The sequence below is a fragment of the Arachis hypogaea genome, unplaced genomic scaffold (assembly GCF_003086295.3).
Source record: "Arachis hypogaea cultivar Tifrunner unplaced genomic scaffold, arahy.Tifrunner.gnm2.J5K5 arahy.Tifrunner.gnm2.scaffold_83, whole genome shotgun sequence".
NCBI lineage: Eukaryota > Viridiplantae > Streptophyta > Magnoliopsida > Fabales > Fabaceae > Arachis > Arachis hypogaea.
The window spans coordinates 1-51,508 of record NW_027255498.1 but is presented as its reverse complement, the minus strand read 5'-3'; the positions used below and the strand labels follow the sequence as shown (position 1 = coordinate 51,508).

General features: G+C 35.0%; 1 protein-coding gene, 4 long non-coding RNA genes and 1 pseudogene across 6 annotated transcripts; 4 read left to right on the top strand and 2 right to left on the bottom strand.

The window, feature by feature from the left end:
• The first annotated feature begins 3,759 nt into the window (after positions 1-3,759).
• LOC112739747 (uncharacterized) lies at positions 3,760-6,762 on the top strand. 2 transcript variants are annotated; one of them, XR_003170700.3, is made up of 4 exons: positions 3,811-4,350; positions 4,432-4,579; positions 6,143-6,249; positions 6,602-6,762. It is a non-coding gene; the product is annotated as an uncharacterized lncRNA (long non-coding RNA). The 2 variants fall into 2 exon arrangements; XR_003170688.3 differs by lacking the exon at positions 6,143-6,249 and having other exon boundaries at positions 3,760-4,350.
• Positions 6,763-17,424: 10,662 nt separating this feature from the next.
• LOC140183442 (uncharacterized) lies at positions 17,425-18,313 on the bottom strand. Its single transcript, XR_011879421.1, has 2 exons — positions 18,224-18,313; positions 17,425-17,925 (listed from the first exon to the last, which is right to left on the bottom strand). It is a non-coding gene; the product is annotated as an uncharacterized lncRNA (long non-coding RNA).
• A 5,497-nt stretch (positions 18,314-23,810) lies between these two features.
• LOC114927249 (uncharacterized) lies at positions 23,811-24,651 on the bottom strand. Its single transcript, XR_003817607.2, has 2 exons — positions 24,512-24,651; positions 23,811-24,102 (listed from the first exon to the last, which is right to left on the bottom strand). It is a non-coding gene; the product is annotated as an uncharacterized lncRNA (long non-coding RNA).
• Positions 24,502-25,277, top strand: LOC140183441 (uncharacterized). Its single transcript, XR_011879420.1, has 2 exons — positions 24,502-24,640; positions 24,731-25,277. It is a non-coding gene; the product is annotated as an uncharacterized lncRNA (long non-coding RNA).
• A 7,958-nt stretch (positions 25,278-33,235) lies between these two features.
• Positions 33,236-36,205, top strand: LOC114927253 (small ribosomal subunit protein uS2-like). The gene is made up of 4 exons (XM_029296880.1): positions 33,236-33,389; positions 34,931-35,193; positions 35,370-35,567; positions 35,993-36,205. The coding sequence occupies exons 1-4, from the start codon at positions 33,236-33,238 to the stop codon at positions 36,203-36,205; spliced, it is 828 nt and encodes a 275-aa protein (XP_029152713.1).
• A 1,485-nt stretch (positions 36,206-37,690) lies between these two features.
• LOC114927251 (small ribosomal subunit protein uS2-like) lies at positions 37,691-39,996 on the top strand (annotated as a pseudogene).
• The last annotated feature ends 11,512 nt before the right edge of the window (positions 39,997-51,508 follow it).

The following is a 51,508-nucleotide window of genomic DNA, read 5'->3' as shown; positions in this document are numbered from 1 at the left end:
TTCCAATGGATCTGCAAGTGCCTTATTGAGAGCATGCCAGCATCAACAAATACACAGTAGCCTGCATGAAATGAAGATATGAATGCAAGCATAAACTAACTACAAAATCCTTAACATAGATTCCTTACAAATACATCATAGTAGTAAACAGACAGCCCTTCTTACTTATCTTCGTATTATGATGTTATTAATTGTGGTAACTTCATTTTTATGATCAAAATAGCATAAATTAAGCCTGAAATGTTGATATAGCCCACCAAGATACTTGTAGTACAAAATTTAAATTATACACATTATACCTCTTACTTCTCTCTCTGCCAAAAGGATAAGAGAAGTGGAAAATAGAACACAACCTGTTCACAACTGGAAACTAGCTAGGTGCTAGCAACTACAAATTGTTGCTGCAGTGCAGAAAACAGTGATTAATGAGGAAGTAGAGATATTTATCTAGTGATTTGCCACTTCCAAGTCATAATTGAGTTACAAGACACTGACACTGGGATAGGCATTCATTCGGTGTTACAACAGAGAAGAATACATCCACTGTATTATCACAATGTATACAGAAAATCAAAGGGAGGGAGATTAAAGCAAATGCCTCTTGTGATTGACAATAACATATTGACAAGTTGACAACTATAGGGGTTATGGTCACATTACAACCCCAAAAACAATATAGACATTATCATCAGGGGCAAAAATTAGCATCTATAGATAACCTCCTTGCTCCTGTGCCTCTGAAATCACATGTAAAGCAACAGTTGTTTTCCCAGAAGCCTCTGGACCATATATTTCCATCATGTATCATCTACGTTTTGTACATTTTGTGACATATATTTAACGGCACCGGAGAGTTGGAAGTTGAAAACTGCAAGTAAACATCGTTAGCCACTCTGATCTGTTATTGACTTAATACAAATTTTGAACCTCTAATAAACCATTAGATATTTAAGCAAAATTCAAATATAGCATTAATATCCAGTTTAAGATAATTAGTAGTACAAGAATGGAACCAACTCTTTATTATATCCCCATTTACTAATTAAACCTGATGATGTTCACATTGAATAACACAGCCTATGGCCTTGCCTTGTTCTTTCTCCTGAGAAGAACAAACAGCACATCAAGTTTAGTTTATCTGTGTTCATGATGTCTGGAAATTCTTTAACTTTCTCGGCAAGCGTTCGAAAAGCTTATCAACTATTTTTGCTCCAAAGTGTTTCTCAATCGTCCCTTGCAGCGCAGCTCTGAACCATGAAACAAATATTTGCCCAATTGGCAATGACACCATGTTCTTGAATTCCAATATTTCCATCCACTCAATGCTGAAACATTCATCACATCCTCTAAGAATTTCCTTCACAGCCTTAACAGAAGGGTATATCAAAGGCACATTGAATGAATCCACTTTTTCTTCACTAATCACTCCCTGCATTAATGATAATTAATCAATCAATTTGTTTCACTCTTCATTAGTAATCAAATAATCATTCAATAAAAAATTAAAACACAAAACATTCAAATATTCAGTAATCAAATAATCATTGACCATGGCATAAATAAAAAACGCAGAAGAAGTTAGTAGTGAACTGACCGTCGAACTCTAAGGTTTTTTTCTTGGTTGAGCTTCTGCTCTTTGAACTCGAAGGAAAGAAACTGGAATGGAGATTGGTTTTTCTTCTGAGCAGTCTGAGAAGAGGGGGGCAGAATCGTGACGGAGACAGAGGCCAGGCGACGAACACAACTCAGAAGACGGTGGTGGGTTGAAGAATTTGCGACGACCAGACGAAGACGATGGTGACTGAGCGTCCGACGGATGGCGACAGGAGCGCGATGGAGCAGATGAATACCAGAAACTGACGCGCCGAGGTCGAGGAAGAAGAAGCTGCGATTCTTGAAGGATGAAGAAGTACGGACGACCAGACGACGATGGTAGTGGCTTAGAGCGACGGACGGCGGCAGTCCTTGCGGCGGTGGTGGAGAAGCTAGGGTTTCTGTTTCAACTTCCTTTATTGATTTGGGGAGAAGCTGTTAAAGATAAAGGTATTCAAAGGGTATTTTTGTCTAATCAAATAAAGGAAGGATGTTTAAGTCTTTTTATAAAATTAAATAAATAAATATTTTTTATTTTTATTTAATTAAAAGGGTGTTTTAGTAAAAATTGTGATATACTATGTATTTAAAAAAGAAAAAATTAAATGCTGACGTGGAAAATAAATTCCACATGTTTTATTGTTATTTGTCCATATCTTAAACGTATCGATACGTATTAATTTATCATCATACCGTAGCAAACACCAAATTTTTTTTACCATTACTTTTAGCTATTGACGCAGTTATTTTAGTTTAATAATTCAACAACATATTTTATTCTATTAATTAATAATAAAAATAATAAATTTTAATAATTTTTTAGTATTTCTTTTAAATTTTATTTGGAGGATAATTGTATTGTAGAAAAATTATGATTGGGCACAAGTGAGAAAAAATAGTAAAATTATAGCCAAATAATTTGCAATAATTTTTTCAGGATTTGTCCAGCTCTACAAGTCCGAAATGCTATCCAATATCTTCAAGCCATTGGAACAATGGTTTGGATCATTTCGCCGCAGTCTCAATTCAACGTAGCATGAAAGCTGCTTATTAGATTAGCCTTTTTTGTCATTTTAAGGATCATTTTAGGGATTCTTTGGTAATTTTTATGCACAGTAAAAAATAAATGATTAACTTGAAAATGGACAGTACATGGAAGAGCAGATTTTTGTTATACGGAGCTCGTCTCTCGTTTTTGTGGGTAAAAATTATCTCCCATACCTGTTTCTCAACGGGTAAATTCCTGCGAGTATCCGTTCCGTCGGAAATTTTTGCCATGCCTAATAAAAACTAAATCCGTAATTGAACCAGTAGAACTAAAAATTTAACTGAAATTAAATTAAATTAAATTAAATATAATAAAATAATATATTTATGTATAATATATATATTTTTTAAAATAAATAATTTTTTATATTTTATTATTTTAAATTAGTTTACTATTAAAAAATTAAATTGGTTCAACTAATTAACTATTATTTAATTATTTTTTTATTTTTAATTAATTCATTACTAATCAATTTTTATCTTGAATTGAACTTGTTTGATAAATAATTCCTAATTAATCTGATCGATCCAATTCTCAGAATAATAATACAACAAAATTTGCTAATACCTTAAATCTATGTCGTAAGGAACAGATCAGAGCACCAATAGTATAACAGGGATTTAATTAGTTTGTGCGTACAATAATAACGGGTTAATGCATATTGTAAGACCCCAAATTTTGAAAATTAAATAATAAATTATTTATAATTTATTTTATTTATTCGAAAGCATATTTTCAGAAATTTTTGTATTAATTGAGTACTTTTAATTATTGATTTAAAACTTTAGTGATTTAAAAACAATGAGAATTTATATGCGTTAATTTGAATAACTAGATTTTGAACTTTATTTTATAATTTTAAAGAAAATTAATTTAAATATCTCTAATTATTGAATTAGAGTCTTTATTTAAAAAATAAATTATAAGTTGATAATTAAATAATATTTCATAGATATTATTATTTGATTAAATTTGATTTCAAATTATTACTCTATTACCTTTAATTTTATTAAAATTACTAAAATATCCAAAATTTTCAATTTCAAACCCTAATTTCACTAACCCTAACCTCTCTCATTCAATTCACATACACGTGCCCTCTCCACCCGTTTGTTTCTCAGTGAGCCACGCTAACCCTCCCTCACCACTCATTCACTCATAAACAGAACACACACCACACACAAAACAAATAAACAAGCGCATACACAGACATATACACGGAGAGAAGAGAAGAGAGAGTGCTGCGAGCCAGGGACGACGCGAGGAAGGAGAGGAGCCATCGTGCTCGGCCGCTGCTAGCTCCATCGCATCCTACGCCGCGCCATCGCCCCCAGACCGCGTCCGTTCCGTTCAGCCAACGCCGCTGCCGTCGTGTGGGTGAGAGAGAGAAGCTGAGAAAGACTCAGCCGCGAGAACCAGAGGCGCGTGAGAGAGGGAAGACACGATCGACGAAGGGAAGGGAAAAGGGTTTCACCACCGCGGTGTCCGGCCACCACTGCTGCCTCCGACTGGAGCCCTAGTCACCGGAGCCCCTATCGTCGCCGTTGCATGTGAGAGGAGGAGATGACATTGCTGATTTGGATTCTGCCCATGTCCCTCATCGTCACTGGAATCACGAACCAGAGGCGGAAGGAGGCATTCCTCCATCGCCCGCCAGCCACCAAGCTATGACTAAATTGGAGACATTGTTTCTCTTACCTTCCGTTTTGGTAAGCTTATGAAGAAATTGCTCTGTCTCTGCCCTGTATCACCTTGCTCCGCAATTGTTTCTGATTCATTTAGTTTTTCAGAGTCATTATTGTCATTATTCGGCGTTGCCACCCTTGTCTAGAGCTATTGAATGTTTCTGCTGCGAGAATAATACTAGAATCGCTGCTGCTGCCACGAATTGGGGATAAAGGGGATACCTGCGTCAAAACCTGCTATTGCGACATTGAGGTAGGGGATTTGTTTTACAATAAATGTTTTAAGTTATGAATGCCAATAAAATTAAATGAGTAACTGCAAATGGTTTATGGTTGCTTTGTGTGAATAATTGTTGGAATTGAGTTGATCATGGTTGTAGTTGGTGATTGGTTAATGATTTAATGTTGTAATTAATGACGATGTTGTGTATTTTGAAGTTATACTTGCTGCTAGTACTTGTTGATGTTGATCTTGTGTATGGAATGTTGCTGTGGCTGCTGGAAATTGATTTGATGAATCAGAACTTGAGATATGTTGTTATAGATGAGGTGCTGAAGAATGGATACTGTGATAATATTGTTACGTTGCACTTATGATATGAAATTGTGATATATTGAATTAAGAGTTCTTGGGCAACTTTGGTTAGTCAAAAAAAAGTTAGAAATGTGGTTTTAGATGAATCCTAGGCTTGAATATAGGATTTGGTATGTGAGGTTGTTGGAAATACTTTGTACAGAATTTCTGCAGAAATCTGCATAATTGGCAGCAGAACAAAGACTTTTTAGGAGGGGTCCAGACTTAATTTTTAGATGAAATTATTTTTCTGTAAAACTTTAGTGTGTCTTGAATATTCCATAATAAAATTCATGGAGTTTGGCGAAGTGGTTTGGAAGATACGATTTTTTGAAATTTAGTGGTTGCTGCAGATTTTTCTGGTTTTCTGGTTCTGCAGTACCAACTTCCAGACGCTATAACTTTTAATTTAAACAGAATTTTGAGTTGATTTTAAAAGGATTTTAAAGATTTATCAGTCTATTTTAAGTGAGTACAAGTTTCATGTTCATATCTATTTTGTAGACTTAGATAAGTCACTTGGAAGGTCGGTTGTTTGCTGGAAACTCTGAACTGGTTTATGAAAACAAAGCTCCACTTCCAATTGATAATTAATTAATCAAATGAAATGATATGAACCTGAAATTTGTGGATTCTAAAACTTAGGGATGTTGACCGTAATCTCACCAAAATTTAGAAGTAACGAATTAGAATTGAAATTATTATGGAATTTATAAAAAACATGGCTGCTGTCTATTTTTTGAATTTTTGTAAATGCAATAGCAGAATTTTAAAGCTTGTACAAAATTCAATTCTAATCCAAATTCAGTAAAACCTAACTTAAATTAAAGATTAAGATCTCTAGAGTTACCTTACCAACATGGTTTTGAATTAGACAAACTTAGGAAATGAAAAGGAATGTAAGTTGTCCCTAAGAAAGGTTAAAGTTAAGGACAATGATATTGAGAGATATAGTGAAGAAAGAAAAATGAGGAATAAGGAATGAAATAAAAGTTGAGAAGTATATTGAATGGGCCTTTGTGCCGAGTGCTAATGCGGAAGTGTCCGCCTAACTGATATCATATTGTATGTTTAAATGGGCCTTTGTGCCGAACTGCTAATGCGAAAGTGCCTGCCTAATGGATAGCCTGAGATTGCTAATGCGGGAATGTTTGCCTAATTGATAGCACTGTTCCTTACTGTGATACACATTGAAATGTTATTATATGAGGCCTAATTGACACGGGTAACCGTGATGCCAAGGTGTCTAATTGACATAGTAAAGGGACCATATTTGGGGTTCACTCCGAGTAACGTCGGGTTGCAGGTAGACAACCGACGCATGAGTTCATGGCCTGCGCTAGGAACAGGTATGTATCATCTTGTTTGCACATTTATATTTGATTGTGTTTGCTTTATTTTTATTTATTTGTGATTGTGCGGTTGTTTTGGTGATGTACTGGTGTGCTTTATGGATATTTTACTTGTGTTGTAGTCTTGATAATGTATTTAGGAATGTTGTTTATGGATAAGGAATTGTTAATGTGACTGGGATTTTGTTTAAGTAACGTGATTTAAAGAAAGGAATTTAAAACAGTGAAATTGTTTTTGTGATATGAACTAGCTATTTGTATTTACTCTGTTTTTTTTTTTACGGTGTTCACGTTCCCTACTGAGAACGTGTGGCTTTGTTCTCACCCCAAAATCTTCCACCCCTTTCAGTGACACAGGTTCCAGGACTGAGTGTGAAGCTGCGAGCGATTATGAGTTTCTTTTGAATTCTTTTGTATAATATTTATCATTATTAGTAATTAAGTGATTATTATTACCTGTGTGTTTTTTTATGAATGATTTTGATTAATGAGAAACAATATTTTCCTGCATTTTCTTAAAAATTGAAACGCGGTATCGAATTAAAGGCTCAATATTAAATAGTAAGTATGGAAAACAGGTCAGTAACGCCTTGCTTTTGGTACGATCATGACGTGCTGAAAGTTAGGGTGTTACACATATTCATGCTTTTATTGTTTGAGAAAATGACTTTTTTTCTTCTGTCTAAATAAAACTATTTTCTCTTTTATTTATAAAATATATGTTTACTTTTTTTTACACCAAAAACAAAACACATTTTTAGTTTATTTTAACAAATATTTTTTAATAATTATTATAATTATATATAAAAATTAATAATAATTGTTTGGTTTATAATAATAATAACAATATAAAATAAATATTTTTAATAAAAATTATGTAATTTTAATATTTTATCATTAATCATCAAATATGAAAAAATATTGAGATTAAATATTTTGTAAGATGTTAAAATATTTTATATTATGTGATAAAATATAAAAAATAAATTTTATTACAATAATAATATTGAATAAACCAAATAATTATTTTATCACTACAACAACAAACAACAACAAAACTTTAACCCTTTAGGTTAGATCGACTATATGGATTAGTTGATTAGTTGATGTCATTGAAATCTATCATAAATCATGTCTATAATGAGATTATTTACACAATTATATTATCACTAATTTATATATAATTATAATAATTATTAAAAGATAATTTGATCAAATAGACTAAAGAGTGTTTTTTTTTTACTAAGGGAATGGAGTGTATGTTTTATAAGTTAAAGGAAGAGAGTGTTACTTAAACATCCTAAAGATGATGGAAGTGTTATCACTATATTATAGAAGTATTAAATGTTAATTGTGAAATTTGTCAATAATTACAAGAGTTTTTGTAAGGACCCGATTTTTAGTAAACCGAATTTTCGACAATTCAACGATTTATTTCGTAAAATCTATAACCATGGCTCATCATGAATCAGTGAGGCGATCCAGATTTAAAAAAAAAGAAAATTAAAGAAAAATATTAATAAATAAGTAAAAAAATTCTACCTTTATAAAGGTAAATATTCTCTTGACTATGTAGAGACCTGTTTATACTTGGTTTTGGTCTGTTTTTTCTCACTAGAAATTTTTTGAGTTGAGATTTGCTTTTCATGATGATTTTGCTCTAGTTGAAAAAATAGCAGCATACCAAAGACTGTAAAATCAGTAATAATATAATTATCACCTTTGTAATTATCCTTTTAGGATTAATCTCAGCTACTCATTCTTGTTGTTATTCTTTTAAGAATAAACATCAGCTGTTCATTGTTTTACCACAAGGTAAAACTTAATCCGAGACAGACCTCAGCCTAATACTCAGCGTACATCTCCTAGAGACACTGAATTCTCTTTCTTCTCTCTCAAGTAACACGGTCCCCTCTATCCCTAGAGTGGCCAAATTCTCTCTCTCTTTTATCTTTTTCGTAGTGTTTTTAACTCGAGCAACAAACTGCGAATAAATTCGATACAAAAGCGTTGACCAAGCTTCATAATTTTCACACCCCTTTCTTTTTCATTCTTTATCCCCTTGACCACTGGATTTTAGCACTTTTTATCACTATTAATACATGTTTTACTTCAGCCTTTATTTAAGTAGAAACAAAAAAACACTAAGTTAAAGCTAAAAAAATAAGTGAAAATAAAAAGAAAGAGAACCGAGCTTTAAAGAGAGAGAGAGAGAAGAGCACATCTTCAGCTAAGTTGAACATTTTTCCAACACATATTCATAGTGTTCATCTATTGTTCTTGGATGGTTTTTCAAGGATTCAAGCATTCTAAGTCCAAATTCTTGTTCTCCCTTGCTTTTCTTGTTTCATCATACAAATTCTAGCAAAGGTAACCATCATTATTCACCTTTTCTTTTTTGGTTTTCAACCTAAAACTAAGGGTCATGTTTCTCTCTTCTATGTCTAGAAAATTAATATTGAAGGCCTTAAAGGAGCATGCCAAAAGAACTAAAAAATTCAAGTTCAAAGTGGATGAAATTCATTCCTTTTTCCAGCACCATAATTCAACCAAGAGGACTCAATTTTTATTAATTGTCTTCTTACTTTTGTTTAGGTAATTTTTAGTGTGTAAAATGTGTAAGTACTTATTTGAACAAGAGGTAAGGATTAGGATTAGTTAGATTATCCTCATACTTAATTGGTGTTCATATGAGAACTATTTTATGATAATTTTGTGCATAAAACCTAATTCTGAAAATTGTATGATGCACAGTTATTTTGACCTGATATATATGTGAAATATAATTTTTTTATGACCATGTTTCTTATATTTAAGAGCCGAAAATTTGCAGCACTTGACGTTTAAGTTTCAAACCTCAAAAGTCACTAAAAAGTGGTGGAAATCATAAAAAAAACCCTAAGAAAATCATCCATAAAAGGGTGTAAAAAAATCTACTTTAAAGTCCTCTGAAAAATGTATGGTGCATCACTAGGGGTATTTAGGCCACTTGTATAAAAAAGGGGTTAAAAATATAACTAACACAAGTTAGGTTAATAACTGTGGTCTTAGGGATAAAGTTATAATTATATGAAAAAACTGGATTAAAATTATAATTAATACAAAATTAACAAGTCTAAATAAAAGCTTTAGGTAAGTGATAAACCGCTATTTTACGGTTTATCTTATGCTCAATTAAGTGGATTTTATCAATTTTTCATACACTTGTTCATACAAAATGCATGGCTTTACATTCTCCTTCCTAATTTTGTGCTATAATTGAAAACATGCTTCTTTGACCTTATATTTGCTAATATTAATCCTCTCTTATTATCATTAGATGCCGTGATATGTGCGTTAAGTGATTACAGGGATTACAGAGCAGGAATGGATTGGAGAACAGAAAGGAAGCATGCAAAAGTGGAAGGAATTCAAGAAATTGAAGGAATTGTTGAGCTGTACAGCCTGACCTTCTCACACTAAAACAATCATAACTTGAGCTACATGGGTCCAAATGAGGCAGTTCTAGTTGCGTTGGAAAGCTAACATCCGGGACTTCGAAATAATATATAATTTACCATAGTGGCCATACAGCGTATATATAGTGAACAATGATGTAATCATTTTTTCAACTTCAAAAAGCTACATTCTTTGTGATAATTTTTTCATAGGAATTAATTTTTTATTAAATTTTATGTAATATTTATAATACAATATTAACTTTTATTAATTATTTAGTATCTGTAGATGCTTTTAATATGTGTTTGTAATTTGTGTGTTATGTGCAACATTTAAAATATAGTTTTTATGGAAGTTTAAATACGGGTAACAAAAAACAGAAGGAGGTGAACTCACCCCTTAACAGGAACCATTCTCAACACGTTGAAGCTCACTCACCATCCAACTACAACCAGTACCACCACCAGCGTGAAATTATTTTTACTAATGCAGTTGATAAGATGACAACAGCCATAACCTCTTTGACGAAAATCCTCGAAAAACAAAACCAAGTGGCTTATCCATTGTACGTCGTTAATAGATCTAGATCGGACAATCCGTACATAGAAAATTTAGCTATTAATAATACGACGAATATTAATAATTCAAAAACTGATAACAAAGTTGACATAGATAAAATAATGAGCAAATTCATTCGATCCCAAGAATGTCTAAAAACAGTTGTACAACCCATCCTACACAAATTCTCCCCTAGCAATAATTCTGATAACCACGCAAACGACGTTACTCTCAAGGAGCTCTTCAAACCAAATGTCTCCCCACGAAGATCTTCTGAATTAGATTGGAATTCAAATACGGGAATATATATTGATAAAAAGGGTACCTCATCGTTTGTGCTGCCACGGCGTTCATGTGGCCCGAAAATTCCACAGGTATGTGTATAAAAACATGAAATTGTATTGTGATGACTTTGTTTAGTATTAATGTTTTTAATTTTATTGTTTGATTACACATGATTATGGCTGCGTGTTTGCAGTGGATGCCCATTAGTTTTAGACCACCGGAGGATATGATTCTAACAACGGATGAACTTGCTTGTGCCGCATATATTTTTGGTCCGGATTTAAAGTTCCAAGTTAATCGGTAACACCTTATAAGACTATTCGATTTGATGCAAGTCTACTTTATACTTTCGTAACAACAATTTTCTGAATTGAATATTTGCATGTGCATTCGTAAAGGGATGAAGTATTGGTGTCAACTCGTACCGCATATGTAAATAGAGAAAGTTTAGCCACGTTAATTCCAGGAGAACAAGTCATCCAAGATGTAAATATTTATTTTTTATTATTTAACATTAAAAAAGTATAAAATGTTAATGTTATGTATCGTAAAATTAAAAATATACAAATGTATTTATTTGTAGGTTATAGATTTCCTTGCTTGCATTCTCACACAATAGCATAAAAAGCTTAACAAGTTGCCCTCCGTATGGTTTCTGCCAACAACTTTTTCGGTAAGTTTTAGTACAAAAATACTGTGGATAAATTTGTATTTAATATTTTGTTTGGATTAAGTTTCAAACAGCATATGAATAATTTGATGTCATATTTTTTTATGACAATATAATCAGCAATTAGCACTTACATGGTCCAGACCACCCAATCAACTAAGGGAACAATATGCAGATAACTATATGTATAAGATTGAGTACTTATCAAGGGTAAGTCCTTTAATTTTTAGTAAATAAAATATGATTTATTTCATACAAATTGTATGGTTATCTTAATAGCATAGACTCACAATCCTCCTTATTTTGTAAATAAGTATATTTTTGTCCCCATCAACGACCTCAATGAGCATTGGTTCCTGATAATCTTAGACATAAAAAAAGAAAAGATCGTTGTGCTTGATTCTTGTAAAATACCAGACAGAAATTATGGTAGGCTATTATCAGTTAAAACCATGGTAAGTGGTCCAGTTTGATTTTGTTTGAAAGTAAATTTAGTTTTTCAACTTTTATTCTCTTTACTATTATGAATGTTTTGTATATAATAAAAAAAAACACGACATCGTTTGAAATTACAATTGAAATTTGTATTTTAAGATCATTGCTATATTCGGTTTGTAAGTGATTTAATAGTTTGTTTAATTTGAAATTAAGGTTCATTTGTTAACACTAATATCGAATTAATAATTTTTAAATTTTTTATAATCTATCCATTTTAGACAGGTAATAAAAATTAACCCGTTACATTGCTTGCACTACACAGTATCACATTATATTTTATGTCACACAGGCTATATTCATCGAACGAATGTTAAAACACAAATCTTTCTACAATTCTAGTGAAATTACTGTACCTCGGATTTCTAAGTTTCGTATCGTGGAACCGTCTGACCTGCCACAACAGAGGAAAGGCTCGTAAGTAATATTATTTTAAATTTTTTTTTTTACTTTCATGTCTATTGAGTTTGTTATGTACGAATCATGTGTTCGGTTAAACTGATTAAGTAGTACAATCACACATTTAGCTTTTCAGTAATGACTGCGGTATCTGGGTTGCTCAATGGATGAAAGAGTGCGGGTGGACTGATGATTTTGGCATCACGGTAATCAAATTTATTCAATTAATAAATTTTTTATTATTATTAGAAAAAAATGTAATATGTATCTAAGTATATATATATATATATATATATATATATATATATATATATATATATATATATATATTATTCTAATTGTTCCGTACTTTTTAAAATTATTAGGTCTCTGACAGTGATAGGATGATGCTAGCAATCGACTTGGTTAGCAAGGAATTCAATATGAAGAAGTCAGAAGTTATGGATAAGGCACATGCATATATGAAAGATATACTACAAAAATAGTCACGACTACAAAAGGATATGTAGTTTTTTTTTCCATCGCATTTTATTTTTTCCGAGACACATCATATTTTATTATGCATTTTTTAGTTTAAGTGATTCTTTGGTTATAGGATATTTTGTTCTCTTATCAAATCTATTGTTGAGTCATTTGATGTTTATTTCTATGCTTAATAAGAGAGCTAATATCATTTAACTTTAATCTTTTGATTTCAAGATAAATCCAAAGATATAACTTTTATGCATTATATAATTTAAAAGTTACTTATTATATAGCTATCTAATAACATTCTCAACTTAAAGTAACTGTTGTTTCTGGATAGTAATCAAATGATGATAATACTAATAAGAAGATTCACATTCGATTATGAAAATCAATCTCATCCTGAAGATATGATATCATTTTTTCTAAAAATGTAAAACCAAGCAATAATGTATAGTTTACTTAATGTGTATGTTGAAATAAATGTTAATTGTATATAGTAGCAGCCACACGTGGAATTGCAATGGCTGTATTTTGTCTCAATGTACTATATTACACTGCGATTTAAATATACAAGTCTTTAATTAAAAAACTTACATTTATGTGCTGTTTTTTACTAACTTAGTTCGAAATAATAAATTTTGATATCATTTTATAGGGTTACTGATATCAAATTTTGATAATTTGGCCAAAAATTATAAATGCTTTGTGTCTTAATTTTTTCAGCAAACCTTTAACAACTCATAAAAGTTTATAGCATATATGGTTTTAGATTATAGTGATAGACAATGGTAAAAGTTGCGATGATAATACCTGGTGATAATTCATAACGATCGTGCGAAGAGAAGGTAGCAGGATAAGAAAAAAATAAGAAAGATGGCCAATGTAATTTAATAGTCAATAATATGTATGTGTACAGAGATCAGTATACAGTAAGAGAAAGAATATTGTTTAATATGATGAAGGGATATTACAAAAATGTATATTAATGTTTTATAAAAATAAAAAAATAAAGATAATTTAAAAAATTAAATATAAAATTTAAAAATATTTTTCACCAATTGATAATATATATGAATATAAAGGGTATTTAGAATATGAATTTTTATCTCTACTTCAAATTAGATACTATTAAAAATAGATAAGTAAAGTTAATAACGTTTATAAATAGTTAATTATTTATAATGTTTATAAATCTTTAATTGAATTTTGTTATACATAATAACAACATAATAAATTTGTTTAATATCTTATTTAATTTAAATTTATAAATTTTATATAATATAAATTGAAAAAACTTGGATAGGTTTTTTTAATGTTTTTATTTTTAATGTTTAAATTATTATATCCAATTAATAAGGTTAAAATTAAAATTAGAAAAGTTAGTCTTATAAAGAGTTACTAAATATAGTAAACTGCTAATATAATAATTAAGTAGGTTAGAACCCTAGAGTTAAGTAGTGTTCCATTCAATTTAAAATTATTGTGCTTTACAAAAAATATTTTATTTTACCAATATTATTTACCATGAGTTTTTATAAATTCATGCAATATTGATAAAAGACTTCCTTTTTTTCCTGTTCATTTTTCGGAATTCAATTTACATGATTTTTTATTTTTAGTTTACAGGAGTTTTATAAACCCCCTTTAAAAATTTTTAATCTTGGGTAAATAGTCGCCTCTTTCAATTTTTCCCCAATTTTGGCGCAAAAGAAAAACCTAAACCCGCTCAAACCAAAACATTCTTCTCAATCCTTTCCTAATTCCATCGTCTATGCTTCACACCAGAATCTCTGTTTTGCTAGCTTTTGTTCCCTAAACCCATCGTATATCCTTATCTAAACCCATCTTCTCTCGTCAGGAACTCTGTTCCTTGGCTGCTTCTACTAATGGTTGCGTTGCTGATAGGGGTGTTCAAAACCGATTTAAACCGACAAAACTGACCAATCGAACCAAACAAACCGAAAATCGAATAAACCGAAAACCGAAAAAACCGAAAAATGATATTTTGATTTTTTGCGGTTCGGTTCGGTTTTTGATTTTAATTGTAAAAATCCTAACCGAACCGAACCGAACCGGTTACTTAAAAAAACCCTAAAATTCAAACCCCCCAACCCCCAACTTACCCAAGTAGTCGCCACTCCCACACTCAGCATTCAGCAACCCTAGTCCCCACTCCCCAACTCTCTCCACTCTCTATCTCCCCTTGAGTCCTCAACCACTCCACAGCACCAAAAACTCCTCCTTCCATCCTCCATAGAGCCGTCGACCTCTCAGCAACTGACATCGTCAAATGGTACCCTCTTGGCAGCCCTTCCTCGTCAGTCGTCACGCTTCCCTCTTCTCGGTTCTCGGCGCGGTCCTTTCTCTTTCGACCTTCCTCATCGTGCTTCCCTCTCCTCGGCGGGGCTCTGTCTCTCCCTCCCTTCCTCGTCGTCATCCACGCGCTGCAGCCGCCGTCTCCTCCACGCACCAGGAGCTGCGTCGTCCTCTACGAACAGCATTCTTCGTTTCTTCCAGAACTTGAGAGGAGTCACCAACATTTGATTCCATTCAATTCACCCTTCATAAACCCTAATCTTCAACCAGGTAACGTTCCACCTAGTTTTCTTTCTTTGTCCCTTTCAGCATTCTCTTCTAATATCAAATCCTAGGGTTTATCACACATAGAATTGGACGATTTGATTCATGTTGCGTTGAAGAAATAATGTAATTTGGCTTTCAATAATTTTTTTCTGATAAAATAATTGTTCAATTGGTTGTTTATTATATATCGATGCTAATTATACGTGGGATTATGCCATGTTTAATCACTATATTTTGTTTAGATTGTATAACAAAATTTCCAGGAAGTTCTGTGTAATTTGTGAATCTGTTAATTGTATAATTATGTTTTTTTATTCTGGTTTTAGCTATGGTTGTCTTTGTTTGTGTCTCTCTTGGATTGTGAATTTGTGATGCTGTGACATGCCTTGTTTTGTTTGGCTATTTTTTTTTTTAACCTTTTAAATAGTATTAGCTTCCTGATTTGATTAGTTTTGTTTATTCTAGTTTAGTTTTATACGAGCTTGCTTGAATTTGCTTGAAATTTCTTCTGATTGCTGGTTTACTGTCATTGATTCATTGTTGCTGGTTTTTGTTAACTTGTTATATTTGTTTTATTATTTTACTTGTCACTGATCATTGATTTCATTGTTGCTGGTTGTTGTTTTATTGCTGGTTCAGTGATTCTAATTTCTTTTATCTGGTATAGCACAAGTCAGTCAATATTATGAGATACTGATTTTTATTTAATATTTCTGTGTTTTGCTGCTCCTGCTCCTGCAGTTCATCCTGAAAGTTGGAAACCTATGTGGTCTGTTTCAAGGTCAGATTGACATTAGTTATGATGTTTCATTATGTGATTTGTTTTCTAATCTATTCATTTAACTTTTGGGTAGAACACAGTCTGATTCAGATGTTTTCTTTGATGACAGGCCAATAATGCATACGTATTCCCCGAACAGAGCAGCGATTCCCCACCGCAGAACAGAGCAGAGATTCCCCACCGCCGCTGCACCACGAACGCGAAGACCCAGATCAACACAGCACCTCGCCACCACCAACTGACCCAACAGGGAAGCACAGCAGACAGCACCCACGAGGCCACGATCAACAAAGCACCTCGCCACCTCCACTCAGCAGCGTTTCTGGGTTCTGGCCACCCACGATCAACACAGCAGGTCGCCACCTCCACCTCAATTTATTGTTCAGTTTATTGTTGATAACTTGGGTTTATAATTATGAAATAGTTAGGGCTTGATTTTGTTAATTATTATTTCTGTGTTTATGAGTTGCTGGATTTGTTTAGGGTTTTGTTACTTTCTTGTTAATAACTTTGATTCTGTACTTCTGAGTTGCTGGGTTCAAATTCTATGATTCTCTGATTCTGTGATTCTGATTCTGTGATTATGTGATTCTGAATTGATTTTTGGTTTGCTGCACTTATTTTGCTTGTTTTGAAATTTTGTTAGTAATACTGATGAGTTACTATGTAATTTCACTCATTTTTGTTCAATAATCATTGATTCATTGTTGCTGTTTGTTGGTATTGTTTACTTTATTGTTGGTATTCTTGTTTGTTGATTCATTGTTGCTCTTGCTCATCACTATTTCGGTTTTTTCTTCTTCCTTCCTTGAATATGTTTAACTTCTATTTCTATTCCGCTGTCTGATTTTGTTGAGCCTCTACTTTTACTTGGACTTTCCAACACCATTTCTTGTTGCCTTCCATTTTTATTCTAACATTAACACAAATTTTTTAAATTAAATCTAAAAATGTAAAAAATTAAATTTAGATAAAATAAAAAATTATAAAGATAATTCTAATATGAACTGTCTGTGCTTTGTGATGCTGAAGTCGCTCTTGTTGTCTTCTCCAGCCTTGGCCGTTTGTATGAGTATGCTAACAACAGAAATCCTCTCGAAGTAAGCTGTTGATTTTCTGTCATATCAAGTGTGCTCTGGTGTTTTCCTTAATACTCTATCTTACTTGTGCATATTTTCTTTGGTAATTTTCACCAACTATTTGTCTATTTTGCAGGAAACAGCTCGAAACAGCTCCAATTAGAGTTTTTGGACCATGGAGTACTAATTTTGTTGAAGAATTAGCTTGAGCCACTTCCCGATGGAAGCTTGTCAAATATTAACATAATGGTTTGTACTTTGTATATTCTGAATCATAGTTATTAAGTATTTTTCGGGAGTTTCTTGTATTGGTGCAAGTTCAAACATAAGTAACTGGAAAGTTATAATGACATTCACCAAATTGTATTTGCTTGTATTCTAGATCTTGATCACATCAAACCAAATTTAACTTCGACTTACTAAAAGCTCAAAAGTTGGCTTGAGCTTTTCTTCTCTTGTATTAAAATAATTATATATGTATAGATGTGTATATAATACAAAATATAGAGCTCAGCTTCAAGCTCAAACATAGCTCATAACTTGCATATACATGACTTTTAAAAAGGTTAAACTACTAGAAGAATAAATTAGTGATGTTAGCCTCTCATAACTTGCTGGCAAATTCATCAACTGTGATTCCCTCAGCTGTGATACGCTTCTTCCTAATTTCATTGCCACCTTCATTTCAAGGAGCTCCCCGTTTTCTCTTTTCTCCATATCACTTTCTTCCAAAGTTAATTCAATGGAGGTTTCTAACTGCTAGAAGAGGCCAGCAGAGTTTTTATACATTTCGAATACCATACCAACTTGGCCTTCTTGCTCGAAGGTGTTGATTGCAGCATCCAAAGAACCAGCCATGAGAGGCACCATTGACCATTGTAGCATACCTAGCCGTTCTTGTCAAATTCTCATTCTCTCTGCAGAGCAAATAAGCAAGTCAAATTCATAGAAACCACACAAGAATGTTGACAGCAAACAGCCACAAATTTATTTATAGATTTATGTGCTACTCTTTTACCATAAATCTCAACAATTAAATAGTCAGTCTATCACGAGCAGCAATATCTTAACATTTCAGATATCGGTTTTCCCATAGTAAAAGATCATTCTAGAATTCCAAAAATCCAAAATAATTTCATGTTGAACCTTCTAACCATGGTGCATAAAATCAAATAAAATAAATAAAAAGTAAGAATGATTGTAAAAAAAGGAGACCTGTAAGGAATATGCTGATGTGTAGAAATGTCCCTGTATTTCTTAGCAATACCAAAGTCAATGATATACACCTGACATTTTTCTGAATAAGAAAGAAAACCAAGTCAATAGCATGCTCGATCAGACACACATGACTTGTCCTTCAATAATTTAATTTGCCACTGAAATATGCAGAAACCTTAAATTGCCATGCCCTACAGCACGTCAGCACCCCATAGCTCTAATATATCTCTCTTAAGGAAAAAAAAAAAGAACTAGTTTTGCATATTCATTTCTTGGAATATCACTAAAACATTACAATTCTCCTAATTTCGGCAGCTCTTGGAATTTTATTTAAAGTTGCATAATTATACATCATTCTTTATGCAGTAATAGTTGGCTTTTTCAAGTGTCAACTAAATAGCATATTCTTGCTTTCCAACAGGATACACCATGTGCAAATGCCTATTTATATTAAAAAACCCCTTTCATATGGTAAAAGTATTCTCGTTCTCTTTTTCTTTTCTTGCTTTTTGGTGAAATATGGTAAAAGTCTTCACTTATAAACTAAACTCACTGGAATTAAACTATAAATCAAAGGGACACAATCAATTGAGAAGAAAAATGACCAAGTTATTTAGAGATATTGAACCATATTGCTATAAAGGAATACAAAAGGCATATAAAACCATATTGGATTCAATATCGCAGTAAAGAAAAACATATTACAAGTTTACAACAGATAATCACAAAAGGAATTTGGAAATTGAATTATGGAAGGCTGTGGTATTTTCAATGTATTATTGCTCATAAAGCCACTCAAATTCAAGATACCCCGTGAGGATTTGAAACATATGCAAATTAACCATGCACAACCAGCTGTTTAATGCCTTTTTAATCAGAATAAACAACCAATAATAGTGCATGGATGAAATGCACATAAAATCAGATGAAAGGATCACCGGTTTACAGAGGTCTTCAAGGAACTCAGAGTATGTAATGGGTTTCATGTCATTGAATTTAGCAATGAATGAATGCTTGATGATATCAATTATCAGTTTGCATACATATTCCCATAATTCTCACTCACTAACAATGTACCTCCTAATTGCCCATAATACCCTTATCATATTCATATCATATTTCCTTAAAAGATCAAAACGCATACATAAAATATTTATTAGTCTTTAACCAATGCAACCCATTAAGTCCTAACAAAATTAGAATTTAAATCAAAGGGATGCACTAATCATGGACTTCAACACCGTATCTAACTTTCATTTTGCTTAAAAAGTGACTTTTATTCATCATATTGTAAAAGGGTTTGCATAATTTTCTATTTAGCATAGGAACTAATCATCAATATACCAAATAAGCAGAAATCAAAGGAAAATAAACTCTAGCAAGCACAATAACTTACCAAAGTAAACCAAACTGTATACATTGTCCCTGCTGTATTGCTTATACACATTGCTTTTTATCTGAGCAAAATTATTTGACACCAGCAAAGCGAACAATGCATTGTTGTGAGCAACTATACAGGTTGATAGAGTGATTGCCTGAGCTAATAACATAAAAGAATGAACAAGTAAGACTAGTCAAGGAACCAACCTCTGTTTCTTACTCTTGCTTACAAAGAATAACATAGTTAACAAAACATATATGATTTTTCCCTTTTCTTTGGTGTTTTTTTTTTGGGGGGGGGGGGGAGGGGAGACCTAAGAATCTGAGAAAACGAAAGTAATTCCAACGAGGAAGGATACTTGAAGCAGCAATAGCTAAAGATTCATCGGCAATAAATCTCCATATCCAGAATCTCGTACTTGTTGGTGGACAACTTGCAAGTCCTTCAAAAAAACTAATGAGATCAAAGCATTTACGTCATCTGAATTGGAATCTATAAAAGAATTTGTACCCCAAAAATACAAAGGAATTATGCTTATAGTCTATCCTTCCATATACCGATCTTGATAATAATAATATTGGGTGAGAGGGAAGGATACCGTGAGGAAGGCGGCACTGCTTGTGACGACGCCGCCCAATGATAGCAACACGTGTCCCTTCTTCTATAGCATCAGCATCATCAATGGCAAAAATGAATCTACAATGGAGCAGTTGCTAATGATTATGAACTAAGATTTCAAGTATTAGAGCAATAGAATGAAAAGAAGAAAAAAAAATCCACTTTACTTTACACATTTCCACCTTTTACTTAAATTTAAGTTTCAAGCAACCAAGATCCTCTAAAACAAGAAACACTCAACATTAAAGGAAAATGTAGAAGCTAATTATTTTTATGCACACTTGACTACTGTTTTGGTAGGTATCCAATGGTATCCCAAACTTTGCTGCCTCGCTTGCACTTGCAACAGACTTGGAACAACCGATGCATTAAGGTTCAACGGTTCATTGGTTTGATTGAAATTCCCATTGTATAAAGATATTTCCATTGCAGAAAGTGACCAAAATTCAGAATATGGCTAATTCAAATAGCTAACATCATTAAAACAGCATAGTAATGACTGATAATATAAAAAAGGAAGGGAAGAAGAAATGTAAAGTGCCAAAGAGGAAGAACTCACATGGGAATCCCTACTATGTCCTTCAAATTACCGGTACGAAGCTGGCGACCCAAATGCTGGATTGCCATACCAGAAGCATGACCAGACCCCAATCCTACAACCATTCCACTTTTCACATATGTGTCTACCTATCAAACAGCATATCTACAAAATCATTCATCTTCCAACAATATGGAAAATCACTATGCATAAAAAAGGAGTTTTAATCCCAACATAAGCCTAGTAACCCTAAAATCTGGACAACAAAAAGCTGCATACATTACAACACTAGGCATCAACAACAAGAATGCAATACTGTATCAACTAATTCACAGAAAGCAACCCAACAAAAAGAGAAAGGATTTTTGACAAACATTGCTAAGTAAAACATGAAACTAGGGATTATGATAACAAAGCTAGTGAATTCTGAATTGGCATGGATGAAAAACCATACATTGATCACACATAGTAAATTGCAAAGTTGCAAACTTTGAAAAATGCAGAACTGGGAGTTCGAGTTTCATAGGCATACAGTGTATTGAGCTGCTCGGAGAAGTGCGGAACTGTCATCGAGACAGGAACGAGTCACCATTCTTAGAAAATCGTGGTTGCTTCTTCTTCTTGATCTTTTTAGAGGTGTTGAGGAATGAAGAGGAAGCTTTGTTGAGAATGATGAAGATGATGAACAACTAAAAAAAGCAATTTGATTCATGTTCATCACACTTGGTGGTTATTGCAGAGTGGATAAGGGATTCTGCAACGCAATTTCATGAGACTGTGAGAGGGAAGGATACCGTGAGGAAGGCGGCGCTGCTTGTGACGACGGCGGCGGCGATGCTTTCGAGCACGGAGATGGCACGACAGACGGAGAGAATGGGGGCACCCAATGCGGTTATGCTCGGTGGCGGCGACGGTGCCAGAACGGAGGAGGAAATAAAGAAGATTAGGGTTAATTTTGTGGGAGCATGATTTGGAGAATACTCAAAGACTGAATTTTTAATATTTGAGTAAATTATATAATTATTTATTTTGGGTTATAATTTAATTTATCAATAATTTAACTATAGTTAACATAATAACCAATTAAAACATGACATGTCTCATAGAGTAATATATATGTTATTATAGAAAGAATAGAGTAGAATTTATTTAATATTAATTATACATTTTTAATATTATCATTTATGTATTAGTAATCATCGTATATTAGCTAAACTGATATAATATAATTTAAGATAATATAATAAAAATGATAGTGATTATTTTTGAATTTAAATATGAGAAAGTTAATAGTTAAAAGGCTTAAATGATACTAGCTAATAATAATAGAAATAATAAGATTTGGTTTGAAATTTTACGTCATAAAAGTAATGCTCAAATTAGTTACACACAATTTTTTAGAAATAGAGTAAAGGTGAAGACGGTCAAAAATTTAATCTGAGGGTCACAATTAAAACATGTTTAAATAGCAAATTTGATCTTATTTAATAACTTCCATAAACTTGTAATGATTTACACCAGATAGGAGCAGAACCTGGTTGAAATTTTTGAAAGACAAGATACAAAGATAGGTGTGGGATAACTATTTAATGACTAAGAAATGAGTGTATAGAAGTCTAAGGTTCTTAGGGGGGTTTCTATTAAACAACACAAAATCACACTAAAAGCTTTATAAATTCTCAATCACATTAATACTATGAAAAATTATGGAATGTAAGTATATGTGAAAAATTATGGAATGCAAGTATATGTGAGTGCTGAGAGTCAATTTATTTGATTTATGTATTTTATTTCCAATTTTACTTTAGTTCACTTCTGTTTGTTCAATTTCAAGCTTTGTTTTTTAGTTTTCAGTTTTAGTTAGTATTCCAATATTTTCTTCTCTTTTTTCTTATTATTTTAATTTTAAATTTATGTTTAATTCTATTTTTATTTTATTCGTGTTAAATATCTGTTTATACTATATTATTAATTAATAATACATTGGTTATAATTTTCATTCGACTACTTGCAAAGTTAATTTCGACACTTAGTCGATAAATTTTGGGTTGAACTTTTTTTAGAGGAATCTTATCTGCTTTTCGAATTGAGATTATTGATACAAGTTTGATCGATATCTTGTATCGAGGTCAAACAAAACATAATGCGAAACAATTAAAAAATAAGATATTTTTATCTTTAAAATGTGATAATTTTATGATAAGTGAATATCTTTTTTATTCTTTTGTCAATACTAATTTTTTTTTTAAATCCAAAAACTCTAGAGATCGAATTTTGGTTAGTAAATATATTTTTTAAATAATTATTTAAATATTCTCGCAGAATTTCAAATTAAATATACAAGTAACTTATCAAATATAAATATTATTTGTCACTTATAAAAAATAGCATTTTATATTTTATTATTTCTATCATATTTTAGAATAATTAAAAATATCTTTATCATTAACAAATTTCAAAGGTAATTTTGTTTAAAATATTTGATAATTTTAAGTAATTTTAGTGGTTTTATTCTCTTTAAGATTTTTAACCATTTTGAAATAACATCTATACTTTTCAAATCTCAACTGATTGATTGTGAGAAATAGGGATGTACATAGTCCGGTCCAGTCCAAAGACCTGATCCGATCTCGAATATTTTAGGGACTAATTTATTGTGATTTTACTGGGTTTAAAATCGGATAAAGATCTCAAAAATAGACCCGGTCATTATTTCAGACTAGGTCCAAGTCAAGGAGAACTCGGCTTCACTTGATCCATCTGTATCCTAAGAGAACTAAAAAAGATATATATGTTTTAAATTATTTTTAATATTATGTTATAATAATTATAAGTTTATTGTTTTATTTTTAATCACTTGTTGAATTAGAAAATAGATAAAAAAAAGCATCAAATTAAAATTTATGCATAAATTTAAATTCAAATATGGATATCAACTTTTTAATAATAATTTTTTTTTATAAATAAGTGTATCATAAATATTTTTTTTATAAATTATTTTTAAAGTTTTAAAGACCCAATTTTAACCTAATTTAAACCTAATATAATTGGGGCACAAAAATATTTAGATTTTATTGAGTCTAAGATTGAAGTAGAGTCCAAAAAATAAACTCGGTTATATATTTAAAGTAACCCAATTTCAACTGGCCATAAAATCCCAAGTGAGAAAAACAGCCCTTTTAAAACCCTAAGTCGTGAAACCTTCTTCCTTTATAACTGCGACTGTTACGAATCTCTCAAGAGGCCAATTCTCCCCCAACGGTGGCCAACAACCGCTGCAGTGTCGCGCCAGCTCTTTTCACCAAACTTCTTCTCCCATGCCACCCTTGTGACAACAATCTTAAATGAAAGAATAATCCAACTAATTAAACAGATTTACATAGATAAGTGAAGGTATTAAAATATGATTCACCGCAGGATGAGCTTGCAACACCAACATATAAATTATTCTAATTATATTTAAATTGAAAACAAGCAAAGCTGAAAATGTGGAAATTAGTGGTGTTTAGTAAATATCACTCTTGAGTGGAGTGAAGAGAATCTAACATTTTATGCTATGATTGGGGCCGGGGGTGTAATCGTATGAAAAGAACCAATGACAAATTGAGAGAGCATAATTCAACACCAGCTTAAGAAAAGAAAAAAGGGTATAAGATGGCGTGTCAAATGGGGAAGGAACCTCACTTAAAAAGGAAAAGAGCTAAGAAAAATTGAAGTTTGTGAAACCAAAAATAAAAGACTTGTGTACCTGATTAATAGATATAAGATAAGATGATGATGAAGAAGAAGCGAAGCTAGTTGAAGCCCTGATGTTTCGAATTTCGCCGAGGAACGCACTCGATTTCTTGTTTCTCTGAGAATCTCTCTAGGAGGCAGGGCAAGATCTATTCACCTTTTCTTCCTCCTTTATTTTGTTGTTTTACTATAATACCCCGCTATTAATCCATTTTTTTGGTTTTACATACAGGTAATTGTAAAGTTGTTAAGGGAGTTGTATGAAATTTGCGAAAAGAAGCATGATATACAGATATAGGGGCCTAGGGGAAGTCATGGTTTTGACGTTCTGTTTTAGTTGAAAACCTAAATAGTGTGTGGTTGGGGGCGATGGAAGAAGAAGCAGTTGGAGAAGGGTCGGATGCGGTTCGGCGGGCGAGGAAGCTGCTGTTTCGGCGAATGCTGGTGGGGATCAAGGATGGAAGATTCTTCTTGGGCAACATCATTCTCCAGGATGCCGTCGAGTATCGTACCACTCGCCGATCCTCTCCCTCTCCCCTCGAACAGAGGTGCCTTGGCCTCATTCTCATTCCTCCTTCCTGTCGCGCCACGTGTCATGTTGATTGCTCTATCGACGAACAGTTGTCCTTCTATCTCTTACTTAGTTAGTTATTGTCTTCTCTTTCTTCCATTTTACTTTTGTATGTTTATTACAACTCTTGCTTCAAACTTAACTATTATAATTTATTAACAAGAAGCAGCTGAATTTGCGAATCACGCAAGCATATATGTTCAAAGCAGAGACTACTCTACTTGTATTCATTTTATTGATTGTTAATTGTAGCCAAATTAAGACGTCCTTCATTAATGAATATCATTATGGGGAGGACTATGTCATAGCATTGGAAAAGGTTAACCTGACATCAGCGGCAAATTCCTCAATGCTGGATGCTTAATACATGGGTTCAGATACGATTGTGATATAATCTGAATGTTTAATGTCACAGGGTCCATTGGCTTACTAAAAACCCAGCTATATCGATGAGATGTTAAACTCTTCAGAACTGTAGAGTAGTGCGAAGATCCCTTTCGATCAATCTTCTGCCTTTTCTCTTTTTGGCTTTCATTGCTCCCTGTCCCTGCCAGTCCCCTTTTGTTGTAATATGGCTTAAGGGACTTCTTTGAACTAGAGAGCTCACTTTGATCAATTAGGGAAACTTTCTGTGCAGCCTCACATTTTGTTCCAGAATCAACTTCTATCCTTTTGGTTGAGAATTTGATCCTCAATTTTGTACTAGGTACTATGGTTTCAATGGCAATCATGTTGCAATAAAATAAGACTAAACTGTGAGCTCATTCCTTAACTTTTCAAAAAACAAGTGGAGTCCAGACCTACATGACAAAAATAAATACATTCAAAACAAGATACTAACAATCACAGAACAAATATCCTAAAACTGCAATGCCCTACTTAACCCTTTAAAACTTGTTTTGATTAAAACTGTAACCAAATAGGTTAGTTTAATGTACGATACCGAAATCAGAAGTCTATTCTCCAAATCTTGGAATAGATAAAATGAAGTGAAAACTTGGAAACAAATAGGTTAGTTTAATGTACGATACCGAAATCAGAAGTCTATTCTCCAAATCTTGGAATAGATAAAATGAAGTGAAAACTTGGAAATAAATGCTTGAAAGAAAAGAAAATTAACAATGTGAAGATAAAATGAATATGAAGAGAAATAAATAAATACAAACTGTCATTTAAATAACAAGTAAATTAAAGTTTAAAATAACTAAATAAAAGAAATTAAAATATTCAAAAGGAAATGAAAAGGGAATAAAACAAAAGAAACTGAAAATAAAAGGGAAAAAAATTAGGAATAAAGGTAAATTGACTCAGGACACTTACATTCATGGCGTCAGTGTAATTTTGAATTTTGTAGAGTTTTGTGTGATAATGTAGTGTTTAGTATGAAGTCCGTTTTTTTATCTCTGTCTTTCTTCTATTTATAGTTCAAAAAGATAGATTTGCAGTGTTTTTCTTTTTCCACGAGCTAGCTTTCTCTTATTTCTTAAGTTACGACATTACCTTGACCATGAAGAATCTTGACTTCTAAGTTTGATGTCCTATGTCTTTTCTTACATTGGTCTTCAAGTCCCACATTCTTAAAGTGCTTCTGGATAAAGTCTTTGTGTAATTACTCATTTCGACTTTTACAAGTGATCGACTCAACTCCTTTTATGATAAGTTGAATCCTTGTGCTAATGCTCTTATAGAACAACCCTTATGATACTTTGACCTACATTCTCGTGGAACAACCCACATGCTATGACATTTCGACTTACATATTATCGACTCACCTTTAGGTCAAATGATCTTAGTCGAGTTATCTGTATTGTCGACTTTTGTGCTAAATCAGAAAATCAGCATAGATCATATACCTACTTTTAACAAAGCAACTCACTTTCGACATCAATTAGCAATTTCTTTTTTAATGAAAGATAGTGAAAAAACTCCCACGTATTCATTGTTGATTTTTCAGTTGATATATTAATACATGACAATAGTTGATTTATGCACCTCAAGTCATGCTATTATATCTGAGATTAATATTGCTAGTAATTTAGCATGCTTGTAAAGGTTGTTGTTTGAACATTAATCAAATATGTCATTCATTCATTACCAAAATCTATTACTGTAAAAAACGTCACACAAGATATGGAACATGGTTGATCAAAACCTATTACTGTAAGGTGTTCCATAAACAATAAGATATGGTGCAGTCCTGAGAACAATGTCAATGGGAATTACAAAATTAACACCTGATGACATTCCGCTCCCTGAAATTGCGTGAAAAATAGCAAAATAAGTATTCTTGGGGAGTTAGAACATTAGTGAAGAATATCATACACATAATAGTTACCTTTTCTGGTGAAGGTTGCTGTGTTTACGCCAATAACATGGCCGTATGAGTCAATCAATGGTCCCCTTGAGTTTTCTGTTTTTCATCCATGCACACATAACATCACAATTCAAACATTAGCACTAGAAACATCAAAAAAATGAGGTGTGTTGCTTGCCTGCATTAATATCTGCATCAGTTTGAATAGCTCCTTTAATGGCCCCTCCATTTGGTGAAGGTATCTCACGCCCTGAACCACTCACCACCTGCAAAAGTTACACCACACAATACACCATCATAACATCTGTTTCTTTCAATACAATGAAGTAACACCTAGAAGGTGCAACACATTTTGTTCTATCTAGGAAACAACATGAAAAATTACCCCTGTTGTGAGAGTATTTTCATATCCATAAGGATTTTCAATTGCGAAATAACTTTGACCTACATGTAACTTGTTAGATTGACCAAGAACCACAGGCCTGATATTGTGCCCATCAACATCAATCTGCAAATAGAAAAATTATTGTCTGTTAATTTTTAGAACCTTAGAAGGTAAGTGTTGATGCCTCAAGTTACGGAAAAATGTCAGCTATGCCTATGCAACATTAACACGATCAAGAGAAAAGAAAGTCTGGATCATTGTTATTGGCATATAAAGAAGAATCCTATAAGATTGACAAATAAAGAAATCAACTATTGAGGTGAAAAAAGGGATTAGAATGTACCTTGAGAACAGCAAGATCATAGGCTGAATCAAACCCAATTATCTTGCCTTCACTGTAGAAGCTATTCCCTTTGGCATCAACTAAGAAAACCTGTAGACAGTATCATGATTTTGCATTAATAGTAGTGCTGTGCTGCTATTCAAATAAAAGGTGGTTGTTTGCATCCAGATGGAACGCTACGTTTTCAAGCGCCGCAATGATGGTAATCCACGCTTCTTTTGATATTTTCTAAATGTTTCTAGTTCTACTAGGATGCAATGGCAGAAAATATTTTTTAGGCAATCTAAAGTTGCTTTGTAGACGAACGAATGCTGAAGGGGTTTAATCATATCCAAATTTGTCCAATATCAAAGGTCTCAGATGTAAAAGACATGACCCAGGTTAGATAAATTAGTTTATCTTCTATGATTTATAAATTTATTTCCAAAGTACTTGTTCATAGGCTTCAAGGAGTCATGAATTAGTTAATTAGCCCTGATTCGAGTGCCTTTTAGAAAGGGAGACTAATCTCTGATAATATCCTTATAACTCATGAATGTATGCATTATTTAAAATAAAAAGGTGAGTCTAATTGATGAAATGACTCTGAAACTTGATATAAGTAAGGCCCATTAACATTTCTATGGTTTATATTGCATAAGCTAAAATTTGAGCCTAAATGGATTGGTTGGATTCAAGAGATGGTGATTATAATTTCTTATTCTGTTATCGTTGAAAGTCAATCATATGGCTATTTTAAGCCAAATAGAGGTATCAGATAAGGTGATCCTTTGTCTCCATGTGTCTTTCTCTTTTGTGCAAAAGATCTTTCCTTCTTGCTAAATAAAACAGAACAAAAGCAGTACAGCTCTAGTATCCAGATCAATCAAAGATACCCTTCAATAAATCACTTGCTGTTTGCAAATGATTCGATTTTATTCAGTAAAGAAGATGAGAATAAATATGATAAAATTTAACTACTCAATGCTTATCAAAATTTCAGTGGTCAGAAAGCAAATCTACATAAGCCCACTTTACTTTTTTAGTAATAATATTCCTATAGAAAAGCAAATGTACTTGACAGAGAGGCTCAATATTAGACATATTATTACAAAAGAGAAATATTTGGGGCTATCCTCAATTGGTAAAAGATGAAAAAGATAACTTTTTTTAAATTAAAGAGTTTCAAGGTTGTAAGCGATATCTACTATCTACTGTAAAAAAAGCATGTTCAAATCAAAATAGTAGGAGAGACAATCCTCATTTTATTTTCTATAATGCTTTCGGCATTTTGGATTCATTAATTAGTGAGATTTATAGTATTTTATCTCAATTTTCGTAGGACAAAAAAGCTCCAAGAGAAAGATGGCTTGGATTAGTTGGGATACTTTGTCAAAGCCTAAAGTTGAAGGTGGTTTGGGGTTTAGGGTTTAGAGTCTGGGGTCTGGGGTCTGGGGTTTAAGGTCTGGGGTTTAGGGCTTGGAGGTTGGGGTTTGGGGGTTGGGGTTTGGGGTTGGGGGTTAGGGGTTAGGGGTCTAGGGTCTGGGGTCTGGAGTCTGGGGTCTGGGGTTCGGGGTTCGGGGTTCGGATTTCAGGTTCGGGGGTTCGGGTTTCGGGTTTCGGGCTCGGGGTTTCGGGTTTCAGATTTTGGATTTTGGGGTTTGGGATTTGGGGTTTAGGGGTTTAGGGGTTTAGGGGTTCAGGGTTCAAGGTTTAGGATTCAGGGTTTGGGGTCTGAGGTCTGGGGTCTGGGGTCTGGGGCTTAGGACTTGGGGCTTGGGGCTTGGAGCTTGGGACTTAGGGCTTAGGGCTTAGGGGTTAGGGGTTAAGGTGTAGGGTGTAGGGTGTAGGATTTAGGGTTTAGGGTTTAGGATGTAGGGTGTAGGGTGTAGAGTGTATGGTGTATGGTTTAGGGTTTAAGGTTTAGGGTTTAAGGGTTAGGGGTTAGGGGTTAGGGTTTAGGGTTTAGGGTTTAGGGTTTTGGAGTTTAGGGTTTGGGTTTAGGATTTTGGGTGTAGGATTTTGGGTGTAGGGTGTAAGGTGTAGGGTCTGGGGTCTGGGGTCTGGGTGTTGAGTATTGGGGGTTAGAGTTTGGGGTTTGGGGTTTGGAGTTTGGAGTTTAGGGTTTGGGGTTTGGAGTTCAGAGTTTGGGATTTGGGTTCAGGGTTCATGGTTTTAGGGTTTTAGGGCTTTAGGGCTTTAGGGCTTTAGGGCTTAGGCTTTAGGGCTTTAGGGCTTAGGGCTTAGGGCTTAGGACTTAGGGCTTAGGGCTTAGGGCTTAGGGCTTATAGGCTTAGGGGCTTAGGGGTTCAGGGTTCGGGGTTTGGGGTTCGGGGTTTGGGGTTCGGGTTTAGGGTTCGGGGTTCGGGGTTTAGGGTTTACGGTTTACGGTTTGGAGGTTTTAGGGTTTGGGGGTTTTGGGTTTCAGGTTTCGGGTTTCGGGTTTAGGGTTTAGGGTTTGGGGTTTATGGTTTGGGGTGTAGGATGTAGGGTGTAGGGTGTAGGGCTTAGGGCTTAGGGCTTAGGGGTTAGGGCTTAAGGGTTGGGTGTTAGAGGTTGGGGGTTGGGGGTTGGGACTTGGGGCTTGGGGTTGGGGGTTGGGGGTTGGGGGTTGAGTGTTTGGGGGTTTGGGGTTTGAGGTGTAGGGTGTAGGGTGTAGGGTGTAAGGCTTAGGGCTTAGGGCTTATGGGTTAGGAGCTAGGGGTTAGGGGTTAGGGCTTAGGGTTTAGGGGTTAGAGGTTAGGGATTAGGGGTTAAGGATTTAGGGGTTAGGGGTTAGGGGTTTAGGGTTTAGGGTGTAGGGTGTAGGGTGTAGCGCTTAGGGCTTAGGACTTAGGGGTTGGGGCTTGGGGTTGGGGGTTGGGGGTTGGGTGTTGAGTGTTGAGGGTTGAGGCTTGAGTGTTGAGGGTTGAGGGTTTGGGGTTTGGGGTTTAGGGTGTAGGGTGTAGGGTGTAGGGCTTAGGTCTTAGGGCTTAGGGCTTATGGCTTATGCCTTAGGGCTTATGGCTTAGGACTTAGGGCTTAGTGTTTATGGCTTAGGATTTAGGGCTTAGGGTTTAGGACTTAGGGTTTAAGGGTTAGGGGTTAGGGCTTAGGGGTGAGGGGTTTGGGGTTTGGGGTTTAGGGATTTATGGGTTTAGGGGTTACGGGTTAGGGGTTAGGGTTTAGGGTGTAGGGTGTAGGGTGTTGGGCTTAGGGCTTAGGGGTTAGGGCTTAGGGGTTGGAGGTTGGGAGTTGGGGGTTGGGGCTTGGGGTTGGGGGTTGGGGGTTGAGGGTTTGGGATTTGGGGTTTGTTGTTTGGGGTGTAGGGTGTAGGGTGTAGGGTGTAGGGCTTAGGGCTTAGGACTTAGGGCTTAGGGCTTAGGGGTTAGGGTTTAGGGCTTAGGACTTAGGGGTTAGGGGTTAGGGTTTAGGGTGTAGGGTGTAGGGCTTAGGGCTTAGGGCTTAGGGGTTGGGGGTTGGGGTTTCAGGGTTACGGTTGAGGGTTGAGGGTTGAGGGTTGAGGGTTGAGGTTTGGGATTTATGGTTTGGGGTGTAGGGCGTAGTGTGTAGGGCTTAGGGCTTAGGGCTTAGGGCTTAAGGGATGGGTGTTGGGGCTTGGGGGTTAGGGCTTGGGGTTGGGGTTGGGGGTCGGGGTTAAGGGTTTGGTGTTTAGGGTTTGGGGTTTGAGGTGTAGGGTGTAGGGTGTAGGGCGTAGGGCTTAGGGGTTAGGGGTTAGGGTGTAGGGTGTAGGGCTTAGGGCTTAGGGGTTAGGGCTTAGGGGTTAGGGGTTGGGGTTGGGGCTCGGGGCTTGGGCTTGGAGGTTAAGGGTTGGGGGTTGGGGCTTGGGGCTTGGGGCTTGGGGTTGGGGGTTTGGGGTTAAGGGTTTGAGGTTTGGGGTTTGGGGTTTGGGGTTTGGGGTTTGAGGTGTAGGGTTTAGGGTGTATGGTGTAGGGCGTAGGGCGTAGGGCTTAGGGCTTAGGGGTTAGGGGTTAGGGGTTAGGGGTAAGGGGTTAGGGGTTAGGGGTTTATGGGTTAGGGGTTAGGGTGTAGGGTGTAGTGTGTAGGGTGTAGGGCTTAGGGCTTAGGGCTTAGGGGTTGGGGGTTGGGGGTTCAGATTTGGGGCTTGGGGTTGGGGCTTGGGGTTGGGGGTTGGGGGTTTGGGATTTGGGATTTGGGGTTTGGGGTGTAGGATGTAGGGTGTAAAGCTTAGGGCTTAGGGCCTAGGACTTATGACTTAGGGCTTAGGGCTTAGGGATTAGGGTTTAGGGGTTAGGGCTTGGGGTTTAGGGCTTAGGGGTTTGGGGTTTAGGGTTTGGGGGGGTTTAGGGCTTAGGGATTAGGGGTTATGGTTTAAGGTGTAGGGTGTAGGGTGTAGGGCTTAGGGCTTAGGGATTAGGGGTTGGGGCTTGAGGCTTAGGGCTTAGGGCTTGGGGTTAGGAATTGGGGGTTGAGGGTTGAGGGTTGAGAGTTTGGGATTTGGGGTTTGGGGTGTAGGGTATAGGGTGTAGGACTTAGGGCTTAGGGCTTAGGGGTTAGGGGTTAGGGCTTAGGGCTTAGGGCTTAGGGGTTAGGGGTTTAGGGTGTAGGGTGTAGGGCGTAAGGCTTAGGACTTAGGGCTTAGGGGTTAGTGCTTAGGGGTTAGGGGTTGGGGCTTGGGGCTTGGGGCTTGGGGTTGGGGATTGGGGGTTAAGGGTTGGGGGTTGGGGGTTGAGGGTTGAGGGTTTGGGATTTGGGGTTTCGGGTTTGGGGTGTAGGGTGTAGGGCTTAGGGCTTAGGGCTTAGGGCTTAGGGCTTAGGGGTTAGGGGTTTGGAGTTTAGGGTTTAGGGTTTGGGGTTAAGGGATTTGGGGGTTAGGGTTTGGGGTTTAAGGGTTAGGTTTAGGGGTTAGGGTTTAGGGGGTTTAGAGTTTAGGGGTTTGGGGTTTAGGGTTTAGTGGTTTGGGGTTAGGGGTTGTGGTTTAGGGGTTAGGGTTTAGGGTTTAAGGTTCTAGAGTCTTAGGGGTTCTAGGGTCTAGGGGTTCTAGGGTCTAGAGGTTCTAGGGTCTAGGGGTTCTAGGGTCTTAGGGTTTTTAGGGTCTTAGGGTTCTAGAGTCTTTGGTTTCTAGGGTTTAGGGTTCTAGGGTATTGCTCGAATCTCTTAAGAAACTAACTCTCCTCCCCAACAATGGCCACTTCCGCCGCCACAACCACTGCAGTGTCGCACCAGCTCTCGCAGAAGGAGCAAGACATCCAAATGATGCTCGCAGCTGAGGTTCATCTCGGAACCAAAAACTGCGACTTCCAGATGGAACGCTACGTTTTCAAGCGCCGCAATGATGGTAACCCACGCTTCTTTTGATATTTTCTTTGTTGTTATACGACTAGTTTAGTTCTTGAAATCTAATGAAAAACACATATTTGTGTAGTTTCTTTGGGGTCTAGATACTCCTTGCTCTTCAATGGGTTTAGCATTTTTAGAGTGTAGGGCTTAGGGCTTAGAGCTTAGGGGTTAAGGCTTAGGGCTTGGGGGTTAAGGGTTGGGGGTTGGGGGTTGAGGGTTGAGGGTTTGGGACTTGGGGTTTGGGGTTTGGGGTGTAGGGTGTAGGGTGTAAGGTGTAGGGCTTAGGGGTTAGGGGTTAGGGGTTAGGGTTTAGGGTGTAAGGTGTAGGGTGTAAGGTGTAGGGCTTAGGGTTTAGGGCTTAGGGCTTAGGGCTTAGGGCTTAGGGGTTGGGGTTGGGGGTTGGGGGTGGGGGTTGGGGCTTGGGGCTTGGGGTTGGAGGTTAGGGGTTGGGGGTTGAGGGTTAAGGGTTTGGGATTTTGGGTTTGGGATTTAGGATTTGGGGTGTAGGGTGTAGGGCTTAGGGCTTAGGCTTATGGCTTAAGGCTTAGGGGTTAGAGCTTAGGGCTTAGGGGTTAGAGCTTAGGGCTTAGGGCTTATGGTTTAGGGGTTAGGGCTTAGGGCTTAGGGGTTAGGGGTTAGGGGTTAAGGGTTTGGGGTTTAGAGTTTGGGGTTTAGGGATTTAGGGATTAGGATTTGGGGGTTAGGGGTTAGGGTTTATGGGTTTAGGGTTTAGGGGTTTGGGGTTAGGGATTATGGTTTAGGGTTTAGGGTTTAAGGTTTAGGATTTAGGGTTTAAGGTTCTAGGGTCTTAGGGGTTCTAGGGTCTTAGGGATTCTAGGGTCTTAGGGTTCTAGGGTATTGCTACGAATCTCTCAAGAGACCAACTCTCCTCCCGAACGATGGCCACTTCTGCCGCCACAACGGCTGCAGTGTCGCACCAGCTCTCGCAGAAGGAGCAAGACATCCAAATGATGCTCGCAGCTGAGGTTCATCTCGTAACCAAAAACTGCGACTTCCAGATGGAACGCTACGTTTTCAAGCACCGCAATGATGGTAACCCACGCTTCTTTTGATATTTTCTTTGGGGTTATACGACTAGTTTAGTTCTTGAAATCTAATGAAGAACACATATTTGTGTAGTTTATTTGGGGTCTAGATACTCCTTGCTCTTCAATGGGTTTAGCATTTTTTTTTCTATTTATCTTTTTGTGTGTAGGGTTTCGTTTTTTGGGAGACATTTTTATTAATTTGTTATAGACTAGTGTTTGTCAATTGTTCTCGATTTGGTTTGTGCTATTGATTGAAAGGGTCAATTTAATTATTAATAAGGATTTTGACATGAATATGTGTACTTGCATTATCACATTGTTTTCAAAACAGCTTATTATCATAATTTTACCAATGAGTTTCTGATGAAAAAGCAACTTATGTCCCAAAATTTATGAAACATATACACGCCTTTAATCTTTCCGATGCTTCCCTTTGCAGTAGGAAAATATTTTTATGGCTTGGTTGATTTTTCGTATTCCTTATCCCCAGGTATTTACATAATTAACCTTGGCAAGACATGGGAGAACCTCCAACTTGCTACTAGGATTATTGTTGCCATCGAGAACCCTCACGACATCATTGTTCAGTCTGCTAGGCCATATGGTCAGAGGACAGTCTTGAAGTTTGCCCAATACACGGGTGCGAATGCAATTGCTGGAAGGCACACTCCTGGAACATTCACTAATCAGATGCAGACATCCTATAACGAGCCTCGCCTACTCATTCTGACTGATCCAAGGACTGATCATCAGGTGCCACTTTTTTTAGATGTTTGAAACTTATTTTTTTCATTTGTGTTGAGTGTAGTGGTGTATGTTGTTTCACAATTAATTGTCAATATGTTTTTATGGGAGTTTGAAATACTGTTATTAGTTTATCTCATTTTGAGTTTGCTTTTCTATTTTTTTATTTTTTAAAATATGTGCAGCCCATTAAGGAAGGTGCTCTTGAAAATATTCCAACGATTGCCTTCTGCGACACTGATTCTCCGATGCGCTATGTTGATGTTACCATTCCTGCCAATAACAAGGGGAAGCACAGTATTGGTTGCTTGTTTTGGTTATTAGCAAGGATGGTTCTGCAGATAAGGGGTACTATTCGTCCAGGGCTTAAGTGGGATGTGATGGTAAACTAATTTTGCTCTTAACGGGTTGAACTATTATTATTTTGTAGCTCTTTTAGATTTATTGTGAGTTGCTCAATGTCTGCATTGCAAATATTTCATCTGGTATGCACTTTTTTAGAACAATCTTTCTTGCAGTACATACAGGTGTAAAAAATTTGGGTAATTCACATGATAAAATAGTTTGGGGTTCAAAATTATACAGATGTTCTAAACCAATTTTGTTACATGCCTGTTCTAAACAATCTAAAAGGTGTTTAGGACAGGAATGTAGCAAAAATTAGTTTAGAACATCTGCATAATTTGAACCCCAAACTATTTATTCATCTGAATTACCTAAAAAATTTCATATTTTATCAAAATATAGCAGTCTTATTATGTTATTTCCTTTGAACTTTAGCTAAATTATGTCGACTTTTCTTGTGTAGGTGGATTTATTCTTCTATAGAGAACCTGAAGAGGCCAAGCAACAAGAGGAGGAGGAATTACCAGCTGCCCCAGTATATGCCATTCAAGATTTTGGTGCTACTGGCATTGTGGGCTTCCCTGCAGCTGATGGGGAATGGGGGGCTGTTACAGCTGAACAATCCTGGACTGAATCAGTTCCTCAACAACCCATTGCAGCTGCACCTGCTAACTAGGCCCCAGACGCCGGTAAGAATAATTGTTTCCACTCTGGATCTGTTAGTCACTTGCGTGATTTAATTTCAATTTTATCTATTGAAATTTTCTGTCTAATAAGTCTTTGTATTTGTTCTCCCATTAGTCTGTTAAATTTGATGCAACATAATTGTCGCATTTGCTTCTAATATGTTCTAGTCAAATAATTCTGGATTGTTGTTGTGTTGAATCGTTCTCCCTCAATATGCAAGAAAATCGGTACGCCTTACCATAGTTCTGTCGGAAACTGTGATGGCAATATATTTGACCTAAGTTCTTTTGTATCCGCAGCTGCAGGTGATTGGGAGCCAGTTCCAGCTCCACAGGCTTCCGTTCCTGCACCCGGAGGTGTTGCCCCCACTGGCTGGAAATAGGCACTCTTAAGATTTAAGCACAACTCATCAAAACTGTTCTGAAGAATTTTCTCTTCCTTTAGTGATGTATATTGACACGATTTTTAAACAAAACTGTTATTTTAGAGAGTACATTTTGTTTCATGTTCTTATTTTGTGATTAGGGGTTAGGGCTTAGGGTTTAGGGCTTAGGGGTTAGGGCTTAGGGTTTAGGGCTTAGGGGTTAGATGTTTGGGGTTTAGGGATTTGGGGGGTTTAGGGGCTAGGGGTTAGGGCTTAGGGTTTAGGGCGTAGGGTGTAGGGTGTAGGGTGTAAGGCTTAGAGCTTTGGGGTTAGGGCTTAAGGCGGGTTTGGGGTTGGGGCTTGGGGTTGGGGGTTGGGGATTAAGGGTTGGGGGTTGGGGGTTGAGGGTTGAGGGTTTGGGATTTGGAGTTTGGAGTTTGGGGTGTAGGGTGTAGGGTGTAGGGCTTAGGGCTTTGGGCTTTGGGCTTAGGGCTTAGGGGTTAGGGGTTAGGGGGTTAGGGGTTAAGGGTTAGGGGTTTAGGAGTTAGGGTTTAGGGGTCAGGGGTTATGGTTTAGGGTGTAGGGTGTAAGGTGTAGGGTGTAGGGTGTAAGGCTTAGGGCTTAGAGCTTAGGGATTAGGGCTTAGAGGTTGGGGGTTGGGGCTTGGGGCTTGGGGCTTGGGGCTTGGGGTTAGGGGTTGGGGGTTGGGGGTTGAGGGTTGAAGGGTTTGGGATTTGGGGTTTGGGGTGTAGGGTGTAGGGTGTAGGGCTTAGAGCTTAGGGCTTATAGCTTAGGGGTTAGGGGTTAGGGGTTAGGGTTTAGGGCTTAGGGGTTAGGGGTTTGGGGTTTAGGGTTTAGGGTTTAGGGATTTGGGGGTTAGGGTTTGGGGTTTAGGGGTTATGTTTAGGGGTTGGGGTTTAGGGGTTTAGGGTTTAGGGGTTTAGGGTTAGGGGTTATGGTTTAGGGGTTAGGGTTTAGGGTTTAGGGTTTAAGGTTCTAGGGTCTTAGGGGTTCTAGGGTCTTAGGGATTCTAGAGTCTTTGGGTTCTAGGGTTTAGGTTTCTAGGGTATTGCTACGAATCTCTCAAGAGACCAACTTTCCTCTCCAACGATGGCCACTTCCGCCGCCACAACCGCTGAAGTGTCGCACCAGCTCTCGCGGAAGGAGCAAGACATCCAAATGATGCTCGTAGCTGAGGTTCATCTCGAAAGCAAAAACTGCAACTTCCAGATGGAACGCTACGTTTTCAAGCGCTGCAATGATTGTAACCCACGCTTCTTTTGATATTTTCTTTGGGGTTATACCACTAGTTTAGTTCTTGAAATCTAATGAAGAACACATATTTGTGTAGTTTCTTTGGGGTCTAGATACTCCTTGCTCTTCAATGGGTTTATCATTTTTTCTTCTATTTATCTTTTCGTGTGTAGGGTTCTATTTTTGGGAGACATTTTTATTAGTTTGTTATAGACTAGTGTTTGTCAATTGTTCTCGATTTAGTTTGTGCTATTGATTGAAAGGGTCAATTTAATTATTAATAAGGTTTTTGACATGAATATGTGTACTTGCATTATCACATTGTTTTCAAAACAGCTTATTATCATAATTTTACCAATGAGTTTCTGATGAAAAAGCAACTTCTGTCCCAAAATTTATGAAACATATACACGCCTTTAATCTTTCCGATGCTTCCCTTTGCAATAGGAAAATATTTTTATGGCTTGGTTGATTTTTCGTATTCCTTGTCCCCAGGTATTTACATAATTAACCTTGGCAAGACATGGGAGAACCTCCAACTTGCTACTAGGATTATTGTTGCCATCGAGAACCCTCACGACATCATTGTTCAGTCTGCTAGGCCATATGGTCAGAGGGCAGTCTTGAAGTTTGCCCAATACACGGGTGCGAATGCAATTACTGGAAGGCACACTCCTGGAACATTCACTAATCAGATGCAGACATCCTATAACGAGCCTCGCCTACTCATTCTGACTGATCCAATGACTGATCATCAGGTGCCACTTTTTTTAGATGTTTGAAACTTATTTTTTTCACTTGTGTTGAGTGTAGTGGTGTATGTTGTTTCACAATTAACTGTCAATATGTTTTTATGGGAGTTTGAAATTCTGTTATTAGTTTATCTCATTTTGAGTTTGCTTTTCTATTTTTTTATTTTTTAAAATATGTGCAGCCCATTAAGGAAGGTGCTCTTGGAAATATTCCAACGATTGCCTTCTGCGACACTGATTCTCCGATGCGCTATGTTGATGTTACCATTCCTGCCAATAACAAGGGGAAGCACAGTATTGGTTGCTTGTTTTGGTTATTAGCAAGGATGGTTCTGCAGATAAGGGGTACTATTCGTCCAGGGCTTAAGTGGGATGTGATGGTAAACTAATTTTGCTCTTAACGGGTTGAACTATTATTATTTTGTAGCTCTTTTAGATTTATTGTGAGTTGCTCAATGTCTGCATTGCAAATATTTCATCTGGTATGCACTTTTTTAGAACAATCTTTCTTGCAGTACATACAGGTGTAAAAAATTTGGGTAATTCACATGATAAAATAGTTTGGGATTCAAAATTATACAGATATTCTAAACCAATTTTGTTACACGCTTGTCCTAAACAATCTAAAAGGTGTTTAGGACATGCGTGTAGCAAAAATTAGTTTAGAACATCTGCATAATTTGAACCCAAACTATTTATTCATCTGAATTACCCAAAAAATTTCATATTTTATCAAAAGATAGTAGTCTTATTATGTTGTTTCCTTTGAACTTTAGCTAAATTATGTCGACTTTTCATGTGTAAGTGGATTTATTCTTCTATAGAGAATCTGAAGAGGCCAAGCAACAAGAGGAGGAGGAATTACTAGCTGCCCCAGTATATGCCATTCAAGATTTTGGTGCTACTGGCATGGCCGGCTTCCCTGCAGCTGATGGGGAATGGGGGGCTGTTACAGCTGAACAATCCTGGACTGAACCAGTTCCTCAACAACCCATTGCAGCTGCACCTGCTAACTTGGCCCCAGACGCCGGTAAGAATAATTGTTTCCACTCTGGATCTGTTAGTCACATGCGTGATTTAAGTTCAATTTTATCTATTAAAATTTTCTATCTATCAAGTCTTTGTATTTGTTCTCCCATTAGTCTGTTATATTTGATGCAACATAATTGTCACATTTGCTTCTAATATGTTCTAGTCAAATAATTCTGGATTGTTGTTGTGTTGAATCGTTCTCCCTCAATATGCAAGAAAATCGGTATGCCTTACCATAGTTCTGTCGGAAGCTGTGATGGCAATATATTTGACCTAAGTTCTTTTGTATCCGCAGCTGCAGGTGATTGGAAGCCAGTTCCAGCTCCACAGGCTTCCGTTCCTGCATCCATAGGTGTTGCCCCCACTGGCTGGGAATAAGCACTCTTAAGATTTAAGCACAACTCATCAAAACTGTTCTGAAGAATTTTCTCTTCCTTTAGTGATGTATATTGACACGATTTTTAACAAAACTGTTATTTTAGAGAGTACATTTTGTTTTATATTCTTATTTGTTTAATCCTTCATAGATACTCAATATATTGAGAAAATTAGTGATCAATATCCGACATTCTTCGTTCTAATCAACATAACCTTTAAAGTAGCATGGACATAATTGAACATACTGTTTACATCAGCTCTCTCTGATATTACATTGATGATCAATTTTCTTTGCTAAAGTATTTCTTGTATTTCTTTAGGGTGTCTTTGAAAATTCAAATAACTGGAAATAATTTAATTTGTAAATCAAATCTTATATTTGGAATAGATAAAATTTAAGAATTGATTTGATTTTTAAATACATGAAATTTACAATTAAGATCAAGTTTGAGGTAGCAGTTTTGGGGTGTTTATTAGTGGTGATGGAAAACTATGGGATAAATAAAAATTAAATTATTATATAAATATTTAAATCAACTTATTTTTTATTTTACATAAATTTAAATATACTTCATTTTAGTTCATTTCATTTCGAACCAAATGAAATTGATTTTAAAAATAGTTTCAAATACACTTTTATGTAAAGTACACTATTGAACCAAAATTGATATGCTTGTATTATTGACAAGTTGACCAAATTACATCAAGTAATACTACGGTGAGTGAATGTCGTTCTCACGATGATTACGGGTGGCAAGTTCGCCCCAACTCGTCCCGCCCCGCCTAGGCCGTTCCGGGGCGGGCCGACCCGTCCCGCCAACTAAAATGGGTTCAAAATGCTAGCCTGCCCCCACTTTATGGCGGATTGGTGGGTCGGTGAGTTAGCCCGCTTGACTTTTTTTTTAAATAACACTCATTAAAATGAACTAAAATATAGTAATTAAAAATCAAATAAAAATAAAAAATAGTCAAATTATAATATAATTTTTTTCACTATCTTTTTTTTTAATTTTTAACTTCAATAAAATTGTTCAAAATAATATTTGTCAATAGAACTATCTTTATTTTGAAAAATAAGTCACATAATTTGAACAAATATGCAAAATTGTAAAATAAGATAAATAAAGTTAATAACTAAAAGAAGAATAAAAACAAAAACAAAAAAAGTGTTTGAAAATTGTATAATTATTAATTTTATAATAGTAATCACTTTTTTATTTAATAAAAAAAAGAAAAATAAAAATATTCAGACCGGCGGACCGGCCTGCCCCGCCCCGCCAAAACGCGCCAATTTGGCGGTGCGGGTTTGGCGAATTTTTTTAATTTGGCGGGCTCCAAATCCTAGCCCGATGGGTTCATCCCGTTTTGCCACCCCTAACGATGATTAACGGATTAAAGCAAGTAATATCTAATTAAATCTCTAATTAGGTCAATCAAACATTGGCAAGAGGGTTATGGATCTTGAATTAGAAGCAAGAACTGTGAAGAGGAGAATTGAGAGAACGAGAGAAGGCTTAGGTAGCATTTGTTTTGAGGTATTGGAATAGAGACTGAGAGACGGAGACCCTGTATCATGTTTCTTGACTCAGAGACTAGTACTGAAATTTCTGTCTCTGTCCTCAAAATTTCAGTACCTCTAAAAGTGGGGACACAGGAGACTGGAATTTTTAGAGACGGAGATTAAAATTTTAATAACATTTTATACCTAAAATATCCTAATTTCAATTAACTAATTTCAATTTTACCCTTTGTACAAATTAAATTAGAGTTTCATTCTTGTTTCAATTTCTATCTCCCACTTTGTACCAAATAGAATACTGAGATTTATTTCAATCTCTCAATCTCAGTTTTTCAATCTCTATCTCTCTACCAAATACTACCTTAGAGAATTAGGAAGTAATTAAGGATAGGGAATGTTAAAGGTTTCGGAGATGTTATATTCTTAGAAAACACTTACCAGTTTTTTTTGTTGATTCAATACAATAGGGGAAATCTCATAAAGTTCCTTACCGAGACAACAGACACACTCTCAATGGATCCTTCGCATTCTGGGCATACCTCTTCTGTGCGTCTTTCTCGTGGCGGAAAAGAACAACAAGGAAAGACCTGGCCGACCTGCCCGATGCTTGTGTTTCCTTACTTTGACTCAAATAAAAATCTTTTCACAACAAATTATTTATAATCAAATTCTAATTCCTTGACAATTTAATTTTTCTTAACTTAATTAATCGCCAATTTCTTGGTCAATTAATTAAGAGAAAAGATGAAGAACGTTTTTTATTTAAAGCCACACAATTTTCAAAATACTATTCCTAGTCAAGTTAAAAATCATGACAAAGAGTTTAGAGCTAATTTCAATATTAAATTTTCTAAAGTAATAATGGAATCCAAGACAAAATTAGAATATTTTCTAATACTTCTAACCATTAAATATGAAGAACGAAACTTAATCCTGAAAAAGTAGAAAAACATGAATAAAAATAAAGAAGACACTTGAATTACTAATCTATGAAAATAAAATAGAGCTCCTAACCTTTAACAAGAGAGGTTTAGATACTCATGATAGAAAAGAAAATAACTAAAATTAAAGAAGGAGATATTTGGTCAAAGATGATCTCTATTTTGTGAACCTTGTTTATTTATTTATATCTAACTTCCCACCTAACTGAAATTTAAAAACTAATATTATCTTTTAAAGAGAAATATAACTTATTTAAATTTAAATTTAATCTAATCTAAATCCTAACAACCAAATCGTATCTTTCTAGAAGAGGTTGTTGCTAACTAATCATTTAAATCTTGAATCTTGACTTGAATTGAAACTTCCTAGGAGTTGGTTAGGCATTTGGCGGTGGGCTTGGTGTACTTAGCGATGGGCTTTGAAACTCTTTGGATTGTTGGGAGTGAAAAGTGCAATTGGAGTTTTGGCGCCCATTACTTGGAATTTTGGTGGAGTTGGGCGCTAGGGGTGTTTACGGTTCGGTTTGGTTCGGTTTTTTATCGAGGTCATCCGAACCAAACCAAACTAATTAAAATCGATTTGGTTTGGTTCGATTTGTTCGGTTTTTTCAATCGATTCAAAAAATATACTACCATACTATTTCACAAATTCATAACATTGAAATCGGCAAGCACAAATACACAATAGCTAACAAAGTCTTGATCCAATGAAATTTAACGATAAAAGGAATTCAAATACGACAATTAAAGAAGTTTAAAAGTTCGGTAGTCAATACAACTGAAAATAAAAATAAATTTTCATTAAAAGATAGCCAAGTTATGGTGTCTTCTCCAACAAAATAGCAAAACTTCTTAACGCAAACCAACTTGAAATAAAAAAGCAGTTAAATAATAATAATAATAATAATAATAATAATAATAATAATAATAATAATAATAATAATAATAATAATAATAATAATAATAATAATAATAATAATAATAATAATAATAATAATAATAATAATAATAATCAATAAAATTATTAGAGATTATTCTACAAAAAATTTAAATTTAAAACTATTTAATATTTTTTATTTAATATAATAAAAAAATATACTATTTTAAAAAATATGTTTGTATTAAAAAAATATGTATTTAATATAAATTCAAATTAAAATAGTTTTTTTAATATATATTTTTTTTACATAGAATATCTTTTGATTATATTAAATACAAAAATATCAAATGATTTTAACCTTGAATTTTTTTGTAAAATAATCTCTAATAATTTTATTGATTATTATTATTATTATTATTATTATTAAGTGACTATATATATATATATATATATATATATATATATATATATATATAGGTAAATTCTACTCTATCCTTCCTATAATAACATGTATATTATCCTCTGTAACATGTCATTCTATAATTGGTGGTTATGTTAATTATGGTTAAACTATTGGTAATTAAATTATAGCCCAAAATAGGTAATTGTATAATTTACTAAAATATTAAAAACCCAATTTTTGTTTCTTCTTGAAATCATGCTCCCAAAAAATGAATCCTTGCTTTTCAATTGATGAATCCCAAGATCGTGAAGACTTCTTGCAAATGTTGATCCTTAGGAAGGAAATTTCAGCATCGTTTGAGCATTAGGAAGAAGATGATGGAGTATCAGTGTCATTCCCCAGAATTGCCCTTCAGTTGAAACCATCACACTTGCTCTCTGTTCCTAATTGAAATTGAAGAATATATTGACGCAGTACAGCCATTAGTGATCTGCAACGGTTAAGAATACATCAAGGCGAGTTTATTTGTGGGGCTTTAATTATAAAATTATCCTACTTTAGTTAAGATATTAACTCTTATTGAGTTAAATTAATTCAAACTAAAACTAAATATCCAATTAAAATGTGCCACGTCACGGGGTAATTTACATGTTGATTTAGAGGGGGTTGGGTAGAACTCACTATATATATATATATATATATATATATATATATATATATATATATATATATATATATAAATCTAATGAATAAATTTATTATTATTTTTACAAAAAAAATGTAGTACAGTATTATTATGTAATTAATAATAATAATTATTTTATTTTATTTTTATTTTTGGACAAAAGACTGTTATGTCGAAGAGAAACGTTGAGAATTGACTTGTACATTATTTGTTTTTGGAGACTAAAATGTCTGTTTTTAAAATTTACAAACCTATTAGCAAACCTTGAGAATTAATTCTGTATATTAATTTTTTGGGGGCTAAAATGTCCAATTTTAAAATTCTTGGGAACTAATTTGGATAATTACTCTATAATTAAATTTCGAGAATCTCTAAAGACGAATTCATTTGAGATCAAAGTACTCAACCTAAAATTTTTTGAACACCAATTTAAATTTATCCTTAGAATAATAAATATTTAGTATGACTTGTGAATTATGATTATTTTATTTAATTAAAAAAACCCATGTCAAAACTATGCCCGTAAACATTATGAAAATTTCTTGTTTACAAAATGACTTATAATAAATTAATAATTAACTTTAGATACATGTTATGATTTTTCATTTCTAATTCTCATTTGATTCTATTTACAGCAGGTAATATCTCAAACAAGGCAAAACAGAAGGATTTGTCGGAGAAAATATCAGCGGCAAGGAATGAGAAAGGAGCAGAGGGGAACCCACATGTATCAGGGTTTAAGTTGACTAGGCTACCTTAAAACTTTGCAAAGAAATCCCCTATTCCATCTCCTCTATCAACCCCAAGAAGCAACACTATTGAGCACACTAACTATGAATCATCAAACATTTCGTTGGAAACAACGGTTCAACCAGCGCAAGAAACCCTGGAAGAAATGAAACTTGCCGAGTTGAAAAAACTGGCCAAGTCAAGGGGAATAAAAGGTTCCTCTAAGCTTAAGAAGATCGAACTTATCAAAGTACTCGGATCCTAGACCTAATCCTAGTTTTCCTTGTGATGACTCTAACTACCATCAAATTGTACAAATGTATGGAACTATGGATTATATGAAACTCAGATTTCATAGATTTTATGCAAATCAACATGGTATGCTGAACCGCTAAAAGTCATAGAACGGTTCAAACACAATGCTTTTGTAGCTATAACAAGCGGTAACAGATATAACAACATTAACAAAATTAAGTCCCTTCCGAAAATGACACCCTAAATTAAATAAAAACAATACCGACATTGTATTGAACTCAAAATGAAACAAATATCTTGCTTCATAAAATTGGGCAAAATCCCATCAAAACTTGAAGAAAACCAAATGAAATAGTTGCATGTTGCTGACTACCATTCCAAAAAAAAAAAACTAAAATAGTGCTGTCTAGGATACAATTTGTTGGGACTTGTTAAGAATAACTCCTTCGTACTTAACTTGAAACCACTTCATTGCATCTTCTTTGGTGACCCTGTGTTGAATTCCAACACGGGACTTTCGTCTCCTCCGCCTACCCACACGGTATCCAGCACGCTCTAAGACGAGAAAGAAATCCATGTCGTAGATCCCAGTAAAAGGATCATACCTGAAGCAAAATAACATAACATTAGCATAACACCACAACTAAAAATTATTTTCATATATTTAGCTATTTATGCTGTAAAAGATTGTAGGTGGTGCATGTGGCATCTTAATTCTTAAAGCTTTCTCTTTTACTTGTACAATATCAAGCATTTATTTTTCACACTTGTTATCTATACCAGCAGCTTCTGCTTAATTTCGTAATTGATGGTTTAATTTGTTTGGTCTTTGTATTATTATTGCAGTAGATTTGTACCTTTTTATTTGCTACATATTGTGTTTATTTGCATCCCAATTAGCTCAAGCAGAGTTTCCCGGAATCCCTCATATGTTTGTGTACTTTTAAGATACCTTGTATTTGAATTTGAGGCCATGATAGAATATAGTTTCAGTTGTCCTGAAACTCTCTTCTATGGCTTTTGTTTGACATATCACTGTTGTTCATTTTTGGAGCAAGATAGCTCTGGCAGTTGTGACATTGATTTCAAGTTCTGCAGCAATTGGGCAAAATAGTGGTGCTATTATTTGTGGGCACACACAACTTGAGGAAAAACATTCTTTATCTAGACTTGCAGAAAGGGACAGCAGCCCCATGTTGATGATGGTTGGTGTACATAATTTGTTGAGTAGAGAACCATAATATTTGGCTTTGGTCCAATTTCATGTTCTATGCTATACTGTCTTGGACGGTTGGATATAAGCTGTCTCTCCTACTTTCATTTAAATGAACTTGAACATCGATTCTTGTTCCAAATTAGATTGGAATTCTGATAAAATAATATTATTAGTCAAGCTTAATATCTTAAGGTTTCAAATAGTATAATGTAATAACTATCCAACACTGCAAGTTGCTTAACATAGTGATCAAGATAGATAGCAAAAGAATACAATGTGTATAGTGTGATCTTTATGCATGGGAGAGAGAGAGAGCATAAAGAATAATTTGATGAAATAGTGATGGAAAAGACACGGCCAAGATATTCCTATTGACTGCTGTTATTTATAAATGCGGCTTTGTCCAATTAAGGTGCCTGATTTGCAAGGAAGGAGGAATAGTCGGTGGAGTGGATTGGTCACTGCACGTGATCTGCACGCAGCTTTGTTAGAACTTTGCACTTTCCTATGTGTTTATTCCATGATTATGATTGTTGGGTCCATTTTTATTTTACTTTTGAAATAGTTTAGCCATGTAGAATGATCTTATTTGGTCTCAAACTCTCAACGGTGCATTCGCTTGTTATGAACAGATAATACCCTCTTGCAAGTTGCAAAGCCTATAAGAAGAAAGGTGTTGCGATTTTTAGCCACAGAGTCTGCGCTTGCTTGCACGCGTTACAGATCACAGAAAATTGTGGACAGCTATTTTACCCGTGGGAAAGAATAAGTAAAGAAATAAATAAAAGAGTATAAAGTATAATATATGTATGTTCATTTAAGAAATGGAGTGGGGGTCTGTGAACTGTGATTTAATACCAGATGTGTTTGAGAATTGGTTTTTTCCAATTATTTTTTTCTTTTTCTGGGGAAGATGGATGTGGTTGCTTTTCATTCCTATAGCGTTCTTGGCTTCTCTTTCTTCACGAGTTTCTCTTTGAGCAAACACTGCTATTTAGCTGGTACTTCAACTTCCTTTTCTTGTTCTGTTCTGAGAGAGTGAGGTAATAAAGATTTCTAAAAAATCTTATTTGATTGCTGTTTTTCTTGGATTCATTTCATTCATTCACCTTTTTTGATTTCTTATGCTTTTAATATTAGTCCAACAAATCATCAACCTCTTGGTAGCTTAACTTCATTCTTAAATGGCACTTATAAATTGGTAGAAGAGTTCACTTCACAACAAATTTTTGGGAAGAATAATTTCGTATGGCTTTCTGCGACATAATGAGCAAAATTTTCATCTTATTTGTTCTTCAATACATAACTTGATGCAATTTGGGGTAGTGATATATTGATAATGTTCCCTGATATTGTGCGGACTAAGTTCTGAGGATAATACTATGATGCAGCTTGTTAAAATGTGGCAGAGGTTCAAGTTCAACCTTCACCCTTTGCGTTCAAAATGGCTGTCTCTCCATTTACCAATTCAAAGATTATAAGATCTAAAGGAGACATCGAGGAAATTCAAACAAGTAGAAAAATTGAAGACAAGAGATCTAAATCATTCTAGGCTGAGAAAATAGAGTCACCTCATCATGAAGAGATAATGGATCTACTCAAAAGGATATGGATTTCAATATCAAAGGGTAAATCACAATACAAGGATAAGCCCTCAGCCGAATATGATCAAGATATTCTTGGTGAACCAAAGAAACAAGTGAAAGGTATTGCCTTGGTTATAATGGCAGATCTTCATATATTTTAAGAAAATACCTAAGTTTATTTTATTGCACTTTTGCATATATACTGAGGTTATCTATATTTTTCAATACTAATCAAACTGAAGAACAATCACCAAGAACAAATTTGCCATGCAAAAAGTAGCATGTCGTTGTCAATTAACTGCTCAAACTTCCATTACGAATCCTCTTAAATTGTTGAAACTAAACAAGCTTCCATCGATACGTCAACAAAATTTTAAAACTCAATACCAAGACTACAAAATACTAAATATGTATGTTTCCTAAAGAAATAATCCCGGAAAAAAAATTGCTCAGGAAGCAAAGAAAATATAGAAACAAAATTCCAAACTCGATGCCTAGTCACAGCCAGTGGGAGCAACACCTCCAGGTTCATGAACGGATGCCTGTGGGGCTGGAACTGGCTCCCAATCACCTGCAGCTGCGGATACAAAAGAACTTGGGTCAAATAAACTGCCATCACAGTTTTCGACAGAACTATGTTAAGGCGCACAGATTTTCTTGCATATCGAGGGAGAATGATTCAACACAACAACCCATAATTATTTGACTAGAACATATTAGAAGCAAATACGACAATTATGTTGCATCAAATTTAACAGATCCAGAGTGGAAATAATTATTCTTACCGGCGTCTGGGGCCCAGTTAGTAGGAGCAGCTGCAATGGGTTACTGAAGAACTGGTTCAGTTCAGGATTGTTTAGCTGTAACAGCCCCCATTCCCATCAGCTGCGGGGAAGCAGCAGCACCAAATCTTGAATGGCATATTTTGGGGCAGCTGGTAATTCCTCCTCCTCTTGTTGCTTGGCCTCTTCAGGTTCTCTATAGAAGAATAAATCCATCTACACATGAAAAGTTGACAAATTTAGCTAAGGTTCAAAGGAAACCACATAATAAGACTACTATCTTTTGTTAAAATATGAAATTTTTTACACCTGTATGTATAGCAAGAAAGATTGTTCTAAATAAGTGCATACGAGATCAGACACTTACAATGCAGACATTGGAAAACACAATAAATCTAAAAGTGCTACAAATAATAATAGTTCAATCCGTTAAGAGCAAAAATTAGTTTACCATCACGTCCCACTTAAGCCCCGGACGAATAGTACCCTCATCTGTAGAACATCCTTGCTAATAACCAAACAGACAACCAATATTGTGCTTCCTTGTTATTGGCAGGAATGCCAACATCAACATAGCGCATCGAGAATCGGTGTCACAGAAGCAATGGTCGGAATATTTCCAAGACACTTCCTTAATGGGCTACACATATTTTTTGAAAAAAAATAGAAAAACAAACCCAAGATGAGATCAATTAATAACAGAATTTCAAACTCCCACAAAAAATATATTGACAGTTAATAGTGAAACAAGTGAATAACATAAGTTGCACCTGATGATCAGTCCTTGGATCAGTCAGAATGAGTAGACGAGGCTCGTTATAGGATGTTTGCTTTTGATTAGTGAATGTGTTCCAGGAGTGTGCCTTCCAGCAATTGCATTCGCACCAGTGTATTGTGCAAACTTAAGGACAATTCTCTGACCATATGGCCTAGCAGACTGAACAATGATGTCCTGCAGTTCTCGATAGCACAATAATCCTAGCAACAAGTTGGAGCTTCTCCCATGTCTTACCAAGGTTAATTATGTAAATAATTGGGAACAAGGAATACAAAAATCAACCAAACAAAAAAATGCTTTCATAAAGCTCTACAAAAATTATGATAATAAGCTGTTTTGAATACAAAGGTGGTAATACAAAATACACTTACTCGTATCAAAATCCTGATAATTAAATTGACTCTTTGAATAGAAAAACATGAAACAAATAAAGAAAAAATTGACAAACCACTAGATTATAACAAATTTATAAAAAGTATATATCAAAAAAGGAACCTTAGATACAGGAAAAGATAAATGTAAAAAAACCGAATACAAAATTCACAAAGAGCAAGAAATATATTACAAAAAAACTACGCACATCTGTGTTGTTTGCATTAGATTTCAAGAACTGAACTACCACTACAGTTTGAGTAAATATGAAAAAATCCATATCAGAATAAACATTTGAGATTGAAAAATATAACATTTGCAAAATACCCCTTCAACTCGCCATAATCGACATCATCTTCAGATAATCTGCTCCTTCTGTGACAGCTGGCGTGGCACTGCGTCAGTTGTGGCGGTGGCGGCGGAAGTGGCCATGGTTGCGGTGCAGATTTGCGCTCTTGAGAGATTTGGAGACAATGGAAGCTCCAACTCATAGCAGCTGCAGTATCAAACGAACTAGTTATTTGGAATGAAGGGTATTTTAAGGGGATCCGTTTCTGTTTCTCTAAACCCTAGTTTTGTTGTGAAATGACACCAATGCCCTCTTCTTCCTCCTCGTAAGCATAAATTATAAATTAAAATTGAGCTCTCCAAACTATTCAAATAACACTACTTAGATATGAATATGATATTAGTTAAACTGTTTGGTCTAGTGAAACAGATCAAAGAATAAAGGAACTGGAAGCAGGGTAGTAAATTAGAGTTAAATCATTAACCGATTCGGTTATATTCTGTTTTTATCCTTCTTCTAAGCTATATATATATATATATATGTATATATATTGTATTATGTGCCTCGCTCTTATATATTTATTTGGCCTAATTCATTCAGACTTAACTGCCAAGACAGTAATCACCACTCAATATCATATCTAATGTAATCAAATATTTAAATAGGAACAACTCTTCACTAGAATAAAAATGCAAATATTGTTTATCAAATTGTTTTGCAATGACTTTTAAAAAGAATGAAACCATTTGGACTTAGCATAATAAACATTTATCAGAAACAAACACAGGCACCGATAAAGGCATAGTTTTGAAAATTAGGACGACCCAAAAAATTAGTCCAATTCAGAATATTAACTCAGGAAATATAAATTACACAACCAGAAATTCATAATCGGAATCAGATTAACCTAACTTTAGATTAACTCAATATTAACTCAGAAATATTAATCAGAATCAGAAATCAAATTCATATCAACCTAACTCAGAAATATAATTACACAACCAGAATCCAGAAATTCATAGTCAGAAAATCATTAACCTAATCAGAAATTCAGAAATTCGTTAACCAAATCAGAAA

Coding starts and splice junctions, on each gene's coding strand:
- LOC114927253 (XM_029296880.1), top strand. CDS start 33,236: ATGGCCACTTCCGCCGCCACAACCACTGCAGTGTCGCACCAGCTCTCG. Junction 33,390..34,930: donor TTTCAAGCGCCGCAATGATG/GTAACCCACGCT, acceptor CCTTATCCCCAG/GTATTTACATAATTAACCTT. Junction 35,568..35,992: donor GGCTTAAGTGGGATGTGATG/GTAAACTAATTT, acceptor TTTCTTGTGTAG/GTGGATTTATTCTTCTATAG.